General features: G+C 43.4%; 1 protein-coding gene across 4 annotated transcripts; it reads left to right on the top strand.

Moving 5' to 3' along the window:
• Positions 1-18,340: 18,340 nt before the first annotated feature.
• Positions 18,341-42,884, top strand: LOC142075085 (AN1-type zinc finger protein 5-like). 4 transcript variants are annotated; one of them, XM_075136087.1, is made up of 7 exons: positions 18,341-18,787; positions 22,741-22,912; positions 23,720-23,883; positions 24,313-24,424; positions 25,230-25,327; positions 39,997-40,122; positions 40,408-42,884. In XM_075136087.1, the coding sequence occupies exons 3-7, from the start codon at positions 23,727-23,729 to the stop codon at positions 40,554-40,556; spliced, it is 642 nt and encodes a 213-aa protein (XP_074992188.1). In that variant the 5' UTR covers positions 18,341-18,787; positions 22,741-22,912; positions 23,720-23,726; the 3' UTR covers positions 40,557-42,884. The 4 variants fall into 4 exon arrangements, with proteins under 4 accessions (XP_074992188.1, XP_074992189.1, XP_074992187.1 ...); XM_075136088.1 differs by lacking the exon at positions 22,741-22,912; XM_075136089.1 differs by lacking the exons at positions 18,341-18,787; positions 22,741-22,912 and adding an exon at positions 23,234-23,632.
• Positions 42,885-72,089: the final 29,205 nt, after the last annotated feature.

Genomic DNA, 72,089 nt, shown 5'->3' on the forward strand with positions numbered 1-72,089 from the left:
GACTAGAGGAAACACTACTTAGCAACAACTAAACCATCAGTATGTTATCAACATTATTCTCATACTAAATCCAAAACACAGCACTATACCAACTACTAGGAAGAAAATTAACTCTATCCCAGCTGAAACCAGGACATTTCTCTAGTACTAATAAGCTCTGCAAAGATACATTCTTGGCCTTAACTACTTCAGTTAGTTAAAAAATAACCCCCTCAGTAGCTTTTTAAATTATGTGAACTGCTTTAAGTAAATCAGAGATGGGTTTGCTTCAGATGGTGTTAAACTATTACCAGGAGGAGAGGAGGCATGAATGAAGAAAGTAAAAGCCAGATGAAGCAGCTACAGGAGTAATACATTATGCAATAAGGGTGTTTCTGGGTTTGGGTTGGATATTTGGGAACGGAAATGTTACAATTCCAAGAGTAAGTAAATTCTTGCCTATTGTTTTTATTGTTTGGTGTGGGTGTGACAGAGTTGTTTCCTGTGCTAAAGTGACAGCAATTAAAGATTTTTAATAGACCAGCTGAGGACAAAGCGCGGTGGTGGGTGGATTTTAGCCTGCATAGAAACACACTGGCATACATAGATATTTTGGGGTAGAGTTTGCTGCAAGCTAAAAATAGGAGTAGTTGCCTCTAGGTAACTGTATTCACCCACTAGCACGACATGATGGAAGTGCAGCTTGTTTAGCACCTGCTCAGTGACCAAAAAAAGGGGTGTTGAACCTCACCCTTACCCTCCCTTACCTTGAGTGGAGAGAGAAGCTGTTGTCACCCTAGAGCTTGGGGGAAAGCAGGGATGTGGTAGAGGCATCCTTGAAGGATCAGTGATATCTGGGCAATTCTGGAAGATGAGCCTTTGGAGGCTATCAGCTAGAGGTGACTGACATCTGAGAGCTATACTGAACTAAACACGGCTCAGCACTGCCTTTACCAGTGTAGGAGCCAGGAGGGCTGGGTCTGGGGCCTGGCACTATCATTGCTGTGTCATGTGATCAGAGGCAATTTAGGACACAGCTGATGTGCTGTACTTGATGTTGTGCCTCTGTCCCTGGAAGCATAACTGCACAGTGGTGGCTACTCCTTCACCCATGCTCTATAGGATCTGCTGTACTGCTCTTTAAAATGCAGCTTTTTAACTTGGATCATTTGGACAAAACCAAAGAAGGGAGCAATTGCATATGTTAGGATGGAGGAGGTGGAAAAACTAGGGCTGGAGAAGTAACAAGTACCTGGGGGTAGTAACCTAATAATACAGCTCAGCCTGAGTCAGGACAGCACAGCTGTGTCCTCACCCTTTCTGTGCTTCAGCCTTGTCTCTGTTCAACAGGGACAGCAATGCATTCATAAAGGGCTCCAGGAAATGAAAAGGAAGAGGGCTGTAAAAGTTCTAATGTTATTATTCACTGGTATAACCTTTGGCCTCCAGCAATAATTTGTATATGAAAGTTAAATGCCTCTATTTACTGAAGGTTGGTCCACACTGAGAGATGACTGTGCCAACGTATGATTGACTCCCACCAAATGACAAACTGTTAAACACAACAACCTTTGCTTATGTTAAGTGCCTAATGCTGAGTTAATTAACATGTACCTCGAGGCCATTTCCTAACATAATATAATTTCCAAACTCTAGCTTAGAAAATCTTGCTGAGGAATCAGTGAACTATTCCCACTGTTGATTATTTATTGCCAGGTGCCTGCATGTAAGAGACCGAGTTACTAATGTCAGCTAAAACCCCATCTTAAATCAAACATAAACCCATTACTACTATTCTCACCAGCCTGCAGGTTGGTGGCTCAGACCTAGCTAGCAAACCTTGAAGCCATGATGGCAAATGTCAACCTTTGCATCACTGCTACGTTCTTGAAGCTACCAGCTAATTCGTCTCGGCACCAAGACTGAAGCTGCAATTCCACAGCAGCCCATGCTAATCTGTGTGTGATGGTCTCATCTCTCCGCCCTGTCCCTGCCTCCTCCTTGCACTAAATCCAGTACTCACTGAAATCTCCATGAGCTGTTGCAGTGACTAAACTGGCAGAAAAACATCCAAGTTTTTGGTCTTACATGGTCCGAAAGTGAACTGCTAGCAGAAGTACATGAATCAATATGGGTATTGTCTATCAGATGAGTCCAATATAGAAATCAAGGGAAAAAATTCAGTCTCCCTCTAAAGCTGACTGAAAGGGATCAAGTTTTTTCCAGGATCGTAAATATACTTTCCCCTCATAAAATCCCATGGTACTTCAAATACAACTAAGGAAAAACTACTTTAATCTAATCTTGTTTAAACCTAGTTTGACCTGGTCTCCCAGAGGCATTATCAAAGTCAAATGGCTCAGTGCACAAACCATTTCACAGAGTAACAATGTAAATATAAAGTTAACCAGAGCACACTATTGTAAAGAGTAGATAAATGGGAACGAGATACAATGAATGACATTGCTTTTCATCTCCTCAGATCTGTGTTCTGATCTCAGTGATATTGCAACTGAAGATTCACAGTAGGACATCATCCTGTCTCGCTATACTGCAAATTCACCAAACAATCAGGCAAAAATATTAGAGAGAGGCATTGCAGTTCTCTGAAGATGAATGGTCTGACGCGTAGGGAGTATCTCTCCACCTACGTTTGCCACGCAGTAGCTTGGTTTGTTCTTCTCTCACAAAAGAGTACACCAACAAACTGAAAACCACCCCCACCAAAATGCTTGAGGAAACAAAATATATTAACTAAATGTAAAGACTGTGTGAATAAAATCTAAAAGTAAAAATCAACCAATAAAGAGGAGTCCAAATATGCATAGTTAAATATACCTCTGTAGCATTTTTATAACACCTTTCAGGCACTGGCTGTATTTTAGATAAAGGGCCTGAGAATCATTACCTCTGTTGTTACAGTGGAAAAATGAAGCTGAAAAAAGAGAAAAGATTTTCTGTGATAAGGGTCCCTTTCTGGTGCCTAGCCTCATTTTATCCTCTAGGTCATGTTGCCTCCATTTATATTGCTGAGCTGGTTTTGGCTGGGGTAGAGTTAATTTTCTTCATAGTAGCTAGTATGGGGCTATGTTTTGGATTTGTACTGGAAACAGTGTTGATAATACAGGGATGTTTTAGTTATTGCTGAGCAGTGCTTACACAGAGTCAAGGCCTTTTCTGCTTCTCACCCCACCCCACCAGCGAGTAGGCTGGGGGTACACAAGAAGTAGGGAGGGGACACAGCTGGGACAGCTGACCCCAACTGACCAAAGGGATATCCCATACCATATGACGTCACGCTCAGCATATAAAGCTGGGAGAAGAAGAAGGAAGTGGGGGACGTTTGGAGTGATGGTGTTTGTCTTCCCAAGTACCTGTTACACATGATGGAGCCCTGCTTTCCTGGAGGTGGCTGAACACCTGCCTGCCGATGGGAAGTAGTGAATGAATTCCTTGTTTTACTTTGGTTGCATGCGCGGATTTTGCTTTCCCTATTAAACTGTCTTTATCTCAACCCACGAGTTTTCTCACTTTTACCCTTCCGATTCTCTCCCCCATCCCACGGGGTGTGGGGGAGTGAGTGAGAGGCTGTGTGTTGCTTAGTTGCCAGCTGGGGTTAAACCACAACATTTTCTTTTATTATTGAACCATTAGAAAGAGCTATAGGAAGAGCCTGAAAACACATGAATCAGGAAGAGAAAGTTAAAAGTAATTTACCATTAAGCGTTCTCAGTCCTGTCAAAACAACAGCAACAACCCTGTCGTGAATGAGTGGTTTAGAGGCTGCTTAAAGAATCACCGTCAAAGGTATTAGCAGAAAGAGATTTTAATAGAGATTTATAAAAGCGCGACTTAACAGAGTTTGATGGCAAGGTTCACTCTATCACTTACTACATGGATGAAGTATACAAAGGAAAATCATGTTATAATTGAGCTAGAATGATTTGTACAGAGACCCTCCCGTTGAGTCACAAGGTTCAGAGAAGACCCAGCTGGATCCACTCCTAGGCCCAGACTTGGACAACGGTTTATATCTAATGGGAGAAATATAAGGAATAGGGAAACCCTCCCGTTGAGTCACGAGGTTCAGAGTAGACCCCCTTGCTTTCCAAACTCCTTCTCAGAGAGGAGTCTAGGTGCAGCTGGATCTACCCCTAGTCACAGACTTGGTCAACGGTTTATGTCTAAAGGGATTATATGTGTTTAGCAGCAGTCTAAGGTTCACTCAGTTTTATGGTGGATCACAAGATTTTAGCAGCACTTAATCATTAACTAATTTAACATTTACAAAGTAAGTTAGTAGAGTCTACTACAATCATGACAGTAACTTAATTACAGATTATGCTTACTATCAGTTCACACACAGAGACAGAAATATATATATAAAAGTACAAAAGGTATACCTGTTAAAAATTCCCCTCGAGTTCAGTGGAATAGTCACGTCAAATGTCTTGGCATTTCTCAATGGGCGAAGGGTTGAGCCTCGAGGAGTGTTTCAGCCCAGGTCTCGTGGCAGTCAGTGACGGTCCTCCAAATATCACAAACTTGAGAGTTCGCAAGCTCCGAGAGGCGTTCCACTCAGAGGGAGACTCTGGGTGCAGCCCACTGCGGTCCCGGAGAGCTCAAAGGGCCTCACTTAGGACCACCGTTTATAGGTTCGCAAGATGGTTGGCTTTAGTCATCCGTAAATTTCCATCCTGGCCACAGTCCCAGGTGTTAATTACTAAAATTCTCAAGGTTTCAGGTATTGCTCCACTTGAGCTACGACTCAGATAAAGGTATCAGGGGATGACACCTGGGCCAGGCAGTAGGAGTACGTTCCCAGCCTCAGCTATGCAGAGTTTCTGACACAGTCAAGGAGCGCTTATCCGCCAGACTCAGTACACCAAGGCCAAGGTTTCATGGGAACTTCTGAGATCAACAAGCGGCCCAGGAGGCGGGGGGGAGGAATGCACCACCACAATCGACCCTGTGACTAAAGTCAATCCATCTTGATCACAGAGTGGCGGTGTGGTCACCTCTTGCCTCTGTGCCTATAAACAGATCAATGCCATATTCCAATTGTAATTTGAGGGAAATTTTTGGTTGGTCTACTTAATTAAGTTTTTTTTAAATGTGATTAAGCAATGTTATATGTGCGAGGAGGTTTTGGTAATAGTGCTACCCGTCTAGCTATTTTCCACACTTTAACATATAGAACAATGTTCAACAGCAAGCATAGTACAATAGAAATTAGTAAAATTACGATGGGATGTAACATCCGATTTAAAGTTCCTGTTGCTGTCGGTGACCATCCAAATAAAACATCCCACCAGTGATTTTCTCCATCCTTCTTCACCTTTTCTAGGACATGATGTATCTTCTCTGCATCATGATGGACGGTAATCAGAGGTTTTTGTCCATTGTTTCGAATTTGTTTCAGCAATTGACTCAGGTCATCATGTTGTAACAGTTTTCTAACCAATTTAACATTCAGTGCAATGGGGGTAGGTAGTAAATCTTGATAAAATGTATAGCTTGATTGTAGCAACTGATGGGTTGTAACAGGAGCTGAATAGTTGAAGTCGCATCCCATAATCTTGGTAAAATTACAAATACAGATATTTGAGTGGTTAGATGTTTCCACAATTATGTTATCTGTAAATATAGAATCACAAAGAGTTCTCATGCAAACACATCCATTTCCAACATATATAAGTACAGTTTCAGGGGTTTCATCAGGATGTATTTCAAAATGACAAACATTTTGTCCAATGTCAAGACAAATGTCTTGGGCCTCAATGGTATTGCTTTCACAAATAAATCCCTGTTGTTCCCGTACAACACATGCATCAACATCAATAGTTTGCCATTTGTTCCCATTTTGTTGGGCCTATACTCTATGTTCTAACGGATAGAGGACAGTTCCATTGTGATTTAATCCCAGCGCAATGATTTGGTATATGGTGTATTCCGAAGCACTGCGTATTGTCATAACAAAAGCTGTGACTTTGCTGTCAGTGGGGTCATAAGTGAAATTGACTAGACGCCACCAGGATTGGAATTCCCTTTCAAATTTAGTTGCATTATCCCAAACTACCTTTTGGATTTCAGTGGGCAAGATGCCCTCATCACCTTCCCTTATAATTGCTGCCACCGTAGGTTGTATCCACAGTTGAGCCTGGATGCAGCTAAGAGCTAGAGAAACATTACTTTGGGTTATGCCAAATGCATCAATGATTAGGCTGTGGTCTTTTTCACTAATTCTTTCCCATTTAGGCAATATATTAGCTAAAAGCTTGCCTATGAAAGGTGATGTTATTGTGTAGTGCTATTGCAGATAAATTTAGATCAGGTGTAGGTATGTTAAAAAGTACATACGCATCAACCTGTGGCCGCCCCGTTATACACAAATTCCACATTTTGCGCTCGCTAATCATAAAGTCAAACAATAGTTCTACACCACGATTACCCCAGAAGCAGAATGCGAGTACAGGTTGTGTAAAAGTGAAATTGTACCAACAATTTGGATCTGGTATCTTATAGCAAGATTTCTCGTTGTTTCTGGGTTTAGAAAAATCGGTGTAGTATATTTTAATTTTGGTGGGTTTTTTGTGGGTAGATCCATTGATTGCTCTGCACCCTATTTTTATTTCTTCCCCTGGTGTGGCTTGAAGTGATAATATTTGATGAATGTTATTATTATTGTGAGATATCTCAATTTCCTTTTGGTATATAGTGTGTCCCATCTCCGTTCATCTTTTAGATATGCCTCGTTTCCATGTATAACCAAAATAGCAAGGTTCAGGTTTGCCTTATCTTTTGGTAGGATTCCAACACTTCCAGTATAATTTAGTAGTGCATGGTCCCAAGGATCTTGTGTCTGACCTAGAAGGATTATACTTGTCCCGATTAAGAGGAAAAACAAAATTGGGTTGGGGGCATGCTGCCGTTGCTGTTGCCATCAGTATAGATTCATTTTCTCCTGTTAAAGTAAAAGTGAGTACAGTAAGTGAGCAAAAATAGAAAATCCAGGTACATGTTTTCTCTAATATCCTAAAGTACCCATGAGCTGTTGTAATTCTTTCCTAGATTGGGGCATCTGCAAGTGTTCTATTTTACTTAGGGTGTCCGGTGGAATTGTTGCACTACCTGCAATCCACCAAGTACCTAAAAATTTTACCTCTCTACTTGGTCCCTGACATTTCTCAGAGGGGATTTCAATTTCTGCTTTATGTAGCACTTGCCACACTGCTCTTGCTGCTTCCCCTCCCTCTTCAGGGGAATCTCCTCCAATTAGAATATCATCTATATATTGGTACAGTTTCACATTCTGGGGAAGTGAGACTGTTTGTAACAGTTCAGCAAGAGCAGCATGAGCAATTGTTGGTGAATGTTTATACCCCCGTGGGAGTCAGTTAAAGGTGTATTGTATGCCATCCCAAGTAAAAGCAAATTTCTCTTTATCCTTTTCCTGCAAGGGGTCCATAAAGAACTGTCCTGGTTCTGGCTGGGACAGAGTTAAACGTTCTTCCCAGTAGCTTGGGGGGGGTGCTGTGTTTTGGGTTTCGTATGAGAGGAGCGTTGATGGCCCATTGATGCTTTGGTTGTTGCTGGGTGGTGCTTGCACTGGGGACTTTTGATTTCTCTTTTAGGCCTCCCATACCCTGCCAAGTGCAGGGGAAGCTGGGGGGGGGGGAGCCTAGCCGGGGTGGTGGACCCAGCTGGCCAATGGGGTATTCTATACCATGTGACATCATGCTCAGTATAAAAACCAGGTGTGTGGAGGGGCTTACCCCCCCCGTTTGTGACACGCAGTTGGCGGTCGGTGAGCAGTTGCATTGTGCATTGCCTGCTTTATATTTTCAGTTATTGTTGTTGTTCTCATTGTTATTATTTCTGTTCTACTTTGTTTTATTTCAATTATTAAACTGTTTTTATCTCAACCCGGGAGTTTTCTTACTTGTGCCCTCCCGATTCTCTCCCCCATCCCACCGGAGGAGGGGGGTGAGTGAGCGGCTGCATGGGGTTTATTTGCTGGCTGGGGTTAAACCACGACAGTCCTTTTTGGCGCCCAACGTGGGGCACGAAGGGTTGAGATAACAAGAGATTAACTAGAGCATATTAAGGAATTTATATCTGTTAACATATTAATTTATCTGATCTGTACCATGCTCTTGTTTTTGCTGTACCTGTTAAAGATTGGAGTTGGGTTTTGCAGTCTGCTGTGCTCTGCAGTGATTAATGATGTTTTGCCTGGGAGATTTGTTACTAAAACACTGGCATTGGGGGTTATTTGGTATTTGGGATATGTAATGAAGCCGTTAGTGTATTTCGGGTACCACCTCATGGAGACCATTAGCAATTATACCTCTTCCCCTGAGAGGTTTTTTATGGAGGAAATAGAGAATGGCACCCTCACTACCTTCCTCTATGATGTAGTCTCCTTCATTAAAATAACTTGCCAGTACCTTGAACATCCCTGGGTAGTTAAGATACATCTATTGGTACTCCTTGGGAATATTGTTGTGGTTTTATCCAAGGTTAGTAAGCAATTTAAGAATGTCATCCAGAGATCTGCCCCAAGGCTGGATAGTTATGAGTGGCAGGGTGAGTGGGATAGCGTGGGCAAATGCCTAGGACTGTGGGCACCCCCAATGTTTTGGAACCTCATCCCTGAACAAGTGCAGAATCCTGAAAAATTTGTAGAACATTTGGAGAAAGTATGCTGTCACCCTGGCAATTCTAGGGAGACACAAATCACTGCAATGTGCTGGGGCCTGGCCCATGCCTCCTGAGCCCTGTTTAACACCACTCAGAACCCCCAAGGGGAAGAAAAGGTCTCCGGATCTGATGACAAAACAACAGGCCCTGTGGCTACCCCACCCCCCACGGCAGGCACTGCGGCTACTCCACCCCCTGCGACAGGGAACCAACCCAAGCCGGTATCAGTTGCCCCTATACAAAAAAGAAAATACACAAGGAAATCAGCTCGTCTAGTAAGGGATGAAGATGAACCAGGACCATCACGAGAACAGGAGGAGGAGGAGGCAGAACCCGTAAATGAGATGGTAACCACCCGATCCGTATCCCTGGGTGAGCTGCGAGATATGCGAAAAGACTTCAGTCCTTGTCCAGGTGAGCACATTATCACCTGGCTGCTTCGATGCTGGGATAACGGGGCCAGCAGCCTGGAATTAGAGGGGAGGGAAGCCAGGCAGCTGGGATCCCTTTCTAGGGAAGGGGACATTGACAAAGCGATTGGACAAGGGGCACAACCCTCAGCCTCTGGAGGCGACTTCTGTCAGGTGTGAAGGAAAGGTATCCCTTCAAGGAAGATGTTATGTCACCCAGGCAAGTGGACCACCATGGAGAGAGGTATCCAGTACCTGAGGGAATTAGGCATGCTGGAGGTGTTTTATGATGACCTGAACAACGAGCAGTTATCCAAAGATCCAGATGAATTCAAATGCACCTGACCCATGTACGGAGCACACCAGCATCACATGAAAACTCATTGGCAATAATGACCTGGAAAGATGGAGAGGAACAAACGGTGGATGAATTGGCTGGCCAACTCCGGCAATATGAAGAAAGTCTGTCTTCCTCCCTACGGGCCTGTGTCTCTGCTGTGGAGAAACTGTCTCAGGAGGTCCAGCAACTTAAAGAGGATATGTCCTATTCTCCACCTGCATGGGCCAGTATCTCAGCCATTAGGAGCAAGCATCCCTCTGCTCAAGAGAGGAGACATCGTGGGTACACACCCCGGGGAACCCTGTGGTTTTACCTGCGTGACCACGGAGAGGACATGAGGAAGTGGGATGGAAAACCTACCTCAGCCCTACAGGCACAGGTATGTGAATTGCAAGGGAAAACAACCACAAAAGGGGGTTCTTCTAGGAAAACTGCTGCTCCAGTCTCCAGTGAGCAGTTCTCCAGAAAGAGTAGAAGGGCTGATTCCACTTCTGACCTTAACAAAGGGACTTCTGATTCATACTTACAAGAAGTGGATAGCGAATATGATGACCAGGATTAGAGGGGCCCTGCCTCCAGCCAGGTGGAGGAAAGGGACAACCAGGTTTACTGGACTGTGTGGATTCGATGGCCTGGTGTCGCAAATGAGTGGTTTAGAGGCCGCTTAAAGAATCACCGTCAAAGAAATTAGCAGAAAGTGATTTTAATAGAGATTTATAAAGGTGCGACCTAATAGAATTCGATGGCAAGGTTCACTCTATTACTTATTACACGGGTGAAACATATAAAGGAAAATCATCTAAGGGTTTACATTTCAGGGACAGTCTAGGTTTCATTCACAATTTAGCAACACTTAATTATCAACTAATCATTAACAAACTTTAGTAACGCCTAATCATTAACTAATTCAATATTTGCAAAGTGAGTTAGTAAGTCTACTACAATCACAACTTAATTACAGATTATGCTTACTATTAGTTCACACACACAGAGAAACATATATATATAAAAAAATATACAGAAGGTACCTGTTAAAAATTCCCCTCGATTTCAGTGGAGAAATATTCACGTCGAATGTCTAGGCATTCGCTCTCAACGGGCGAAGGGTTGAGCTTCGAAAGGGACTCACCCAGGACCCAGTGGTCCTCCAAATATTGGAGGCCCGAAAGATCGCAAGCTCTGAGAGGCATCCCACTCAGAGGGAGATGCTGGGTGCAGCCCGCTGCGGTCCAGGAGAGCTCAAAGGGCCTCACTTAGGACCACCGTTTATAGGTTCGCAAGATGGTTGGCTTTAGTCATCCGTAAATTTCCATCCTGGCCACAGTCCCAGGTGGTAATTCCTAAAAAATTCTCAAGGTTTCGGTGTTGTTCTACTGGACACCTGGGCCAGGCAGTAGGAGTATGTTCCCAGCCTCAGCTATGCAGAGTTTCTGACACAGTCAAGGAGCGCTCAACTGCCAGAATTCAGTACACCAAGGCCGAGGTTTCATGGACATTTCTGAGTTCAACAAGCGGCCCAGATCAACAAGTGGCCCAGGGAAGAAAAAGGGGGGGGTATGAATGAACCACCACACCTGGCACATCAGACCCACAGGAGTATAAGGCTCTTGTAGACACCAGTGCACGGTGTACCCTGATGCCATCAAGCTATGAAGGGGCAGAACCCATTTGTATTTCTGGAGTGACAGGGGGATCCCAAGAGTTAACTGTACTGAAGGCCGAAGTGAGCCTAACCGGGAATGAGTGGCAGAAGCACCCCATTGGGACTGGCCCAGAGGCTCCGTGCATCCTTGGCATAGACTACCTCAAGAGAGGGTATTTCAAGGACCCAAAAGGGTACTGGTGGGCTTTTGGTATAGCTGCCTTGGAGACGGAGGAAATTAAACAGCTGTCCACCTTGCCTGGTCTCTCGGAGGACCCTTCTGTTGTGGGGTTGCTGAGGGTTGAAAAAAAACAGGTACCAATCGCTACCACAACGGTGCACCGGCGGCAATATCGCACCAACCGAGACTCCCTGATTCCCATCCATAAGCTGATTTGTCGACTGGAGAGCCAAGGAGTGATCAGCAAGACTCGCTCACCCTTTAACAGTCCCATATGGCCAGTGAGAAAGTACAATGGAGAGTGGAGACTAACAGTAGACTACCGTAGCCTGAACGAAGTCACGCCGCCACCGAGTGCTGCCATGCCGGACATGCTAGAACTTCAATACGAACTGGAATCAAAGGCAGCCAAGTGGTACGCCACAATTGATATCGCTAATGCGTTCTTCTCAATCCCTTTGGCGGCAGAGTGCGGGCCACAGTTTGCTTTCACTTGGAGGGGCGTCCAGTACACCTGGAACCGACTGCCCCAGGGGTGGAAACAGAGCCCTGCCATTTACATGGACTGATCCACACCGCACTGGAACAGGGTGAGGATCTAGAACACCTGCAATACATTGATGACATCATTGTATGGGGCAACACAGCAGAAGAAGGTTTTGAGAAAGGGGAGAGAATAGTCCAAATCCTTCTGAAGGCCGGCTTTGCCATAAAACAAAGTAAGGTCAAGGGACCTGCACAGGAGATCCAGTTTTTAGGAATAAAATGGCAAGATGGATGTCGTCAGATCCCAATGGACGTGATCAACAAAATAACAGCCATGTCCCCACCAACTAGCAAAAAGAAAACACAAGCTTTCTCAGGCATTGTGGGCTTTTGGAGAATGCATATTCCAGATTACAGTCAAATCGTAAGCCCACTCTATCAAGTGACCAGGAAGAAGAACGATTTCAAATGGGGCCCTGAGCAACGACAAGCCTTTGAACAAATTAAACAGGAGACAGTTCATGCAGTAGCCCTTGGGTCAGTCCGGGCAGGACAGGATGTAAGGAATGTGCTCTACACCACAGCCGGGGAGAATGGCCCTACCTGGAGCCTCTGGCAGAAAGCACCAGGGGACACTCGAGGTCAACCCTTAGGGTTCTGGAGTCAGGGATACAGAGGATGCGAGGCCCGCTACACTCCAACTGAGAAGGAGATATTGGCAGCATATGAAGGGGTTCGAGCTGCTTCGGAAGTGGTTGGTACTGAAGCACAGCTCCTCCTGGCACCCCGACTGCCGGTGCTGGGCTGGATGTTCAAAGGGAGGGTCCCCTCTACACACCATGGAACCGATGCTACATGGAGTAAGTGGGTCATGCTGATCACACAACGGGCCCGAATAGGAAACCCCAGTCGCCCAGGAATCTTGGAAGTGATCACGGACTGGCCAGAAGGCAAGGATTTTGGCATATCCCCAGAGGAGGAGGTGATGCGTGCTGAAGAGGCCCCACTGTATAATAAACTACCAGAAAATGAGAAGCAATATGCCCTGTTCACTGATGGGTCCTGTTGTCTTGTGGGAAAGCATCGGAGGTGGAAGGCTGCTGTATGGAGTCCTATACGCCAAGTTGCAGAAACTGCTGAAGGAGAAGGTGAATCGAGCCAGTTTGCAGAGGTGAAAGCCATCCAGCTGGCCTTGGACATTGCTGAACGAGAAAAATGGCCAGTACTTTATCTCTATACTGACTCATGGATGGTGGCAAATGCCCTGTGGGGGTGGTTGCAGCAATGGAAGCAGAACAACTGGCAGCGCAGAGGTAAACCAATCTGGGCTGCCGCATTGTGGCAAGATATTCCTGCCCGGGTAGAGAACCTGGCTGTAAAAGTACGTCACGTAGATGCTCACGTACCCAAGAGTCGGGCCACTGAAGAACATCAAAACAACCAGCAGGTGGACCAGGCTGCTAAGATTGAAGTGGCTCAGGTGGATCTGGACTGGCAACATAAGGGTGAATTATTTATAGCTTGGTGGGCCCATGACTCCTCAGGCCATCAAGGAAGAGATGCAACATATAGATGGGCTTGTGATCAAGGGGTGGACTTGACCACGTACGCTACTGCACAGGTTATCCATGGATGTGAAACGTGCGCTGCAATCAAGCAAGCCAAGCGAGTAAAGCCTCTCTGGTATCGAGGATGATGGCTGAAATATCAATATGGGGAGGCTTGGCAGATTGATTATATCACACTCCCACAAACCCGACAAGGGAAGTGCTATGTGCTCACCATGGTGGAAGTAACCACCGGATGGCTGGAAACATATCCTGTGCCCCATGCCACCACCCGGAACACCATCCTGGGCCTTGAAAAGCAAGTCTTATGGCGACATGGCACCCCAGAAAGAATTGAGTCAGACAACGGGACTCACTTCCGAAACACCCTCATAGACACCTGGGCCAAAGAGCATGGCATTGAGTGGGTATATGACATCCCCTACCATGCACCAGCCTCCGGGAAAATTGAACGATACAATGGACTACTAAAGACTACTCTGAGAGCAATGGGTGGTGGGACATTCAAGCATTGGGATACCCATTTAGCAAAAGCCACCTCGTTAGTCAACACCAGGGGATCTGTCACTCGAGCTGGCCCTGCCCAATCAAAACTTCTGCGTACTGTAGATGGAGATAAAGTCCCTGTCGTGCACATAAGAAATATGCTGGGGAAGACAGTCTGGGTTTCTCCTGCCTCTGGCAAGGGAAAACCCATTCGTGGGATTGCTTTTGCTCAGGGACCTGGGTGCCCTTGGTGGGTAATGCGAAAGGATGGGGAAGTCCGATGTGTACCTCAAGGGGATTTGATTTTGGGTGAAAATAGGCAATGAACTGAATTGTATGATGTTAATTGCTGTGTGATACTGTGTGTCATCACTTCTATGGTTGCTATCAGTGGTATTGCAGTAAGAATCACCCAGATTAATGAAGAATGAACTCTGATGAAACCAAGCAAAGTGCAGCGATTGTAGAACCGGACAAGCGCAGCGATAATGGAACCATAACTTCAGGATGCAACAGCCCAACACCACACACCATCTCTCCTGCCCTGAAAGACTGTTATGACAGCTGGAGCCCAAAGTCATGGACTAAATGAACTCAATGGACATTTTAGAGGGATGGCCCATAGACAAGGGAATGATATCTGTGTGTTTATATCAAAAGACAGGAAAAGTGGTGGTGATTAATTGGAATGTATTGGAAAATGTGACACCTAGGCATGACGTAAATGGTATAGAATAAGGGGTGGATACTGTCCTGGATATGCCTGGGATACAGTTAATTTTCGTCCTAGTAGCTGGTATAGTGCTGCGTTTTGGATTTAGTATGAGAATAATGTTGATAACACACTGATGTTTTAGTTGTTGTTAAGTAGTGTTTACAAATAGTCAAGGACTTTTCAGCTTCCCATGCTCTGCCATCGAGGAGGTGCATAAGAAGCTAAGAGGGAGCATAGCCAGGACAGCTGACCCAAACTGGCCAAAGGGATATTCCATACCATACGACATCATACTCAGTATATAATCTGGGGGGAGTTGGCCGTGGGGCAGTGACCACTGCTCGGGGACTGGCTGGGCATTGGTCAGTGGGTGGTGAGCAATTGCATCGTGCATCACTTGCTTTTTATATTATTATTAGTAGTAGTATTACTACTACTACTACTACTTTATTTTATTTCAGTTATTAAACTGTTCTTATCTCAACCACGAGTTTTCTCACTTTTACTCTTCCGATTCTCTCCCCCATCCCACCGGAGGTGGGGTGAGTGAGTGAGCAGCTATTTGGTGCTTAGTCGCTGGCTAGGGTTAAACCATGACATGGGCGGTAGTGAGACGTTGAATCAGGCGAGTTGGCTAAGTCCTACCTGTGTTGCCAAACTGTCACGAAAATTTCACAACTGTCCCGTGCCAACCGAGGCGAGAGGCTAGGACACAAAGTATAGAATTACAAGAGTAATTCTTTATTCATGCGCATGAGGTGTCCCATTCAAATTGGGGCACCCCGAATGCGGTTTTAGACATGGTTCTTATACCTTTCAAGCATTCAGGTACAACATGATTTGGCCAATCACTACTTAACACACACACACTACTATTTTGAAAAGGAACTATAATTCTATGGCATCATCATCCATCTGCTTTTTTCTTGATCTAGGTATCCCTGGAGTCAGTCTTGCTACAGTTACTTATCTATGATGCTAGATAATGGGAGGGTTTCACAGAGGTGTTTGGAGGGGCTAGGATGCTGGCATTATATTGGTAGTCCAGGGGTATCCTTTCTTCTTCGTGGATGGCTTTAAGATTCGGAGAAACAAAAGGTCCTTATCTTCAAGGTGGGGGCTGTCCTTCTCTTCCTTGCAGTGAGCTGGGGCCCTTTAGTTATGCTGACTTAACCATGTTTATGCAGTATACAATGTAAAATATATATCTCTTAAAAAGCTAATACAATTTCATACTATTAGGAAAGTTCATACAATTTCATACTATAAAGACTAATTGGTATAATCGTTAGGGAATGCGATTTTCCTAACAAAGCTCTTCCTGTTGCTCTTGACATTCCTTACAAGTCTCAACTCCAACTGAGCTTTAACTTTCCTGATACCATCCCTATATGCCTGGGCAATGTTTCTCAATTCCTCCTCTGTAGCCTGTCTCTGCTTTCATCCTCTGCATGCTGCCTTTATGTGTTGGAGTTCCATTATTAGTGCCCTATACTTCTGCAGAGCATGCTGTCCTTCAGCACAGTATAATTCCATTTACCTGAAAGTTTTATCTATCTCTGATAGAAGCTTTTGGGTCTCAGGAGACATCCCTCTGACAAACAAGGAAAGAGATCAGCTCTAGAAGGCATGTCAGGCAAAAAGAGTTTTTTCTAATGATTTCAGTGGTGTACTTCCCGTAAAGCTATACCTTCTAATTCTAGCTGTTTTCTTCAGATTAAATGGTTTAGAGGCCCATAAATATATGCTCCAATATACTGTAGCCTCAGAAAATCAATAGAATATGGTAGAAACTGCATTTAAGCAAAGTTGAATTATCTAGACCATTTATCTAAAGCAGCTTTGAATTTTACAGAAGATCATCTATTCCTAAGATACATGTATTCATGTAAGCATGGTATGTTTATTTTCCATTTCCTAGAAATACTACCTTACAAATATTTTAATTTCCTTTAATTTACTATGACGAAGTAATCATTCTCCTATACCTACTAATGGTGTTTTGAAACTATAAGCTACCCTGTGCTGCTCCCACAGTGAGCAAGAAGTCTGAAATAACAAGCTTTATTCTTTCCTTTGATTTCTTTTTCCTCTTCCCATGCTCTCCAGGCTTGCATGGCCTTCTAACTCCCTCTCTCCACAGTGATGTAACCTTTCTGTCTCTCTTACCTATCAGTCAGTATTACATCCTCTGAACACATAGTTTTATCAACATCCAATAGACACAAAGTCTGATCTAAAGTTTGGACATGCAAAAATATATAAATATTTAATCATGAGGTTCAGTGACCCACAAATTTGCAAATCTGAATGCAAGTCAAGGTTTGGATTTCAAGTTCACCCTATGTTTATAGGTGGTCACAACCAATAAAGTCTGTGAGAAAGACAGCAAACCTTCAGGTAGACTATAGAACAAAGAGACTTTATCCCATATACAACAAATCCCTTCCTGTCTCAATTGTCTGGAAAACATATGTTTCAATCTGATATCTTTGTATACTATAGAGATTCCTTTGCTTTTAGTAAATACAGTTTATAAACACTCAAAATTTAAGAATTTTAAATCAATAAAACTCACAAGAAATAGAATTTCTTTATACTATAATATCACAGAAAAAAATCCACCATCAAGCACAGAATTATCCCATTTCTTTTAAAACTGACTTATCACTGCAGACAATTCATTAAATCAGATAACCTATTTAAAAAAAAAAAATGTAGCCAACTAGTGCCTTAATAGTTGTTTAGGTATAAAAGTGTAAGTAGACAATAGCCAATGAATCCGGAAGATAGCTAAAAAGGGAGTGTGAGGTTAAAAAAACGAATGGCTGCTTGTGATGGATGCACCCACTCTGAGTGAACAGTACTTTGGTTCAGGCATCACCGACAAGTAGGCCTGACTGAAATCATCCTTGATGTGCAAACCTTGAGAATTGTGCTAGGCCATATCTTCTCAGGAACTAAGGAATCTAGACCATGTCTTATCAGGAGCTAACAGTACCAGCCCGAGCTGGGACTAGACAAAACTAAAACTGCTACAGCTGCACTCCTGCACATACACCAAAGGGGGGTTTAACTACAAGTCAATCACTTTAATGCTATAAATATCTGTAGACCCCCCCGAGCCCATTGAGCTCTCCTGTACGGCAGCAGGCTGCACGGCAGTGATCTCCCCCTTGAGCAGGGATGCCTCTTAAGGTTACTCCTCGAGGTTGAGAGACCCCTTACCCAGCATCTGATATCTATAATGAGGTAAGCAACATTTTACATTAGGCCTAAAAGTATATTGTATGCTAGCAACATTTATATATCCAGCTATAGCTTAATTATTAGAAGTGTAGTAAGTAGTAGTGTTTGACCGCTGTCTAAATCATTGTCTAACCACTGTCTAAATTATCATTTAAATCATCATTTAAATCATTGTCAAATCACTGTTTAATTACCATTCAATTATTGCTTAATCACCATTTGATTACCATTTAATTTTCATTCAGTCATGGATTAACTATCATTTGATCATCGTTTAATCATTAATAAAACCCTTTTAGTTAACCCCACAACGATGACTTCTCTTAATAATTCACCTGTGACACTGCTGCACGTGCAAGTTTAAACGGAACCGTTAATTAGGGGCGGAGGTGTCTGTTATTAGGGTAAGTGGATGGGGGAAGGCTTTGTTTCCTCTATCTCCTTATACGTAGCCCCGTCCTATTCCTGTGGGCGGGTTGAAGCCGCGCGAGACAGTTGTCGCTGCTCTGGACACGGCTCCTTCCGCTTCCCCACCCCCCTAGAGGGCAGACGGCGTTCTCTGACTACGCGCGGAGTCTCTGTCTATTACTGTATAGGCCCCAGTCTCGGGGAGGGGGAGGTTGGTGACTCTGCAGGCGATGACGGCGGTACCGTGAGCCACCTCGCGTGTGCCTCGTCCTCTCTTCCCCCTCTCTAGCCGCCTCCGCGTGGGAGCGCGCGGGCGTGCAGGCCTCAGCAGCAGCCAGGAGGAGGCGGAGCTGACGCGAGCGGACCGGCGGGTTCGGGTCCCTCCTTCCTCCACCCTTCTTCCTCAATTCTTTCTCTTTCTTGCGCCTTCCTTTCGTCCTTCTGCGCGTCGCGCGTCTCGTTCCGCGCTGCTGCCGCAGAAGGGAAGCGGCGGTGGCTCCGCCAGCTTCGTGCCCCACACCCTCTTGCCCTTCGCTTTCCCAGAAACAGTCCAGAGCCACCTGCAGCGCCTCCGACATCGGCCGTGGGGTTTTTCGCTCCGCCCCCCCTCCCAGGAGCAGGTACGCGGGCGCTGAGGGGTTTGAGAGCTGTTAGCGCGGTGGCGGTGTGCGCAGAGGAGCGGCGCGGGGGGCGCTTGGGCTTCCCCGCGACGTTTCTGCTGCCTTCCGCGAGGCGACGGGTGGCAGGGCGTCTCTCGTCTCCTCCGGCGGCCTCCTTCCTCTCACTCTCTGACGCGGCGGGTGCTGCAGAGGGAGGCCGCGGGCGGGCTGGCGCACACCCCACTCCCCCCTTAGCGGGGCAGACAAAGGGAGCGAGGCAATGAGGCTTCCTCAGTCCTCGCTGGGAGAGAGGCGGTGGGGGGGTGAGGGGAGCCGCGCAGCAGCCGGTGCCGAACATGATTCAGGGGTTTGTGAGAGGCCCCGGCGCGGCGGGGAGTGCCCCGGGCTCCACATTCCCGGCTTGGCACCCCCTCCTATTTTTTTTGCTCCTTAGCCCGGCAGCCTCCGGGTCTTTTGTGTTCCGGTGTCCTCGGTGGGGGGGCGGGGGGGAAGGCGACTGAAACGTGTATCACGCTTTGAGCACTTGGTGCCTTCCCTTTTGTCTGACTCATTGAGCTGGATTTAATTGTCATTGGGAAATGCCCGGTTTTGATCCGTGTTCTTCGCATTTACTTTGTCTTTTTGCTTCACCTAGAACACTGTTAGAGAGGCGTATACCTGAAACATCTTTGCTGTTTGTTTGTTTTTTGGGTTTTTTTTTTTGTGGTCCGTTTTCTAGCGGAGGATGTTCAGATAAATAAGTATTTATTTAACCAGCCGGTTTAGCCCCATTGCTGACTCAATTCCAAGGTTTTATTATTGATTTAAAATTAGTTTGTATTTGTATTCCCTTTATTATATTAAAATAAGTATTAGGATAAGTTTAAGTGCATTTATTATGCTCTTCACGAAGTGCATAAGTGTTAGGATTCAGTTGTAGTTTACTGGAAGTGCACTCGGTGTGCAAGAAAGAGCTTAGTTATATTGATTATTCAAATAATCTCAATATCTGCCGTTATTAAAGTTGACTATGCCTTAGCTTAGTTGTAATTTGGAACTAAAAAGATGTTAACTTTAATAATAATAATAAAGTATTTAAGTTCCCCTTTTAGTTTAGCTGGGTAAATTTGCTAGTAACTGTGAAGGTCAGTGATGTAAATTACTGTTTGAGTTTACATGCTGAATAAAATAGCTCCTTTTTATATTGGGAGGTCAGGGTCAAACAGGGACATCTGAGGGTTAAGACTTTCTCCTTTTGGGGGTAGAAGAGATCTTTATATTTTTTGCAAAAGTTTGGTTGTAACCACCCAACCAAAAGGTTGGGGGATGTATTCATAAGGCTGTGAGAAAGTAATAATCTCTTAAGTCTCTGATCATAGCCAGTTGTTTTCTGTTCTTGCTGTGAAATAGAGATGAAAATGTCTGTTTGAGATGACTACCTCATGATGCTGCATTTTCTTGATTGAATTTAAGTATCTGCACTCCCTTTTCCTCTAGAAAAGAAGCTGTAGTCATGTTAATTGAATTTCATATTTTCCTCTTACAGTGGGTGTATGTTCGGCTGCTTCGGTTCTGTGGGTTGTTGGAGTTGGCAGCCTTCAGAGATATAAATAGAAGCTGATTTCAGAGGCCCCTGTTGACAAGGTTTTGTGTCTGAGCCTTTAGCTTAGCCTGTCACACTGCAGCCTTGTGACAGGCGGAAGCTAATGCGTTCACCCATGTGACCCAAGTTTCTGAGAAAAGTTCAGTAAAGCAGATATGTGATGGTATTAGCTAGTTTTCTAGAGAAATAGAACTGAATTTGTAAGGCCTTAGCTAGTTACTGATCTTGGTAGAAAAGCTCGTAGGGAAGAATTGGAGAAGTCTGTAATCTGTCTCTTCTGAAAACTTCACTTTCACTGTTGGTTCAAAAGATTAAATGGCACATTTTAGTGTCCTGGTTAGTAGATTAAATTCTGGAAAGTGTATTATAACCTAGTCAGGTGATACCTGGACCTTAAAGAGTGTGAAAAAGCACAATTTCTTAAGCATTGGATAACAACTTGATCTTTCAATTAGAGGCATGTATTTCAAGTAGTGAAAGACTCTGCTGACAAAGGAGCCATGAAGACTCTTGTTTGTAATATGCTAATACTGGCATTAATACCTAAAGCTAAATTTAGTAAGTGGTGAAACATGCTAATTTGAAAGTGGAGCAAGTCAATTGAGATTGATGGTGGTAGTGTATGTGATAGCACTTTGAGCTTACCTGCGTAATAAGGGCAGAAGTACGGTCTTTATTTGTATTATAATAACAAAGAGCTACAATAAAGATGAGAATTTATTTTTTTTTTTTTTTTTTTAGGTCTTAGATTTTCTGTTGCATCCATTGACTGGTGTATGGCTGTAAAACTGCCATTTGTTGAGAAGTATATCAGAATAAGTGCGAGTTTGCTTTGTAGTACTGAAACCAAGGTATAAATCATTGAAGTCCCGTGACCACCAGCAGGCAAGCAGATTAATTTTACTCTTTTCTCCTGCTATTGATTTACTTAGATACCAGAAGTTTAGATTAACTAGACAAATGCTACTGTCAATTACAGTTGTCATACTGTTGAGATATTAGCATTTGGTATGTTTGAGTTCTCATGAGCATCAGCAGAAAAATGTCCCTTATTGTGGCTGCCCGTAAAGAGGAAGGCAGTAATCTAGAGTTTTCACTAAAATGTCTCCAAGTGCCATAGGCAGTACTTCCACTAAATTTTTGGAGAACAAGCGCAATATTATGTGTTCTCAATTTGTAGTAGATCGTTTGATTACTGTATTCCAGTTTTATTGCCATTGGGAACTAAGGATTTGGTTATTATATCAGTTTTTCTACTACCCTTATTTTGCAGAGGCTAACTACCAGTGAAGGTGAAGTATTTTTATTCCTAACTTTGGCAGTTGATGGCAGAGATGAGGGTTAGCATTATCTACCTTTGGGAGGTGCAGAAGTCTGCCTCTATCTTTAAGATTTAACTGGCTTTTTGGAAATGCGTAGGCTGTGTAAATGAATGTATTCAACAGTCTAAAAATGTTTTATTTTTCTTGGAAGAGTAAAATCTGGTCTAAGCTTATTTCATAAATGCTTTTTGATCATTGTTTTGAGGGCCTGTTGTACGCATGTTGTTGCCAGTTAATATTCAGTATTGGGCTTCATATGCAATTTAAGCAGAGTTAAAGGTCTTGTTATGGAAATTTCTAAAGATATAAAATACAGTTTTAAAATGACTGTTGCCCATACTTCAGTTATTTTTGTTCTGTTTAACAAATGTGTTGTGACAGTACGAACTGCTAATAATGGGATTAGCATCAGAATGATGCAAGATCAACATTACTGAAAAAGTGGAGTTCTTTTGGAGTCTGCAAAGATAAGCTATGCTAATTAACAGAATTGTTTAGTAGACCCAAACTTGGTCTTGCTTATTCTACCCATCTAGCTGTAGTGTTGTTTTTTTTTTCTACCTTGTAAGTGCTTAGAGGTTGGTAATAAAGTTTTTGTTGGCCGTTGAAATCAATTTGGTCGTAACCTGCACACACAGCTCAGTGTCTCACAAGTATATTATTTCCCAGTATTACTATGTGTATTGGGTTTGCATGGCAAGGTTTTGGTAGCGGGGGGATACAGGGGTGGCTGCTATGAGAAGATGCTAGAAGCTTCCCCTATGTCTGATAGAGCCAATGCCAGCTGGCTCCAAGACGGACCCGCCGCTGGCTAAAGCTGAGCCAGTCAGTGATGGTGGTAGCGCCTCTGTGGTAACATATTTAAGAAAGGGTAAAAACTGCTGCGCAACAGCAGCTGAGAGAGAGGAGTGAGAATATGTGAGAGAAACAATCCTGCAGACACCAAGGTCAGTGAAGAAGGACGGGGAGGAGGTGCTCCAGGTGCCAGAGCAGAGATTCCCCTGCAGTCCGTGGTGAAGACCATGGTGAGGCAGGCTGTCCCCCTGCAGCCCATGGAGGTCCACGGTGGAGCAGATATGCACCCTGCAGCACGTGGAGGACCCCACGCCAGAGCAGGTGGATGTGCCCGAAGGAGGTCATGACCCTGTGGAGAGCCTGCGCTGGAGCAGGCTCCTGGCAGGACCTGTGAACCTATGGAGAGAGGACCCCACGCTGGAGCAGGTTTGCTGGCAGGACTTGTGACCCCGTGGGGGACCCACACTGGAGCAGTCTGTTCCTGAAGGACTGCAGCCCATGTGAAGGACCCACGCTGGAGCAGTTTGTGAAGAACTGTAGCCCGTGGGAAAGGCTCACAATTGGAGAAGTTTGTGGAGGACTGTCTCCCATGGGAGGGACCCCACGCTGAAGCAGGGGAAGAGAGTGAGGAGGAAGGAGCGGCAGAGACAGCATGTGATGAACTGACCGCAACCCCCATTCCCTGTCCCCCTGTGCCGCTTGGGGGGAGGAGGTAGATAAAATCAGGAGCAAAGTTGAGCCTGGGAAGAAGGGAGGGGTGGGGGGGGAAGGTGTTTTTAAGATGTTGTTTTATTTCTCATTACCCTACTCTGATTTGATTGGCAATAAATTAAATTAATTTCCCCAAGTCGAGTCTGTTTTGCCTGTGACAGTAATTGGTGAGTGATCTCTCCCTGTCCTTATCTCGACCCACAAGCCTTTCATCGTATTTTTCTCCCCCTGCCCAGCTGAGGAGGGGAGTGATAGAGCGGCTTGGTGGGCACCTGTTGTCCAGCCAGGGTCAACCCACTACACTATGATAATGCTCTTTACCTCTTTTAGAGGTTCATAATGATGTTACTTATCAATACAATTTAAGTATTGAATTATATATTAACATCCATATATCCATCTTTAAAAACGCTGATATCGCTTTTTGTGGGCAAGGTAAGCAGACCTACTTTAATTCTATAACCCTGTAATCGATTTTGGTGAAATGCTGGTTTCTAATGCAGTTCTTGGTTTTATTTACAGCATTGAAATGGCTCAGGAGACAAACCAAACCCCAGGGCCCATGCTGTGTAGTACAGGATGTGGATTTTATGGAAATCCTAGGACAAATGGGATGTGTTCTGTTTGCTACAAAGAGCATCTTCAGCGACAGCAGAATAGTGGTAGAATCAGCCCAATGGGTAAAGGTTTGAGTCTGTTTGTTTTGTTTTGTGTTGTGTGGGGTTTTTTTTGTCTTAAAAATATAATGTGTAGGTGATGAGAGGAATCGCAGAATTTATTTCAGGAGATCTTCCGATAGCTGCATACTAAAACTATGAATATCAAAGGGAGTAATACTTTAAATCACAGTAAAAATAAAAATGCATTTTTGTGTAATATATTCTGGCCCACTTGGTGTTGAGCCTTAATTTGCATTTCTACTTACCCTCCACTATAGGTGTGTTCTTATACAATCCCTGTGTTTTGGTCATTAACAATATAGTCTGTCTTTAATTAAGAAGATGCAGTAGAATGAGGAATGATTGGAAATGGTTCATAACTGTATGCAAAACTACTTGACTAACTTGTATTCTATACTTTGCTTGTAATTAACTTCTCAAATTTCTGTTATATAGGGGCAGCTAGTGGTTCAAACAGTCCTACCTCAGACTCTGCATCTGTACAGAGAGCAGATAGTAGCTTAAACAACTGTGAAGGTACTGCTAGTAGCACATCTGAAAAATCAAGGTAAGATCATAGAATCATTTAGGTTGGAAAAGACCCTTAAGATCATCTAGTCCAACCGCTAACCTAACGCTGCCAAGTCTACCCCTAAACCATGTCCCTAAGTGCCATGTCTACACAGTCTTTTAAATACTTCCAGGGATGGTGACTCAACCACTTCCCTGGGCAGCCTGTTCCAAGGCTTGATAAACCTTTTGGTGAAGAAATTTTTCCTAATATCCAATCTAAACCTCCCTTGGCGCAACTTGAGGCCATTTCCTCTCGTCCTATCGCTAGTTACTTGGGAGAAGAGACTGACTCCCACCTTGCTACAACCTCCTTTCAGGTAGTTGTAGAGAGCGATAAGCCGCCTTTTCTCCAGGCTGAACAACCCCAGTTCCCTCAGCCGCTCCTCATAAGACTTGTGCTCTAGACCCTTCACCAGATGAAGGTATTATTTTGAGGCTTGAATGAACTGTGAGTGTATAGCAAGTTAAAGTAACATTGCAGTAACCTTGCCCTATTACAGTGAGTTTCTGCAGAGGAAAAAGGGACAGTGCACCTGACAGTGCTTTATGAATCTTTATAAATGAGAACTAATTAGCATTTGGTGTTGGACTACTGCATTTACAAGGACATTTCTGGTTTATCTGGGGAAATATTTGCTACAGATTGTGTAGTTTCTTCTAGGGAAGAGAGATAGAAGTACAGGTCAGGAACGTGTATCAATAATAACTGATCAGGTAGTCTATTGATGGATTTTAACAGTTTAAGCTCTTATTATGAACTCAAAACTAATGTAATTACCCATTTCACTGTATGTGAACAGAAATGCTCCTGTTGCCGCTTTGCCTGTAATGCAGCAAATGACAGAAATGAGCATTTCGAGAGAGGAAAAAGTATCACCGAAAACAGAGACCGAGCCAGGTATGTTTGCAGAGTAACACTGGGTACAACTGACTTAACAGAAGCTGACAATTTATTTACTTTCCCTTAAGTAGGCATATCCCTTTGTGGTGACGGTCTTGAGGAACTGTTAATTATGGATGCTTCTTGAGTATTAGTACCCTCAGAATCAAGAAAAATGACTAGTGCCAGAATATAGTTTTCAGATACGTGTTCAATTTCAGTAGATAATTTGACACTTGAGGAGCATTTTGGCTATCAAACCTTCATTTTTGAAAGTAAGACACTTAAATTGTATCTGGATGCAAGATGTTCAATTTTGAAGTCAATGTTGATTTCTGTATAAAATCTAGCAGTACAGTTCCTGCTGACTCATGGTAATCAAAATGGTTTGTTGCATTTGAAGAACAGAGTTCTTAATAAATTCCATTCTACAGGATGAGAGTGGGGGAGAAGGGAACACTTGATTTAAAATAGTAACGAAGACTGCTAAAGGTTCTTGGACTAATTGAGTAATCAGTAGATATAACCAAAACATTATTCTGTGGATATAGAATACTTATGGCATTAATTGCTTAGTGAGAAGGTTCAATTTAAAAGTTTTACTCCTGTTCAGGAAGGTTGTAGCTGTAGTATTTAAACTTTGAAGTGTAAAGTATTTCTTGATGTGAGGTGGGGAGGGACCGCTTCCCTACCTACTAGTGAGTGATTGAATTAATGTTTTATTATATAGCAGTTTATTCAAATGGGTATCTTAATGTACTTGTTTGATATCTATAGGTATTGACACTTGTTAATTTTAACAGTTCTGAAACAGTCTTAAAACATTAAAAGCTGATGTTTAATAAGAAAATCTGTTCACTACTGAAGATAAAATGATTTTTTTTTGTTTTGAAAATCTGAGTTGAAAATTCCAGAAGGTACCACTCAGCACTATATAGATGCATCTTTGTCAATAAGACTGCTGTTACAGCTGATAGTTAATTGCTCAGTGTTTGTACACAGGTTTTTACTATTTTAATTAAGTCATGTTAAGTGAAAATTGTGACATGAACTAAATTACAATTGCTTTTACTATATTCTTTTTTGGTTATGTACAGACTGAGGAGATTTTTACATGTTTCAGCTTCTTGTAACTTAGAGGCTTATTGTATGTAACTTAGAAATTTATACTTGTCTTGTTATGAATTGCTACCTGAAAAAGTGACAGGCAGGAAAGAAATACATAAAATGGTTGCAGTGGTCAAGTAATAGCTGAATTTTGTCTTATTAAAATTGCTAATAGGGATTTGTCACTTTGCCAACTGTAAAGGGCAATCTTCTGTTTCTGACTCAATATCCATTTTCTCATAACAAGGCAGCTAAATGGTAGTGTCAGACAGCACTCTCTATTGATTAGAATGGGGGGGGGGAAAATCCCTAAAAGCAACTCAAGATAATAATCTTGCAGGTTGAAACCAGTCAAAGCTCTGTTAAAGCTTGTGTAGAGATCATTTGGAAAACTACCACAGAATTTAAATGTTTGGAAAAAAACTTCTATAACAAAATTGTCTTCCTTAATACATATCCATAAATTCTTGAAACAGTCTTCAGCTGCTCTAAAAGTAGAAGTTCATCAAGTTGGGGGCAGATTTTATAAGGACACTATTCTGTGCTGTCTACATGTCCTTATATACTATTCTTAGATTATGAAGGGTTTATTGGACACTTAAGATATACCAAGTGTTTGCTGTATTCACTAGTACATTGATCTTGTAAGTGTCTTGCAGTCAAGAAAAGCTGGCCTCGACTTTTTATAAATCCTTATTGTGTTTGGGCTAGTTCTGTATTTTTTTTCTTTCTCTTTTTCCAGCAGCATCCAATATGTGTTGGCCTCTCTTGAGAGGAGCTGAAACAATAGTAGAGTAGATAATTCATGTCACCTCATAACAACAAAGCTAATAATCTCTATGAGATGTAATTCTCTAAGATAATGCCTGTCATGATGTTGCTAATGAAAAGACTGTTTAGTTTTATGTGTAGTCTCACCCTGGCAATTGAATTTCATAACTGTCTATCAGATGGTAGGTCAGAAACCAACAATGTAGCCTTCAAGCAAAGTAGGTCTCTTTTTTTTTTTTTTAATGCCTTCAGCACTATGAAGGCTCATTCTCTTCTGCAAGCTAGAAAGTTCTAAATAGTTAGGTCTGGACAACTGTCTTCAAGTCTGTGGACTAAAAGTATACTTTCTTGTTGTTGGGATTTAAGCATCTGATTCTAGAAGGTTCTGAAGTTGACAAAAATGAAGCTTAACAGGCTTGTTTTTTCTTTTGTTTTTCCCAGGTTGAGGTTGTAACCTGGATTCTCATTCAGAACAAATCAGGTCTGAAGGCAATTAATCATAGCATTTGAAGGAAGAAAGGCATGACAGATGTAACTGGCCTAGTTGGTTGTAATTTAGATGTCTAACATGTTATATTTTGTTGTAACTTGTAATTTCTTAGTTCAACTTTCTTGCTTGTTGTAGTTTTGTAATTGAATTGTGGCATGTGTTCAGTCCAGTTGCTTATCTGATGAACTGTTCACAAGTCAGTGAAATATCAAGACCTTTATATCAAAACTCCAACTCATAATTGGGCATTAGTTATATCATGCATTTTATAGGCTTTTGATATGCTTCTACACTTTTTAATTGAGGATTGAATTCTAGTCCAGTCTTGACCAAAGTCAGAATATACCTGAAGCATTCTAGAGATATTGTTCATATTTGTGTGTTTTTCCACGCTAATTTACAGGAATTAAATGCAAAAAAAACCCCTTATCTAACTCCTTTACTTTCCTTGTGTTGATTATTACATCAGAGCAATACCATTACCAAGTTGGTGAGGCATAGTAGAGGCTTTTAAGAAACCTGTTTTGTTTTAGCAGGTTTTTAAGTGGTAATAAAACATCCATACAAGAGAGCTGACTTACATATTGAGCACTAAAACCAAACTGTTCTGAAAACAAGTATGTTTAAATAATCATATTGTATCAAGTCATAGCATATTTTTAGTATTTTTTGCTTTTGTGGTTCACTACCTTTCTGAATGAGTTGCCTGTCGGTGTTTCCAGACTTAATTAGTATCAGCATGCATATCAAAAGCTTTAACTTTTCTTAACCCAGTAATAGCTTTGTTCTAGGGAGCAGTGTGGTGAGTTATCACTCTGAAGCCACAGCTGTGGAATAATGCTGCCTGTAAAGAAAGTGAACTGGAACTTGAAATGCATATGGTCTTGTGTAAAATAAGTGTTAAAAAATCTTCCCCAAATATTGTTAACTTACAGTCTTATTCCATCCACATTGTAGGCTACCCTTTCCATTCCTGGAAGTTGACATTTAATGGAATTCATGAGATGATGGTTAGCTCACTTGTCTTTTGGCTCTGTACCAAGCCAATATGATGAGTTATTTTAATGTTAAATGCCACAGCTGTCCTACATGCAGGTTGAGACCCTGTTATGGGTTGCCCTCACTTATGTTATAGATAAAACGAGTAGCTATGATATATACAGTGTGTATTGCAGATAATAATCTGAGTAAGATGCTGATTAGACAGCTATCTTATCTTGAACCTTCAATACCTCATAAATAGATTATATTGCTTGGTTCTTGTTTTAATAACTGATTCGTTTTCAAACATGGCTATAGTATTTAACTGTGGGTGCTATCTGTAGACAGTTCCTTTGTGGCTGTTGATTAAAATAATCAGATATATCAACTTTGTCTTGTGTTCAAAATTATCTTCCCATTTCTCATGTCTGCTGTAGTTTGAGTAGATGTCCCTGACTGAAACAATTCTGAAATGGAACTAATAATCTCTTCTAAGTCTTGAAGCTGTCTACCTTGAAAAATAAGACTGAGGACCCAACTGCTGGTCCTGTGCTTGTTGCTGATAGGGTGCTATCGTATCTTTTTGAGAGAGATGTGCAACAGACATGAAGTCTTGATGGTAACCAAATTAAACTATATTTCAGTGTGATACTTAAACAGGGGTATCTGTTTTATTGTTGTAAGAGTAAAAATATTCAGTGTGCCTGTTAAGAGTTGGGCATGTGGGAGATTAGTTACATGCTGCAGAATAGTTTTATCCCAGTTCTTTGGCATCAAATTAAAAATGCAGTTTATTCTTTAGCCTTTTATCATGGGCACCTAGATCAGCATAGCAATTGCAGTTTCTGAAGAATAAAATATTCATTCTCAAGCTTGATAAAGCATAATAAATATTGTCCATCTTATTTTCAATGACTCAAACTTTGTATACAAGTCAGTTGTGTTAATGTGCAGCGTAAGGATTACCTAATCTGTAGTACAGTTTTCAGTTCTAGTACTGCAGAAGTGCAGTATGTCTTTCTGATGACTTTTGGGTGCTCTTTTTTATTACCTTTATTCCTTCTTCTGTTTTAATTTTCCCAGTTCTTCCATGGTGGGAGTTGGGGATAATCTTCATGTAAAAGTAGTTAGAATGCTTAAAACTTTTTTTTAATGCTCTCAAGCATTTCACTCTTCACTGGCATGCTTACTGCTTCCTAGTACTGTGGAAGTCAATGCAGTTTGTTAAACTGCTAGGGTCCTATTTTGGATAATTTGTTTGGGTATAGAGGAAGCTTCTAAAAACTTTGGTATTACTTTGGTAGCTCTTTCTGGTTGCTTTAAATATGGGGAGGTGTAGTGGGTTGACCTTGGCTGACTGCCAGATGCCCACCCAGCTGTTCTCTCACTTCTCAGCAGGACAGGGGAAGAAAATAAGATAGAAAAGCTCATGGCTTGAGATAAGGACAGGGAGATTGCTTACCAATTAGTCACAGGCAAAACAGACTCAACTAGGGGAAAATTAATTTAATTTATTGCCAATTAAAAAAAATGGAGTGGGATGGTAAGAAACAAAGACAAAACTAAAAATGCCTTCCCCCCACCCCCTTCTTCCCAGGCTCAACTTAATTCCTTTATTCCAGACTCTTCTACCTCCTCCCCCTATTCTGAGTGATGCAGGAGGAATGGAGGGTTGCAGTCAGTTCATAAGTTCCTCTCTGCTCTTCCTTCCTCCTTGCACTTTTTCCCTGCTCCAGCATGGGTCCCTCCCACAGGATACAGTCCTTCATGAACTGCTCCAGCTGTATTGGCTTATGTAAGGAAAACCACTGTCAGTACTGAAAGCCTAGTTATTGCAGTAGTTATTACTTTTTCAGAAGCAGTCTCACAGAGTCACTGTGGCTTTAATACTTTGGGGTCAGAGTAGCATTGTTCTTCCTGTTTGTAGGACCTTTCTACGTACAGGTTGAACAGCTGTCATGCTGTGGCTTACTTCCAATCATCAGTGACCTTGCTGTTCCCCCTCTGCTTTAAAGATGCATCTTCAGACTGAGTGAAGTAAATCTTCCCAAATTTACAATGCAACACTTGTATTTGTGTTTCCCCCCTCCCCCCCCGGCACTTCTCGTACTAGGATTATGTTGGTCCTTATCCTAGCAGAATTATAATCATAGAATGGTTTGGGTTGGAAGGGACCTTTAAAGTTCATGTAGTCCAACCCCCCTGCTGTGGGCAGGGACATCTTCCACTAGATCAGGTTGCTCAGAGCCCTGTCCAACCTGACCTTGAATGTTTCCAGGGATGGGGCATCTACCACCTCTCTGGGCAACCTGTTCCAGTGTTTCAACACCCTCACAGTAAAGAACTTCTTCCTTGTATCTAGTCTGAATCGACCTCTTCTAGTTTAAAACCATTACCTCCCCCTTGTCCTGTCGCTACAGGCCCTGCTAAAAAGTCTGTCCCTATCTTTCTTATAAGCCCCCTTTAAGTACTGATAGGCTGCAATAAGGTCTCCCCAAAGCCTTCTCTTCTCCAGGCTGAACAACCCCAACTCTCTCAGCCTTTCCTCATAGGAGAGGCGTTCCATCCCCCTGATCATTTTCGTGGCCCTCCTCTGGACCCGCTCCAACAGGTCCATGTCTTTCTTGTGCTGAGGGGTCCAGAGCTGGACGCAGTACTCCAGGTGGGGTCTCACCAGAGCAGAGTAGAGGGGCAGAATCACCTCCCTCGACCTGCTGGCCACGCTTCTTTTGATGCAGCCCAGGATACAGTTGGCCTTCTGGGCTGCGAGCACACATTGCTGGCTCATGTCCAGCTTTTCACCCACCAGCACCCCCAAGTCCTTCTCAGCAGGGCTGCTCTCAATCCCTTCATCCCCCAGCCTGTATTGATACTGGGGGTTGCCCCGACCCAGGTGCAGGACCTTGCACTTGGCCTTGTTGAACCTCGTGAGGTTCACACGGGCCCACTTCTCGAGCTTGTCCAGGTCCCTCTGGATGGCATTCCCCGTGCCTGTTTTGTTGTTCTTGATGGTACTGCATTGTAAAATGACTGTGGTTAACTTACTGTTGTCTTACTTTATTAATAAATTAGAAAGTCATGCCCAGCTCTGAAAACTTCTTTTGCTCCTGAGTTCTTCAACCTTGTAGCAGGAGAACTGGTCTCGTAAAATTGAAGTGAAACAAACCTCATCTCGTAACCTGAGCCAATGGTTGGCGAGAGAAATAACCATGGTGATGGAGAGGGCTACATGCCAGTAGGAACTCTGTTAAGGTGATAAAACATGTTCTGGTGGTAAAAGGCTTTGCTTCATATGAATAGGGTTATTGGTACTGAGGAAGCAGGTCGGCAGGTAACAGTAACAACCATTTTCCTACCATTGTTTCAACTTTTGTCTAGTGACTTATTCAATGGCAATCATATGGCAATCACTTAGAGCACTTTGCCTGATGATTAACACGGTATGATTTCTGGCATAAAATGAATTTAATATATTGAGGAATGGCATTGTAGTTTCCCAGTTAGATTTGGCTTGTATGCTAGAGGGAGCCTTTTGTGACAAGCAATTGTCAGGGTAGTATCTGATTAATTTGGCTCCTAATGTCATGCCAGAACAACTAAAACAGTTTGAAAAAGGGGGTTTTGTTCTGATGTGTGAGCTTTAACCAAAGGGTGTTGTCCCTGTTCTAGCTGTTAATCAGAAGCTACTTTGAGGACTTCATGATTAAAACTCATTAGATCTAACTCTGCTGGCATAAAAGTGGGAGGATACCTCCTTTCTGCAGGTGTTATCTGTGTAGAGTAATAAATTGAACACTTTAATTCTGATTTAGGGGGCCCTGTCCCATCTCCTTGTCTTGGGACCTTTTAATTGCCCATTTCTGCACATTATCTGTTTTTCCTTTTTGGAATGTATTTTAGTTGCAGGGGAAGGATCCTGTTTGGCAGCTCTTTTGGGAAATGGGCCTTTGCACTTAGGATTATTATCATTGCTTTCTAGTTCCCATGTTGCTGGTTGTGGCAGTGAACACTAGTCAGTTTATATGGAGGAGGAAGTACATTTGTAGTAGTTGGTAACATTTTCCCTTAGATGGATTTGTTTTTAATATCTTTGTTTTGTGATGCAGAATGATCTACTAGACTATCTCTTTGCCTTGATGATTCAGTGAGCTCAGATTGGGTCACTGCTGCACTTGCACTGCTTCTTGTAAGGCTTGTCCTCCATTGGTTCAGGTGGTTCCTGCTGTAGCAATTCCCATAACATGCAACTCAAATCATGGGTTACAACAATTTAAAGGTATATCCATTACAATCTCCACCCCTGGTCCCTTTGGGCCAGAGCATAGGGTTTAACATTGCAATGAACTCCTCCCCTTGCCCCTGCTCTGGCTTGGACTTATCCACAGACTGCAGTCCCTTAGGGTTGTACCTGCTCCAAGTGGAGCCTTATCTATGAGCCATGGCCACAGACGCTTCAGGGTGTCCTGCTCCTGCGTGGACTCATCCACAGGTCACAGTCCCTTCGATTCGAGTTCACGCTGCAGTTCCAGCCTGTCCAGTACAGCAGCACAGGAACAGCAGCGATGCCCCGGCCATCTGCCAGCCCAGGCGCATCCCCATTACTGTTATCAAAATGTTCCCAGGCACAGCAGAGTAAGGTGATAAGCAGTCCAGCAAGCAACGAAAGCAAAAAGCAGTCACTAACGAGCACAAGACTCTAATATACAGTAAGGTACGCAAGCCCCATGGCAAGCACAGGAGTCTGCCAATTAATAGCTAAACAGCAATAACAGCTGTAAATTTGATCTAGCACATTCCAATCAAACCTGTCGTTATCTCGAACCCTTTGAGCCCCATGTTGGGGGCCAAAAAGGACTGTCATGGTTTAACCCTGGTAGGCAGCTAAGCACCACACAGTTGCTTGCTCACTCCCCCCAGAGTGGCATGGGGGAGAGAATTGGAAGGTTCCATCTGCCATGGTTTACAACTAGCATTTAATTTAAAACAGACTGGCAAAATAACAAATGTAAAAGGAGCTTGGCCATGTGTTGTAGTTTAACCTGGCAGGCAGCCAAATACCATGCAGCTGCTCGCTTGCTCCCTCCCTACCTCCACAGTGGGGGGGGAGAGAATTGGAAGGGGGAGAGTGAGGAAAAACCCGTGGGTTGAGATAAAGACAGTTTAATAGAACAGAAAAGGGAAAATAATAATAAGAGAATATACAAAATGGGTGATGCACAAGGCAGTTGCTCACCACCTGCGCTGACTGATAACCAGGTAGCGATCGCTACTTCCTGGATCACACCTACCATTCTTGTACTGAGCATGACATCACATGGTATGGAATACCCCATTGGCCAGCTGTTGTGCCTGTGCTCCCTCCCAGTCTAGCTTGGTAGCATGGAAGCTGTCCTTGACAAGGTACTTAACACACTGATGTTTTCAGTTGTTGCTATCAACATTCTCCTCATACAAAATCCAAAACACAGCACTAGGAAGAAATTTAACTCTATCCCAGCCGAAACCAGGACAGTATCCACCCCTTATTCTATACCATTTACGTCGTGCCTAGGTCTCACATTTTCCAATACGTTCCAATTAAGACAAGAAAGGTGGTGGTGATTGAGATAGATATATATATACACACACATACATACACACACACACACACACACACACACACACACACACACACACACACACAGAGATATCATTCCCTTAGTCTATGGGCCATCCCTCTAAAATGTCCATTGAGTTCATTTAGTCCATGACTTTGGGCTCCATCTGTCATAACAGGCTTTCAGGGCAGGAGAGATGGTGTGTGGTGTAGGACTGTTGCATCCTGAAGCCAGTTCTGGTTCCATTATTGCTACGCTCATCTGGTTCTATCATCGTTGCACTTCGCTCGGTTTCATTGGAGTTCTTCATTAGTCTGGGTGATTTTTACTGCTATACCATTGATAGCAACCATAAAGTGATGACAAACAATATCATGTAAAAATTAGCCAATTAACTGAATTGTATGATGCTATTTTCACCCAAAATCAAATCCCCTTGAGGTACACATTGGACGTCCCCATCCTTTTGCATTACCCACCAAGTGCACCTAGGTCCCTGAGCAAAAGCAATCCCACGGATGGGTTTTCCCTTGCCAGAGGCAGGAGTAACCCAGACTGTCTTCCCCAGCATATTTCCTATGTGCACGACAGGGACTTTATCTCCATCTACAGTACGCAGAAGTTTTGATTGGGCAGGGCCAGCTCGAGTGACAGATCCCCTGGTGTTGACTAACCAGGTGGCTTTTGCTAAATGTGTGTCCCAATGCTTGAATGTCCCACCACCCATTGCTCTCAGCGTAGTCTTTAGCAGCCCATTGTATCGTTCGATTTTCCCAGAGGCTGGTGCATGGTAGGGGATGTGATAGACCCACTCAATGCCATGCTCTTTGACCCAGGTGTCTATGAGGGTGTTTCGGAAGTGAGTCCCGTTGTCTGACTCAATTCTTTCTGGGGTGCCATGTCGCCATAAGACTTGTTTTTCAAGGCCCAGGATGGTGTTCCGGGCGGTGGCATGGGGCACAGGATATGTTTCCAGCCATCCGGTGGTTACTTCCACCATGGTGAGCACATGGCGCTTGCCGTGGTGGGTTCGTGGGAGTGTGATATAATCCATCTGCCAGGCCTCCCCATATTTATATTTCAACCATCGTCCCTTATACCAGAGAGGCTTTACTCGCTTGGCTTGCTTGATTGCAGCGCATGTTTCACATTCATGGATAACCTGTGCAATAGCATCCATGGTCAAGTCCACCCCTCGATCACGAGCCCATCTATATGTTGCATCTCTTCCTTGATGGCCTGAGGTGTCATGGGCCCACCAAGCTATAAATAATTCACCCTTATGTTGCCAGTCCAGATCCACCTGAGCCAACTTCAATCTTAGCATCCTGGTCCACCTGCTGGTTGTTTTGGTGTTCTTCAGTGGCCCGAATCTTGGGTACGTGAGCATCTATGTGACGTACTTTTACAGTCAGGTCCTCTACCCCGGCAGCAATATCTTGCCACAATGCGGCAGCCCAGATGGGTTTACCTCTGCGCTGCCAGTTGTTCTGCTTCCACTGCTGCAACCACCCCCACAGGGCATTTGCCACCATCCATGAGTCAGTATAGAGATAAAGTACTGGCCATTTTTCTCGTTCAGCAATATCCAAGGCCAGCTGGATGGCTTTCACCTCTGCAAACTGGCTCGATTCACCTTCTCCTTCAGCAGTTTCTGCAACTTGGCGTATAGGACTCCATACAGCAGCTTTCCACCTCCGATGCTTTCCCACAAGACAACAGGACCCATCAGTGAACAGGGCATATTGCTTCTCATTTTCTGGTAGTTTGTTATAAAGTGGGGCCTCTTCAGCACGCGTCACCTCCTCCTCTGGGGATAAGCCAAAATCTTTGCCTTCTGGCCAGTCCGTGATCACTTCCAAGATTCCTGGGCGACTGGGGTTTCGTATTCGGGCCCGTTGTGTGATCAGTGCGACCCACGTACTCCACGTAGCATCAGTTGCATGGTGTGTAGAGGGGACCCTCCCTTTGAACATCCAGCCCAGCACCGGCAGTCGGGGTGCCAGGAGGAGCTGTGCTTCAGTACCAACCACTTCCGAAGCAGCTCGAACCCCTTCATATGCTGCCAATATCTCCTTCTCAGTTGGAGTGTAGCGGGCCTCGCATCCTCTGTATCCCTGACTCCAAAACCCTAAGGGTCGACCTCGAGTCTCCCCTGGTGCTTTCTGCCAGAGGCTCCAGGTAGGGCCATTCTCCTTGGCTGTGGTGTAGAGCACATTCTTCACATCTTGTCCTGCCCGGACTGGCCCAAGGGCTACTGCATGAACTGTCTCCCATTTAATTTGTTCAAAGGCTTGTTGTGGCTTAGGGCCCCATTTGAAATTGTTCTGCTTCCGAGTCCCTTGATAGAGAGGGCTTACGATTAGGCTGTAATCTGGAATATGCATTCTCCAAAAGCCCACAACGCTTAAGAAAGCTTGTGTTTCCTTTTTGCTAGTTGGTGGAGACATGGCTGTTATTTTATTGATCACATCCGTTGGGATCTGACGACGTCCATCCTGCCATTTTTTTCTTAAAAACTGGATCTCCTGTGCAGGTCCCTTGACCTTACTTTGTTTTATGGCAAAGCCGGCATTCAGAAGGATTTGGACTATTCTCTTCCCTTTCTGAAAAACTTCTTCTGCTGTGTTGCCCCATACAATGATGTCATCAATGTACTGCAGGTGCTCTGGAGCCTCCCCCTGTTCCAGTGCAGTGTGGATCAGTCCATGGCAAATGGTAGGGCTGTGTTTCCACCCCTGGGGCAGTCGGTTCCAGGTGTACTGGACGCCCCTCCAAGTGAAAGCAAACTGCGGCCTGTACTCTGCCGCCAAAGGGATTGAGAAGAACGCATTGGCGATATCATTTGTGGCTTACCACTTGGCTGCCTTTGACTCCAGTTCGTATTGAAGTTCTAGCATGTCCGGCACGGCAGCACTCAGTGGCGGCGTGACTTCATTCAGGCCACGGTAGTCTACTGTTAGTCTCCACTCTCCATTGTACTTTCTCACTGGCCATATGGGACTGTTAAAAGGTGAGCGAGTCTTGCTGATCACTCCTTGGCTCTCCAGTCGACGAATCAGCTTATGGATGGGAATCAGGGAATCTCGGTTGGTGCGGTATTGCCTCCAGTGCACCGTTGTGGTGGCAATTGGTACCTGTTGTTTTTCAGCCCTCAGCAACCCCACAACAGAAGGGTCCTCTGAGAGACCAGGCAAGGTGGACAGCTGTTTAATTTCCTCCGTCTCCAAGGCAGCTATACCAAAAGCCCACCAGTACCCTTTTGGGTCCTTGAAATACCCTCTCCTGAGGTAGTCTATGCCAAGGATGCACGGAGCCTCTGGGCCAGTCCCAATGGGGTGCTTCTGCCACTCCTTCCCGGTTAGGCTCACTTCGGCCTCCAATACAGTTAACTCTTGGGATCCCCCTGTCACTCCAGAAATACAAATGGGTTCTGCCCCTTCATAGCTTGATGGCATCAGGGTACACTGTGCACCGGTGTCTACGAGAGCCTTATACTCCTGTGGCTCTGATGTGCCAGGCCATCGAATCCACACAGTCCAGTAAACCCAGTTGTCCCTTTCCTCCACCTGGCTGGAGGCAGGGCCCCTCTAGTGCTGGTCATAGTATCCATCTCTTACTTCTTGCAAACATTAGTGTGTTATCAACATTCTTCTCATACTAAATCCAAAACATACCACTAGGAAGAAATTTAACTCTATCCCAGCTGAAACCAGGACACCATGATTTTTGGTTTGGGAGATGTTTAGTCAGTTTCTTAATGTTATAGCTAATGCCTGTCAGCTGAGGTGTGTGGTATCCAACAGGCTTACACTGTGGTGCCAGTGTTTCTTAACCTGATTTTTTTTTTTGGTCACAGGCTCTCAGCTAGATTATCTGATACTGAACACTACTTTCCTTGGGGTTTAATGACAAGTTTAAAGGATTATATCTATTCATCTAGAAAACAGTAATTGTCAAGACAAAGGAATTGTTTTATTTAATTTAAAAAAAAAAGCAGCTGTGGAAACTACTCTGCAAAGTATTAACAGCAGTAATAATTGTAGTGCTGTACCTTTGCTTTTTACCAATAGTGTGCTTAAATATGGAAAAAGTATTATATATCCAAGACTGGATGGTATTGTTATCCTCAGACTTAACAAAATAGTGTTGATGCTGAACTCTTCACACTTTTTAGAAAAATCTATAGAATATGTAAAAAATAAAGTTAGTAAAGAGTTTGAGTTGTTCTTTAGGACTGTTACAGTTATAATATTGTATAAGAAAATACTGTGTAAAACTTTTTGGGTACGAGCACTGAAAGTTCCTTGTTACCTCTGAAAGTTTGTCACTTCTGAATCTTGTTTACAATCTGGAATATGAACTACTGACTGGAGGCTCTCTTTGTTAACTTCTACAGTGAATTGTGAAATGGGGCTTGGATCTGTGAGGCTTTGTGTTTATTAGTAATAGGCATATGAACATAATACAAATAAAGTTTTAAAAGAGCCGGTATTAATAGTAAAGATAATAAAAAGTTAACTATAAGGGGTTCATGATATCTGGAAAAATCCACTTTTTACAGAATGCAATGCTTACTGATCCAAAAGGATCTCAACTAAGAAATCCTATTTGCGTGCATAAAGTTGGTTACAAATGATTCCTTTAAGCCTATGTTCTCAATCATTAATTCTGGAGTGTATTTTATAGTTTGCTCATTATCTTTTAAAACAATAGATGTATTCATAGAACTGAGTGTTCAGGAAAACTGAACAGGAACAGACTCCTTGGGTTGTATGTGTTAAAGTTTGTATTCAAACACATCTCCCTTGACTTTCCTCTGCACTAATTTGAGTATAAAAAGGATTTTAAAAACAACTGATGGAAAAACTAATTTTTCAAAGAAAATTAACAGCTCCACAGAAGTTCATAGAAGGACCCATTTTTATCCTGCAGAGAACTTGAGTAAAATGTGACTAAAATTTGACCAAAAATGTTTGTGACAAAGGCAATTGAAAAATAAGTCATTTTGACTCTACCTGCTTGAACATTAAGGTTGAATATAGTACAAGGATACAGATATTCAATGTAAATATGTACTTTTTTTTTCTTTACATTACTGGAGAAAAAAAAAGTGTCTGAAACAAGGGCTCTTTTGAGCTGTGTGGTTTGTAGTAGTATGCTTGATGTATCACAGAATCAGTGGTTTGAAGCTCAAGAATGTTAGCTGCTGTTCTGGTTGACTCTTTGAGGTTTTAGATCATCTGACTTGGCAAGTATAGTGGCAGAGTAACTCAGTACTATGACAAAAAAGCATTACTGTAAATATGTCATCTGTTTCTAAAATATGTTCCTATTGACTTTTCCACAAGTATCCCCTCTGTTCAACAACTTTAACTGTGACAATATTGTTATTGTTTTGGATTAATTTAAACTAGATCATATGACTTTTAATGTTGTGTGTACATGGAACTTCTGGAGTGCTTTCCAAGCCTTTACACCTATATGGGTTTATACAGGTGATAACGCTACGTATCCTGTATTTTCTAGGTGATGGAACAGTGGGGAAAACTTGATCATTTTCTGTAGAGATAAAAGGGAAGTTAATAGAATACCTATTCTACTTAGTACTTCAGACAATAAACTTCAGGGTCTTAGTAGAGGGGAATTAACTGTTAATAAATAGAAGCATGCTACTGAGTAGCTAGTGAAGTCAAGAAAAGGAAAAAATTAACCTTTATTTCTTTTGCTTGCTTTAACAGTTGTTACTCAACCAAGCCCATCAGTTTCTCAACCTAGTACTTCACAGAGGGAAGAGAAAGCTTCCGAACTGCCTAAACCAAAGAAGAACAGATGTTTCATGTGCAGAAAGAAGGTTGGCCTTACAGGTATGAGAGCACTTTGTCAATATTGAACAGATAGATCTATATGATTAGTTGCCTCTTACTAGATTAAATTTTTTGAAATATCTGTAGCCTTTAAACTTGCTTGCTGTTTCAAAATCCATAATGTTAGATCCCTTAATAGAGCTGATCTTTGTAAATATTCATTTCACTTATTCTGTTCGTTAAAGTAGATGCACATACCCGCTTTGTACTGACTAAGCCCTTAATTTATAGCTTGCTTAAGTCTGAAGCTTCCTCGTGATGTTGCTTTTCCTTTTCTTTGTACAGGATTTGATTGCAGATGTGGAAACTTATTTTGTGGACTTCACCGTTATTCTGACAAGCATAACTGCCCATATGATTACAAAGCAGAAGCTGCAGCAAAAATCAGGAAAGAGAATCCAGTTGTGGTGGCTGAAAAAATCCAGAGAATATAAACTAGCCTACTTGTGAAAAGACTGACTTTCATTTGTTTTATTTTAATATACCCTAGGAAAGCATTAAAGAGCAGATGCATGGCCATTTTCCTTTGTTCTCCAAAGTTTTAATTTTGGCCTTGTCTGTCATAATGATATTTCAGAATGTTTGGGTGTTTGTTACAGGCAGAATTGGATAGATACAGCCCTTGAAAATGTATATGCTCTCCTCAGAATATGATTGGATGATCAGAACCTCTACAGGAATACACATGCACAGAGGACAGGCTCTAGTTCACATATGCCAAACAGATGTATACTATCTGCATGTTTGCAGCAGATCTGCCTTTTGAGATGTTCAAGGTGTATAACACTAGCCAAAGACTATGTGCCTGTTTGGGAGAAGGATATGTCAGAAAGATTGGCGGTCTACTTCTATCACTTAAAATCTTGTTCTACTTTTAGTTTCCACACTCCATTGTTTTCCAGCAGAATGTAAGCCATGTAGAGGGCTCTACCTTCCAGTAAGATGAGTGTTGGTGCCATATTTAATAAAAAGTCATTTAACAGTTGTGATGGGAAAAATGGAAAAAATCAGATATGTATGAGAAGAAAACTATTTTGGAACAGATTACATTAACTTTAGAATCATGAAAATAGTTTCCCAAAGAAATGTCCTGTTAGAAACTTAAGAACTAGCCTGCAACAGTTGTCTGCTTTTCCTTGCGTAGCTAAAAATGTTATGTAGCACAATATTGTGCTAAGATTGGCTTACAAAACAAAAGCTACATATGTGTGGGTTTTTTTAGACATACCACAGCAGCTCTATCAAGTGACACATGCATCTGTGTAAGTTGCAGATGTATTTGAGCAGTTTATTATTCATGTACTTATTAAATTCAATGTGTTCTGGGTTCAAAAGAATATTAGGAGCTTTTTTAAATTAAAAAAAAAAAGTTTTAAATGTAACAGTTGCACATGCAACAATTGTTGGATATGGAAAACTGTACCCAACATGACTGCTGTAGACTTAAGTGGGAGCTGGAACCACTCTTGGAGGGCTGCTTTATAATTTTTAATTGTACTTGGGTGTAGGACTGTAGTGTTCTTAGGTGTATTGCATGGGCTCCATTATCTACAGCTTTGTATAATAACTAGAAAGGGCAGTATAGTTCACTGATGCTTGTCTGGCAATATCACTTCTGTGTTATAATGGAAGGGTTTTTTGTGATGTATGAAACTTGTGGGTTTTTTTATATAATCAAGTATAGTGTAGACTAGTGTTGTAGTAATGCCTCTTCTCATCTGTAAACAGTTGTGTATGTACACAAAACGCTACTTCTGACTTTTACTGCAGTGTTCAGTCTTAGTTTTTTAGTTCACTATTAAAAGCATCAGGCTTTTGCTTTAACTTCTTTCAATTTAGTTATCAGATATGCAAACACGTACAGATAGTTCATACTTGGGTATTGCACATAATCACACTATCCAGCATTTATGCTCTGTTGTATTATGTAAATAATAAAAAACATGTACAGAAGGAAATAGTTTTTGTGGTAGTTCATTGGTTTTAGTTACTGCTGTAACTTGGAAGTGGCCCTGTGGAGGTTGGGGTACAAAGCTAGTACTAGGTTTGTATAGATGTCTTTTTGCTTAAACCTGTCTGTCTAACCTCCTTATTTCTTATTTTGACATACCGACTTGTTTAAGATGGCTTGTTGAGGTCAGAGAAGCATGAACAGCTGGAATACAGGTAACTACTTGATGACCAGACAAAGATGTCAGCAAACAACAACGTGCTTAAAGGGAATGAAGGAAACATTAGCAGTGAACTTTAAATGTTTGTGGTTTGTTGTGGTTGTTTTTTTTTTCCTTTTGCCTACAAAAGTTATTTCCAGTGGATCTGGTTTAATACAGCCAGTATACCGACTACATTGTTTTGTTCAAATCTTCGCCAGCAGGCCTGGGCAGAGTTGTCAGGGTCTGTATCCAAATATGGATGTCACATATGCCAGACTTATCCTTCCCAAGGAGAAACAAAAGTACAGAGCACACAGCACATGTTGACTTGCAAGAAGCTATCTTCACTGCTGAATAATACATAAAAATTGTTTATATCAGAAATCTATAATGTGCATCCCATCAGTCAGCTAGTACTAACACTCAAGGGATAAGTATTACTGCTGCTGCTATATATACTTCTGATAAGGGAACAAGGGCATGTTCTGGGCCTTCATGTGCCAGGATTAATTTTATTTTTTTAATCGTGGAACTGTTTTAAAGCATCAAAATTATCATTTTTCCACCTTTTTGTGTTAAAGTAAAATGAACTCAACTGCATCATAAAAAGCTTGTTTGGCTTGGGTTTTTTGTTTTGTGGGTTTTTTGTTTTGTTTTGTTTTGTGAATGCACCTTAGAACTGGATATTTGAGGAGAATGTGTCCAGATTTGTGATACTGTCAGGGTGAGAGTATTTTAGGAAGGATAACCATGCTGATACCAGTACTCAGTGATTCTGATGGTCTCTCTCACATTCATTTGCTTTTTTAATCTGGACAAAGGCTTGTTTAAATAATTTATCTCACTAGATCTGAGGAGGAAAGTATGGAATGAGAAATCCCTCATTGTAATATAAAATCATGTACTGTATCATATGTAAATTGTCCACAGGTGGGATATGAGCCTGTATTCAAAACTAAGCTTTATTCTGTTAATAATTCATATAGGGTCTATAATCATTCAGGAGCACTAATTCTGTTGAGGCTCATTAAACATTCAAAGAGGGGGAAGGCTGTTTAGTAAGAGTGGGTACTGACAAAGTGTGATAAATGGATATTTAAATTTTGGTGCAAACAGTGTGGTACATATCCCTTGGCAAAAAGAATATGAATATAGGTGCAGAACACTTTGGATTTTGGTCATTTGGTCTTTAAATTTAAAGTGACAAATGCTTACAAACAATAGAAGGCAATGTGATCGCTTAACATGACACTAGTCCTTATTTAACATTTGGCTGTTAAACTGATAAGTGTTTAATTTGTACATAAATATGCTGTTATAGGAAGAATCTTCCTGTGCCCCTGACAAGTTTACCAAATGATGGGGATTTTTTAGTTAGGGCATAAGAAAGAACATATAAACAAATGAGTAAACAAAAGTATAGCTAGGTGACTAAGAATTACTTACTCTTATCTCTTAAATGTCTAGCTAGGATTATGGCTTCACAACAGTGGGTTCCATAGGATTCTGTGCAAACTTACTTAAACCTGAAATTTGGAGTAAGAACAACAGGCTTCCTGTGGTGTTTTCAACCAGTTGCTCTAAGGTTGAACTGTCAGATGATTAGGTTGGTTGTGGTGTATAAGGATGTAATGAAGTTAAGAAGCTCTGAGTACATCCTGAGACCTTGCTAGTATTTGACCCTTTGAAAATGTGCTTTTGATAATCATATATTCTAAACCTAAATATTACAGCTTCACAGGCATTCTATTTCAGCTATAACTTTTTTTATTCTAAATGATTCAGAAGCAGGTTTGACACTTCAGACTGATATATGAAGCATATTTTACTCTGTGTCTATAGGATAATAGAATGAGCTTTCTTCCAGTATTTCAGGTATCTCCCACCAACTGAGAATGGAAGATGTAATGTTAAACCATGTAACTAATTTAAAACTTTACTTTTTGTTTATGTAACTGCATGACACACTTACAGAATTGCATGATAAAACATATATAAATTGTTATGCTCTTTTACATGCATTTCTTAAAAATCAAATTAAGATATTTAGTAATTTTAGCTTCTAAATGTTGCTATTGACTATTTTTACTTTTTTTTTTAACAGTGTATTTGACCACATACAATTCTTAACATGACTCAGGGTTAACAAGTTGATTGTCATTGATTATCCCCTTCTTGATTATATAAATAATTGGCTCACTTAACAAATGCCATGAGGCTTTCTGTGTGTGGTATATTTAATGTACTTTTATTCATAAATCAGGCAAAAGAGAATGAGGATAGAGTTTCAGTATAAGGTATGTGATGGCAAATACATGGCAAACTTATGCTTGTAAAGTTTTCTCTTTGGTTTCGTTATTTCCTTTTGCATTAAGATAATGTAAATTTTTTTATATGCTTTTACTGTACAGGAAATGCGAAGGAACAGATTTAAATTTCAGGCATTATCTTTAGCTTTTCTTGTTTGAATTCAGACCTAAAAGCTACATCTGCTTTTTGTTTTTCTTCTTTCTATAATGGAAAAAACCCCAACAAAGTAGATGGAAAATTTTCCATGGCATGCTGTTACTTCTTACAGCCAGAAAAATGGCAGGTGTGGGATCTTGCATTGCTGAAGAAGGCCCTGTAAGGATATTGGGAAGGTGGAAGTCTGCTCCATGAATGAATAACTATTACTTAGGATAAGTATTTCAGCAAGGTGTCTCTCTCTCTTCCTCCCCATAGATGCCTTAATAAAAGGGTTACTTTTGATGCGGTTACAGATATGAAGTGCCTTTTTCTAATGCGTTTCACATATGGAACAGGATCTCCCCTAACAGCATAAACATCCTCAGAGAAGGTACCAATTTACAGTAGTACCTCTACATGAAATGCAAACAGTAGAACTATGTAGGGTAGAGCTTTCTCCCTTAAAGCACCATGAAGTTGGCCTAGTGTGGGGAGGTTTTTTTGGGGGGGCTGTTTGGTTGTGGGTTTGGGGGTTTTTTTTGTGTTTAGTCCTTCAGAAAAAAGGACTGTGATGGGTTAACCTTGGCTGGTTGCCAGGTGCCCACCAAGCTGCTCTCTCACTCCCCCTCCTCAGCAAGATGGGTAGAAAAAATTATGAAAAAACTTGTGGGTTGAGATAAGGACAGGGAGATCACTCACCAATAACCATCATGGGCAAGACAGACTGGGGGAAGATGAATTAAATTTATTGCCAATTAAAAATAGAGAAGGATAGTGAGAAACAAAAACAAAACTAAAACCACCTTTCTCCCCGCCCCCTTCTTCCCAGGCTCAATGTCACTCTTAACTCTTCTGCCTCCTCCCCCCACTCCAAGCAGCACAGGGGGATGGGGAATGGGGACTTGTGGTCAGTTCATAATGTGTTGTCTCTGCTGCTCCTTCCTCCTCACACTTTTCCCCTGCTCCAGTATGGGCTTCTTCCCATGGGATACAGTCCTTCACAAAATTCTCCAACGTGGGTCCTTTCCACGGGCTGCAGTTCCTGCTAGGAGCCTGCTCCTGCGTGGGGTTCTCTATGGGCTGCAGGGTGGATATCTGCTCCACCGTAGACGTCCGTGGGCTGCGGGGGGACAACCTGTGTCACCATGGTCTTCTCCACAGGCTGCAGGGGAATCTCTGCTCTGGCACCTGGAGTACCTCCTCCCCTTCCTTCTTCACTGACCTTGGTGTCTGCATAGTTGCTTCTCACACTTCTCCCTCACAGCTGCTGCGTCATATTTAAGAAAGGGTAAAAAACATGTTATCACAGAGGTGCTACCAATGTTGCTGATTGGCTCAGCTTTGGCCTGCGGTGGGTCCATTTTGGAGCTGGCTGGAACTGGCTCTGTCTGACATGGGGGCAGCTTCTGGCATCTTCTCCCAGAAGCCACCCCTGTAGCCCCCCCAATACTAAAACCTTGCCATGTAAACTCAATACATGCTACATTTCACCGATGTGAATCATATTTAAGAATTATCATTAAAATATACACTCATAACACAATCTTCATGGACATCAACAAAACTTGCTGGACACAGTTTGGAGAAAAGGAGGCTGAGGGGTGACCTCATTGCTCTCTACAGCTTGCTGAGGAGGGGAAGTGGAGAGGGAGGTGCTGATCTCTTCTCCCTGGGATCCAATGACAGGATGTGTGGGAATGGTTCAAATCTGTGTCAGGGGAGGTTCAGACTAGACATTAGGAAGCATTTCTTTACCGAGAGGGTGGTCAAACACTGGAACAGTCTTCCTAGAGAGGTGGTCGATGCCCCAAGCCTGTCAGTGTTTAAGAGGCATTTGGACAATGCCCTTAATAAGATGTTTTAACTTTTGGTCAGCCCTGAAGGGGTCAGGCAGTTGGACTAGATGATTGTTGTAGGTCCCTTCCAACTGAACTATTCTATTGTAAAAAAAAATTCCCCACACCAAAGTCAAATACCATCATCACAACACTGACAAAGGTCAACAGTTTACACACACTCCACCCCTTGTTACTTTACAACATTACAGCAACAAAAATTCCCCACAATTATTCCGCTTTCTGGCAATATCTGGTCCAAGTTTTGCCTGTTACTTCTCCCAGTTACTGTCCTTATATCAAATTGACAGTCAGGCATTTGTCTTCCAAAGCAACTGCTACGCTTACTGAGGTCCTGCTTCCCAGGAAGTGGCTGGGCATTGCTGGCTGATGGGAAGTAGAGAATAAATCCCCTTTTTGCTTTGCTTCCATGCGCAGCCTTTGCTTTTCTCATTAAACTGCCTTTATCTCAACCCACGAGCTTGTCCATCTTATTTTCTCCCCCTGTCATGTCGAGGAGGGAGAGTGAGACAGGGACTGGGTGGGGGGTCTGGCAGCCAGCCAAGGTCAACCTACCACAATTAAAACCAATTTTTAGTAGTGCTTGTCAGACTGAATTCTATGGTATTTGTGCAGGGGATTGCTGAAATAAGTTTGTTGTCAAAGTAGTTAGGTCTAATTTCAAGTTGAATGCCACATCAAAACTGAAATGCCTGTTTTTCTTCTCCTCTCCCAAGAAGTAGGATATTTTAATTCCTATGAGAAAACAGAAGCATTTCCAGTGTTTAGTGGTGTGATTAGATCACCAGTGATGCAAATTAATCTCTACAGGAAGATTCCCAAACATACCGATGGGGTTTTACTGAAATGAGCTGCGCAGGTTTGTCTGGTATGAGGCCGTATACCAACCTTTCAGTGCAGTGTCAGCATTTTCATCTTTTTAGCTACACATTTTCATTTTTAATGCCACATAATGTGGGTAACACAATGTGTGTTACGTTTGACTGCTCATGCTGGACTTAATGTTTATGACTGTTTACTGGGGCAAGTGATCATACTGGAGAATTTAAAATCCAAGATCAAGGGACATTCATTTCTCTTTCTGGAAAGTTGATCCAAAGCAGACCATCCAGACTGAGCACTTCTGAATTCTGAGCATAAGTACCTATAGTGTGACTTAGCAGTTCAGTACAATGTAATGATCCAAACTTGATCAGGCTTTAGCTTTATCTTTGGATCCTGTTTGAGCTGAAATTTGCCCTTTTAAGATACCTTTATTAATACTATAGGATCCTTGCTCCAAAGTGATGGGGGAGAGGACAATAGCAGAATATACAAAGCAGACAATGCACAACACAACTGCTCACCAACCTGCTGACTGCGTGTTATGTGCTGATATGATATGCCATAAATTTGGGAAAGTCATTACTGGTAGCTAAAGAAGAAACAGGTTTTATGTTTATTTGCTATGTCTGAGTGGAGTGAGTGAGCCGCTGCGTGGTATTTGGCTGCCTGCCAGGTTAAACCACGACACACTCATAACTATCCAGCCTTGGGGCAGATCCCTGGGTGGTATTCTGAAATAGTTGTCTAACCTTAAACAAGGCCTGAAACACATTCAGGAGACATAGCAATAGGAACATGCTGGTTTGAACATCCCAGGGATATTCAAAATCCTCAAGAGCTATTGTAATCAGCCTGGAGGAGAAGGGGAAAGTGAAGGAAGGTGTCTCCCCCGTAGATTGGCTCTCTGAGGAGAAGAGGTAAAAAGTGTAATTATTAATAGTTTCCGAGAGATAGCTCCCGAAGCACGGGGATGACGGCAGTGCTGAGTACAATCTCACGACCAATAATTTTATCATACCATAAGCCAGTGTTACACAGTACAGCAAAGCAGTAACTTAAATCCAACTCCCAGAGGTGACAAACAGCATCGCAGGGAGCACATACGGCAAGTACGGTGTTACATAAAACAACTCTGAGAACAAGGACAACAACTCTGAGAGCAAATGAATCAACATTGTGACCAGCGACTATTAAACTAATATAATCATAGAATCATAGAATAGTTTGGGTTGGAAGGGACCTTTAAAGGTCATGTAGTCCAACCCCCCCTGCCATGGGCAGGGACATCTTCAACTAGATCAGGTTGCTCAGAGCCCCGTCCAACCTGACCTTGAATGTTTCCAGGGATGGGGCATCTACCACCTCTCTGGGCAACCTGTTCCAGTGTTTCACCACCCTCATCGTAAAAAATTTCTTCCTTATATCTAGTCTGAATCTATCCTCTTTTAGTTTAAAACCATTCCCCCTTGTCCTGTCACAACAGGCCCTGCCAAAAAGTTTGCCGCAGTCTTTCTTAAAAGCCCCCTTTAAGTACTGAAAGGCTGCAATAAGGTCTCCCCGAAGCCTTCTCTTCTCCAGGCTGAATAACCCCAACACTCTCAGCCTTTCCTCATAGGAGAGGTGTTCCATCCCCCTGATCATTTTCGTGGCCATCCCCTGGACCTGCTCCAACAGGTCCATGTCTTTCTTGTGCTGAGGGTTCCAGAGCTGGACGCAATACTCCAGGTGGGGTCTCACCAGAGCAGAGTAGAGGGGCAGAATCACCTCCCTCGACCTGCTGGCCACGCTTCTTTTGATGCAGCCCAGGATACAGTTGGCCTTCTGGGCTGCGAGCACACATTGCTGGCTCATGTCCAGCTTTTCACCCACCAGCACCCCCAAGTCCTTCTCAGCAGGGCTGCTCTCAATCCCTTCATCCCCCAGCCTGTATTGATACCGGGGGTTGCCCCGACCCAGGTGCAGGACCTTGCACTTGGCCTTGTTGAACCTCGTGAGGTTCACACGGGCCCACTTCTCGAGCTTGTCCAGGTCCCTCTGGATGGCATCCCATCCCTCATGCGTGTCGACCGCACCACTCAGCTTGGTGTCATCTGCAAACTTGCTCAGGGTGCACTCAATCCCACTGTCTATGTCATTGATGAAGATATTAAACAGTCATGGTCCCAATATGGACCCCTGCGGAACACCACTTGTCACCAGCTTCCATCTGGACATTGAGCCGTTGACCACTACCCTCTGGATGCGACCATCCAGCCAATTCCTCATCCACCGGACAGTCCACCCATCAAATCCATACCTCTCCAGTTTAGAGGGAAGGATGTCGTGGGGGACCATGTCATAGGCCTTACAGAGGTCCAGATAGATGACATCTTTAGCCCTTCCCACATCCACTGTTGTTGTCACTCCATCATAGAAGGCCACTAGGTTGGTCAGGCAGGACTCGCCCTTGGTGAAGCCATGCTGGCTGTCTCGAATCACCTCCCTGTCCTCCATGTGCCTTAGCATAGCTTCCAGGAGGATCTGTTCCATCATCTTCCCAGGCACAGAGGTGAGACCGACTGGCCTGTAGTTCCCCGGGTCTTCCTTTTTCCCCTTTTTAAAAATGGGGGTTATGTTTCCCCTTTTCCAGTCAGCGAGAACTTCACCGGACTGCCACGACTTCTCAAATACGATGGATAGTGGCTTAGCAACTTCATCCGCCAGTTCCCGCAGGACCCGCGGATGGATCTCATTGGGTCCCATGGACTTGTGCACCTTCAGGTTCCTTAGATGGTCTCGAACCTGATCTTCTCCTATAGTGGGCAGCTCTTCATTCTCCCAGTCCCTGCCTTTGCCTTCTGTGGCTTGGGCGGTGAGACTTGAGCACTTACCGGTGAAGACTGAGGCAAAAAAGTCATTGAGTACCTCAGCCTTCTCCGTATCCCAGGTAACCAGGTCTCCCGTTTCCTTCCGGAGAGGGCCCACATTTTCCCTAGTCTTCCTTTTATCCCTGAGGTAATTTAGAAGTAATGTGTAAATATGGCACCCCACGGGCTACGTAACAACTGCCTGTCCAATTGGCCGGTAGTATTTTATAAGCTTTTCGGCCACAGACAAAATAATGTCCTTGTAGGGCCCAAAATGGGGAGTAATGTCTACTTGTTAGTACACTGGTATGTAAGATTAAAATCCCATACCTTCCCAACAGAAGGTCAAAACCATCTTCGTCTTCAGATACCCGAGTTCCATTTAAACTACGCTGTCCTTTACCTTTCCACCACTTGTAGATCGTTCTGGTGTCATACGTTGAGATGTTACTGCAATTGTTCCTCTGTGGCCCGAAGCGCATAGTTTCAAAAAAACGGGGTTTGACCTTTACAGAAAGTGCGGGTGTTTTTAAACCAGTAGCCATCTCTCCACTGAGTTATGAGGCATGAGCTGTTTCCTACTGGGTAGGACCATATTGGTCAGACTGGTTACGAGTAAAACAGAAAGTTCCTTCTGTTAGCACTGCGGTTGTATATTCCCAATCCTGATATTTGGTCTGAGTTAAGAGAGTCTTATTCCAGAAAGGCGAATTGGAGGGGTTATAATAAGTATAGTTCTCTGTCGCTTCCAATTCAACTAAGGTCAAAGGAATCATGATAAGGGGTATACCTGTCCTGGGAGTTAATGGGGTATGGGCACATACCACCTAGCCAAAGTCATTAAATATTTTCTTGGTAAAATGGGTTTCCCCCAATAGTCCAAATTCCAGTTTCATCTTTCACAGCCTCCCAACTTTCCCATCGAGCCCATTCTTCCCGAGTAACCTCTGCATATATTTGGGCTGGATTATTGATACCTGGCCAATCATCAGCAGAGGGAGTTGTTATGGCGATACACTCATGTATAGATTGGCGGGCAGCAGCTTTTGCTGCTCTATCTGCCGATTCATTATTTCTTTCAATTTCGCTGGATCCTTTGGTATGAGCTGGACAGTGTACTACAGTGATTTCCCTTGGAAGCTTAATAGCTTCCAACAGCATTCGGATTTCAGTTCCATTAGAAATATTTTTTCCCCCCGAGGTAAGGAACCCTCGTTCTTTCCATAGCATACCCGTTGCATGACACACTCCAAAAGCATATTTAGAATCAGTATAAATAGTTACCCGCTGATTACATCCCCACCAGGCTGCTCTTGCTAATGCAGTTAATTCAGCCCCTTGGGCACTCACCGAGGGTTGTAGAGGTTCTACTTCAAGTACCTCTAAGTTTCTCACCACTGCATAGCCCGTGTGTCATTTTCCATTCACATAGTACCAAGATCCATCGGTGAAAAGGGTTAGATGCGAGTTCTCTAGAGGTTGATCCTGCAGACCTTCCCGTAGGCGGCTGGAGTGAAACACTACCTTAGCACAATCATGATGCAGCTCATCATTGGAGGGAGCAGGCAGTAAAGTTGCTGGATTCAAAACATTACATCTTTTTAAAGTAATATTATCTGCATTTAAAATCATTAATTCATAGTGATGTGCTCTTTGTGGGGACAATGCTTGTGTAGCATGTTGCTTAAGAATCAGTTCTACTTCATGCGGGACATCATACACGGTTGTTGGGTGACCCAGGATTAATGGTCTGCTTCTTTCTATGATAGTCGCTGTTGCTGCTATCGCTTTAACACAGGAATTATTCCCTGCCGCTACAGGATCCAGTTGAGTTGAGTAATAAGCCACAGGGCGGCGGTGTGGACTTATCTTTTGAGTAAGGACTCCGCTGGCTACTCCTTTGTTCTCATGCACAAATAGTTCAAAGGGCTTGGAGTAATCTGGCAATCCCAATGCCGGAGCAGAAGCTAAAACTCCTTTTATAGCTTGGAAAGCCTTTTCTTTCTCTGGACCCCAACGTATAGGTTCTACTTCCTCTGCCTTGGTAGCTTCTGTCAATGGCTTACTTAACTCCCCTAGCCCCAGTATCCAGGGTCTGCAGTATCCTACTGCGCCTAAAAATCCTCGCAACTGTTTTCTTTGTTACCGGCCGAGGTATTTCTACAATAGCCTGGACCCGTTCTGGGTCTGCTAATCTTTGTCCTTCTTTTAATATGAATCCTAAATATTTTACTTTCTGCTGACACAGATGAAGCTTAGAAAGAGATGCACGGTAACCTTTTTCCGCTAAAGCAGTACATAGAAAAATAGTGTCTTTCAAGCAATCTTCATATGTCTTACTGGCAAGTAACAAATCATCTACATATTGTACAAGTATAGAACCTCCAGGTAATATAATATCTTTCAAATTTTCTCCTTGCCACCCCAGCATGTGATCCTTAAAATAGTTGCAGATGTCAGAGACGGTTTGGTCCACAAACACGCTTGCTGCCAATTCATTATTAAAATTCTGGAGAGTCATTCCCCCATACATCAACAAAGCCTGTCGCAATCTTCCCCAGTAGTCGCTGGGATGTTCCCCTGGCCTCTGTCTACATTCCTGTACTTTAGTTCAATTTACTCTTATCTCCCCGCAAGCTCTAATCTCATTTATCAGATTTCTAACATCAATTTGGCAATTATCTCTATCTGTTTGATTATTATAATCCCAATTAGGATCAACCTGAGGCCAGGCAGTCCGATTTCCTCCTGCCCGTAGGGATAATTCCGCATTCTTTTTAATTATCTTATCTTTCTCGTCTGGACTGAACAACTCTCTCAATAACAGGTTAACATCGGCCCAGGATGGATTATATCCCAAACAAATATTAGAAAATAATGATGCACATCGACCCGCATCTTCCCTTAACCTGGGCATTTGATTTCCCCACATAACCAAATCCCTGGGGTTCCAAGGGTGATGGGTGTCTACATGTAACACTGGAGGTGGGGGAGGAACATTTCACACACACACACACACCCCGGCTGCATTGCAAGAGGATTAGGGATAACATTAGAAACCATAGGGTAATGCCCAGCAGCAGCAGTGGGGACAGCAGGGGCAACTGGGGGGGAATCAACAAGCAATACAGAGGGAGGAGTATAGAGTGGTGCAAAGACAGGCTCTCTGCAGGCACCTCGGTTAAATTACAACTGCTGCAGCTAAAGTTCCTCCTCGAGGTTTTCGTACTCGTTTTCGACCATCCTCTTTATGGCAGTCGTATGCCCAATTATCCCATACATACCAATAATCCATTTGCTGACGTTTTTCATTTTTCAAAGTTTTCCGGAGAGTAGCCAATTTCTTTAATTCGAAGGATCCTTCACAGGGCCATACCCCCGCTCCTGTAAGTGCTGGCCAGTCTTCCTTACATAGTGTTACCATCCTTTTTTTTTAGATAGACCTTTAATACCATCTATTTTCTTCCAGTTTTCTAAAACCTTGGCTAAGGGCATCCCCTTCTCTATGCCAGGTTTATTTCTCATTCTAAAATTTTACATCTTACGCTGATCAGGCCGCGTAATTCTCCCAGCTTTGCGTCTTATGCTGATCAGGCCGCGCAATCCTCCTTTAGTGCACTATTTTACCAGAATTTGAAATTTTGAAGCGGGAATTTAAGACTCGCCAGGTTCAGTGCCTCCCGCCGCCAAAGATCCCAGGTGAACTCACCCGTTGGCACCGATCGGATGTTTGGAGACGAGAGGTTCCGACGGTGGTCTCCTAGGGTACCATCTGGGTTGCCAAACTGTTATGGATTTACGCACGCCAGCCACCATAACAGGGTCCGACCCTAGGATCCTGCTGATTAATCCAGATTGCAGGATGATCCAGAGAAGGTGGTACAAACTATATGCAGCATTTTCCGCATTTATGACCCTACATGGGCTGACGTGCAGCAACTATTTGAGGCAGTCTTTACTCCGGATGAGAAAATTAAAATTTGGGAAACAAATCATAGATGGGCTAGGGAAGCACCAGGCAGAACCTCATGGCCAGCTAATGACCCAGGATGGGACCCCAATTTACCAGCCGATAGAGATATGCTGCAAAGAGTGAAAGGGGGGCTGTTAGAATCCTTAGAACTGTCAGGAAGAAAGACTGTAAATTGGGCTAAGGTCTGAGAATGCCAGCGAGGTAATACTGAACACCCCTCTGAATATTATGCCTGATTGGTTAAACAAGTGAGAACGTTTGGAGGGGTCAACCCTGAAAATGAGGAAAATCGGACTCTAATGGTATCTTTCTTTGTAGATCAGTTAGCCCCAAATATTAGGAAATATTTTTCTAAACGTGCCAGGATGGCAGGGCAAAGGATTGGATGAAATAGTCAGCATCGCTACGTTTGTATTTAATGGAAGAGATGAAAGACAACTAAAGCAAAAAAAGAAAGAACAGGAACAAAAAGCTAGTCTATTGGCAGCAGCATTGAACATTTTCAGAGGAAGATCCTTGATCTTAAAGATTTAAGAAACTTAAGGTTACTTACTTCTATATGCCATCCAAATAAACACTGTTTTAAAGAGGGAGTCAGTCTGGTCTCTTGTGCATTGGACAGTAAAACAACAAGGAAGTGAAGAATAATTACTAAACATGGAAGTGAAGAATAATTACTAAACATCTTTGAGCAAAGTCCCTAATATTTCTGCAGCAGGCTGGAAATTCTATCACAAGTTTAAGTATCAAGATAGTAATAAAAAAAAAAAAGTCGTATTGTTTGTATACTTGCTGGGATTTTTCTGCTACATTCCCTACTTAACTGTCACTAATCTTTTATTTTTGTGAACTTTGTACAGATGCATTATCATGAAAGAAAGCATTTCTGAATAGAAAACTTCTGAAGTCATGGAACTGATTTGGAATGTCAACAGAAATGCATAAATTTCCTGCTATCTTTGTGATCAGTAAAACTGTGAACAAGGTTGGAATGGTTATCTCTAAATTTTGGAGTTATTCCAAAAAAGATTTAAACGGGCCATCTGAGAACTTCCGTTTCATGTTCTCTGTAGACTAGCTGAACATCATGGTGCAAAAATGCTCAATCTATAGGTGCTTTGTAGCAAGACTGTGGCAAATCTTGGGGCTGTTTCCTGTGAGTTGCCCTTGCAGCTGTTGCCAACAGATAACCTTGTACTTGAAAAGCACAAGAATCGTGTCAGTTACACGATGCCTCTGAGAGCTCTGGAGGTTAATGCTGGTTTTGTTGGTAGCAGAGGCACACTAAAAATAGACCAAAATACTAAAAATTGGAAGCTGTAGGAATACAGAAGCTGCCTTCTGCATGGAACAACAGCTGGCTTCATGTAAAGTTATGGAATGTAGCTTCAGTCACCAGAGAGAATCTTCACTTTTGAAAAGCAGGGCTGTATAAGAAGCCTCTGGTCTGGAGACTACTGCAAAAGCTGCAACTTGTAGTGCTATGTAATTATTAAATCAAAATAATACAGTCATTTAACAAAAAAAAATCTGTACTTTACTCAGAAAAATAGGATATTTTCCTCATCAGCCTGTGTCATAACTTTGAGTGTTCTCCCCACCTACTTCCCTTCTCTGACTGACTTTTGTTTCTTTTCCTCTTGAAGTAGAGGACATAGAGTGTGATGTTTGTTAGTGTTTGTTTTGTGGTTGGTTTTTGTTTGGTTGGTTGGTTGGTTTTTTTGGGGGGGGAACTCCCAGACTACAGATATTGAGAATTTGACTCTATAACAAAAAATAAAATTAAAGAGCAGATCACCATTGGTATTTCAAAAAGCTTCTTTGCACCTTTTAACTATTTGGAATTATTGTGCTTAAAAATAGTGGTCCTAATCAGTCAAATTCCAGTAGCCTTAACTGGTCCAGCTATCTCAATTCCTTTTGATTAATATTTAATATAATTATTAATACTTAATATTATATTAATTAAAATAATATTTACTCTGGGAGTTTGGAAAATCAGTCAAAATTGAGGAGGCTCCCATAAACTTCTAATAAAAATATTGATCTTGTTTAGGGGAAACTAATAGGCTTCTTCCCTCAGCGTCGATGCTATTAACTCAAAAGATGGAAAAGGAATACTGCTCTTTGAAAGCTCAAAGTAGTTCCTTTCTTGAGTTGTGCCATTCTGATAAGTGTTTCTTCTGTGATTTTTGCCATGTGATTCTTCATGCTGTCAGCTTGGTAACAGTCATGTTGAGTGGGGGAATGTGTTCAAGCCACATTCAGAATCATAGAATCATAGAATCATACAGGTTGGAAAAGACCTCTAAGATCATCGTGTCCAACCGTCAACCCAACACACCATGCCCACTACACCATGTCCCTAAGGGCCTCATCTACACGTCTTTTAAATACCTCCAGGGATGGTGACTCCACCACTTCCCTGGGCAGCCTGTTCCAAGGCCTGACCACTCTTTCAGTAAAGAAATTTCTCCTAATGTTCAATCTAAACCTCCCTTGGCGCAACTTGAGGCCATTTCCTCTTGTCCTATCGCTAGTTACTTGGCAGAAGAGACCAACACCCACCTCGCTACAACCTCCTTTCAGGTAGTTGTAGAGCGCGATGAGGTCTCCCCTCAGCCTCCTCTTCTCCAGGCTAAACAACTCCAGTTCCCTCAGCCGCTCCTCATAAGACTTGTGCTCCAGGCCCTTCACCAGCTTCGTTGCCCTCCTCTGGACACGCTCCAGCACCTCAATGTCCTTCTTGTAGTGAGGGGCCTAAAACTGAACACAGTATTCGAGGTGCGGCCTCACCAGTGCCGAGTACAGGGGCACGATCACCTCCCTACTCCTGCTGGCCACACTATTTCTGATACAGGCCAGGATGCCGTTGGCCTTCTTGGCCACCTGAGCACACTGCCGGCTCATGTTCAGCCGGCTGTCAATCAGCACCCCCAGGTCCTTTTCCTCTGGGCAGCTTTCCAGCCACTCTTCCCCAAGCCTGTAGCGTTGCATGGGGTTGTTGTGACCCAAGTGCAGGACCCGGCACTTGGCCTTGTTGAACCTCATACAGTTGGCCTCAGCCCATCGATCCAGCCTGTCCAGGTCCCTCTGCAGAGCCTTCCTACCCTCGAGCAGATCAACACTCCCGCCCAACTTGGTGTCGTCTGCAAACTTACTGAGGGAGCACTCGATCCCCTCGTCCAGATCGTTGATAAAGATATTGAACAAGACCGGCCCCAGTACTGAGCCCTGGGGAACACCGCTCGTGACCAGCCGCCAACTGGATTTAACTCCGTTGACCACAACTCTCTGGGCTTGGCCGTCCAGCCAGTTTTTTACCCAGCAAAGAGTGTACCTGTCTAGGCCGTGAGCCGCCAGCTTCTCTAGGAGAATGCTGTGGGAGAAGTTATATAAGAAGCTGAAAATGAACAAAACTCATCTTCGCTTAAGGTAGCATGTCAAATATAAAGCAGTGTGCAGTAAAGAGGGCAGAAGGTACCGTGCATACTTCTGAATCAGCAATTTTAACTAAGCCCTCATGACCAGGACCTGCTTATTTAAATTTCCCTCCCCCAGACACAGACACCGGCAGGCTGTTATGGAAGTGGAGCAACTGTGCCTCCTGGGTGGAGGGAGTACTCTGCTCAGTATGGCTGTCTCATCAAGGGCAAAAAAGGGTTTGGTCAGCACTTTGTGAAAACTGAAACCGTAGCCTGTTCAGACACTAAAACAAAAACCAGCCTTATCATAACATTCTTGCTGGAAACAGAAAGTCCAGGTGTACCAAGTAAGTTAGCTATTCTTACTTGCTTTAGGCTAATTTAATTTCTCGTTTGATTCTCATTTTCTTTCTCTCATGGGAATTCTGTGGGATGAAATAACACTAGCTGATGACTTCCAGTGCTTCTGACATGTTCCTTTTGTCTGGAGGCTTGAAGCACTCCAAAACTGTGTAGTGAATTGCTTTTAACATTATTTTAACATGTTGGGAACAGTCTTTTTGGATACCAACTGTGTAAGTATTTATCATACTTGGTCTATATGGATTTCTGCACATGTTTTATAGGTTACACAAAAAGTGGTTTATGTGACATAAGAGGAGTCTTGAAGGGGAGAGGGACAAGGAAGAGCATAATTTTTAAATTCAGATTTACATTTAGGCTTGTTTGTGGGGTGTGCTGGATTTTTTTTTTTTTTTTTGCTAGCAGCCTAAGCGGTCCTTGCCTTAAAAACCTGTCGTGGTTTAACCTGGCAGGCAGCCAAATACCACGCAGCCGCTTGCTCACTCCCCCCCGCCACAGTGGGACGGGGAGAGAATCGGAAGGGTAAGAGAGAGAAAAACTCGTGGGTTGAGATAAAGACAGTTTAATAGAACAGAAAAGGGAAAATAATAATGATAATGATAAAATATACAAAATGAGTGATGCACAATGCAATTGCTCACCACCCGCGCTGACCAATAACCAAGTAGCGATCGCTACTTCCTGGACCACGCCTCCCATTCATATACTGAGCATGACGTCACATGGTATGGAATACCCCGTTGGCCAGCTGGGCTAGCTGTCCTGGCTGTGCTCCCTCCCAGCTTGTGCACCTAGCTCAGTCGGTAGAGCATGGGAGCTGAATGTCCTTGACTAGCAGGGTACTTAGCAACAACTGAAAACATCAGTGTGTTATCAACATTCTTCTCCTACTGAATCCAAAACACAGCACTAGGAAGAAATTTAACTCTATCCCAGCCGAAACCAGGACAAAACCCATATAATTTGTTGACATACAAATACAGAGCTTAGTACAATAGTTAGGGAATGAGATTTTCCTAACGGTATGCCTATGGCACATACAGGATATTGTATAGTCAGAGTGTGGTAATCTGTAAGAGCAACTTCTCGGTTGAAGCATGTTTAGATATCAGTATCCATATTAACAAGAAGAGTTTATTATATTTGATATCTAAAAGATGCTTCAAATATCAAATGCATACAATCACATGGAACAAAAATCATACTTTTCATTAAATTGTCTATTATTGTTGTTTCTGTAGTAGTAGAAATTTAGATAGGTAGGTGTTGCTTAGGTTATGCCATTATTTGAGTACAGTTACTGTAAAATAAAACTGCTGATCCATAATCATAAGTGTTTTCAATTTGTTTCAAAAACAAACTGAGAAAACAAGATCTAGCTCCATGTGAGAAGTGGCAGTATCAGTATCATCCCTTTTCCCCCTTTGGAGAAAGTGAAAACTATGTTAAATAACACAAAGGTTCTTGAATATTGCAGAGACCTCTATTTGGTTCTTGATCTGTGATCTTAGAATCATAGAATCATTTAGGTTGGAAAAGACCCTTAAGATCATCGAGTCCAACCGTTAACCTAACACTGCCAAGTCCACCACTAAACCATGTCCCTAAGCACCACGTCTACACAGTCTTTTAAATACCTCCAGGGATGGTGACTCAACCACTTCCCTGGGCAGCCTGTTCCAATGCTTGACAACCCTTTCAGTGAAGAAATTTTTCCTAATATCCAATCTAAACCTCCCCTGGCGCAACTTGAGGCCATTTCCTCTTGTCCTATCGCTTGTTACTTGGGAGAAGAGACCGACACCCACCTCGCTACAACCTCCTTTCAGGTAGTTGTAGAGAGCGATAAGGTCTCCCCTGAGCCTCCTTTTCTCCAGGCTAAACAACCCCAGTTCCCTCAGCCGCTCCTCATAAGACAACTGTTTGACAACTACTTTTTTCACTATTGTATTTGCTCAATTTTTTTTTTTAAATTGACATAAAACATACTGAATAATTATTTCTTCTATGTAAGATACTTTCTTTTCTAGACTAAGATATTTGTTACAGTCAGCCTCTTGTGTAAAATGATGCTTTAAGAAATTTTTTTTTTTTTTAAGGAAGCCACTGCATATGCCAGGTATGTAGGACTAGCAGAAAACTCCAATCCTGATCTCAGAGTTTCAGAATGACTTATCTTGCATATGAGTTCCTTGGCCAGCTTTTCTCACAGTGCTAGTTCTGTAACTTTGTATGTTAAATGGACACTCCCAATTTCAAATCTAGGTAAAGTTGTGTTACATTACAGATAGTGGCTCACGGAGTCCTGGGGATGGGTAGAGGAGAAACTGAGAAACAAAGCTCTCCCCAGAAAGTATACCCACCTTTATAGAACCACCTTTTTCTGGGAGTTAGTGCTATGTTCATTTGATATTTCTGCTCTTGTTGCTTTCCTGAGCTAGAAAAAACCGAACTCGTAGAGGCTTGGGAATTCCTGAAGACTCTCTACTGCAAAAGGAAAAACCTAGTACGAAGGCAGAGAGGTGTGTGGCCTTGTGAATCCCTCATGACCTCTTCAGGGCTCAAAAACTTTATGGATTTTGGAAGAAATACTCCGTGTGCCTGCTCTTATGCCTTGCTTAGTAGAAGTATGCTTGAACTTACTAGAAACCAAAAATTTTTGGTCCCCAGGAAGAAACCTCTGTGAGGCATGACGAGGCCTAAAAAAGGTGGAGATTTTGTCTCTTTGAATTGAATGACAATGTGCTTATTCCACCAGAGTATGCCCTTCTGCAGCAAGTTTGAGAGTTCCTCGGTTAAGAGCTGATGCTGAAATTAGAAATGCCTTAATCCATCCATTTTTAAGTTCTAACAGTAAAATTGTTGAGGTTTTTCTAAAATGATTTGAGCATTGTTGTGGATTAACCCTGGCAGGCAGCTAAGCACCACACAGCCGCTCACTCACTCCCCCCTCCCAGTGGGACCCAGGGGGTTCTTCTAGGAAAACTGTTGCTCCAGTCTCCAGTGAGCAGTTCCCCAGAGAGAGTAGAAGGGCTGACTTCACTTCCAATCTTAATAAAGGGACTACTGATTCATACTTACAAGAAGTGGGTAGCGAATACGATGACCAGGACTAGAGAGGCCCTGCCTCCAGCCAGGTGGAGGAAAGGGACAACCGGGTTTACTGGACTGTGTGGATTCGATGGCCTGGCACATCAGACCCACACGAGTATAAGGCTCTCGTAGACACCGGCGCACAGCGTACCCTGATGCCATCAAGCTATAAAGGGGCAGAACCCATTTGTATTTCTGGAGTGACAGGGGAACCCAAGAGTTAACTGTACTGGAGGCTGAAGTGAGCCTAACCGGGAAGGAGTGGCAGAAGCACCCCATTGGGACTGGCCCAGAGGCTCCGTGCATCCTTGGCAAAGACTACCTCAGGAGAGGGTATTCCAAGAACCCAAAAGGGTACCGGTGGGCTTTTGGTATAGCTGCCTTAGAGACGGAGGAAATTAAACAGCTGTCTACCTTGCCCGGTGTCGTGGTTTAACCCCGCAGGCAGCCAAACACCACACAGCCACTCGCTCACTGCCCCCACAATGGGACGGGGAGAGAATCAGAAGCGTAAGAGTGAGAAAAACTCATGGGTTGAGATAAAGACAGTTTAAGAGAACAGAAAAGGAAGGGGAAAAAGAAGAAAAAAAAAAAAAAAAGATAGAATATATAAAATGAGTGATGCACAATGCAATTGCTCAGCACCTGCCAAACAATACCCCAGAGGAAAAAAAAAAACAGTGATCCCACTTTCTGGAATGCCTACCATTCATATACTGGACATGACGTCACATGGTATGTGTCGTGGTTTAACCCCAGCCAGCACCTAAACCCCACGCAGCCGCTCGCTCACCCCCCACCTCCGGTAGGATGGGGGAGAGAATCAGGAGGGCACAAGTAGGAAAACTCCCGTGTTGAGATAAAAACAGTTTAATAATTGAAATAAAACAAGTAGAACAGTAATAATAACAACGATAACAACAACAATAGCAGAATATACAAAGCAGGCAATGCACAATGCAACTGCTCACCGACCGCCGACCGCGTGTCACAAACACCCCTGGTTTTTATACTGAGCATGATGTCACATGGAATAGAATACCCCATTGGCCACCTCGGTCCACCCCCCCGGCTAGGCTCCCCACCCCCACAGCTTCCCCTGCACTTGGCAGGGCATGGGAGGCCGAAAAGAGAAACGAAAAATCCCCAGTGCAAGCACCACCCAGCAACAACCAAAGCATCAGTGGGCCATCAACCCTCCTCTCATACCAAACCCGAAACACAGGACACCCCCCAAGCTACTAGCAAGAAAGTTAACTCTGTCCCAGCCAGAAGCAGGGCAGTATGGAATACCCCGCTGGCCAGCTGGGCCAGCTATCCCAGCTATGCTCCCTCCCAGCCTTTTGTGCACTTGGCAGAGCATGCAGTGAGTCCTTGACTAGCAGGGTACTTAGCAACAACTAAAAACATCAGTGTGTTATCAACATTCTTCTCATACTAAATCCAAAACACAGCACTAGGAAGAAATTTAACTCTATCCCAGCCAAAACCAAGACTCCCGGTCTCTCAGAGGACCCTTCTGTTGTGGGGTTGCTGAGGGTCAAAGAATAACAGGTGCCAATCACTACCACAACAGTGCATCAGCGGCAATATTGCAGCAACCGAGACTCCCTGCTTCCCATCCATAAGCTGATTCGTCGACTGGAGAGCCAAGGAGTGATCAGCAAGACTCGCTCACCCTTTAACAGTCCCATATGGCCAGTGCGAAAGTCCAATGGAGATTGGAGACTAACAGTAGATTATCGTGGCCTGAACGAAGTCACGCCGCCACTGAGTGCTGCCATGCCGGACATGTTAGAATTCCAATACGAACTGGAGTCAAAGGCAGCCAAGTGGTACACCACAATTGATATCGCTAATGCGTTCTTCTCAATCCCTTTGGCATCAGAGTGCAGGCTACAGTTTGCTTTCACTTGTAGGGGCGTCCAGTACACCTGGAACCGACTGCCCCAGGGGTGGAAACACAGCCCTACCATTTGCCATGGACTGATCCACACCGCACTGGAACAGGGTGAGGCTCTGGAACACTTGCAGTACATACTTGCATATTCCAAATGACGGTCAGATCGTAAGTCCTCTCTATCAAGTGACTCAGCAAGACGAACGTCGTCAGATCCCAATGGATGTGATCAATAAAATAACAGCCATGTCCCCACCAACTAGCAAAAAGGAAACACAAGCTTTCTCAGGCAATGTGGGCTTTTGGAGAATGCATATTCCAGATTACAGTTGGATCGTAAGCCCTCTCTATCAAGTGACCAGGAAGAAGAACGATTTCAAATGGGGCCCTGAGCAACAATAAGCCTTTGAACAAATTAAACGGGAGATGATAGTTCATGCAGTAGCCCTTGGGCCAGTCCGGGCAGGACAAGATGTAAAGAATGTGCTCTACACCACAGCCGGGGAGAATGGCCCTACCTGGAGCCTCTGGCAGAAAGCACCAGGGAAGACTCGAGGTCGACCCTTAGGGTTCTGGAGTCGGGGATACAGAGGATGCGAGGCCCACTATACTCCAACTGAGAAGGAGATATTGGCAGCATATGAAGGGGTTCGAGCTACTTCGGAAATGGTTGGTACTGAAGCACAGCTCCTCCTGGCACCCCGACTGCCGGTGCTGGGCTGGATGTTCAAAGGGAGGGTCCCCTCTACACATCATGCAACCGATGCTACGTGGAGTAAGTGGGTCGCACTGATCACACAACGGGCCCGAATAGGAAACCCCAGTCGCCCAGGAATCTTGGAAGTGATCACGAACTGGCCAGAAGGCAAAGATTTTGGAATATCCCCAGAGGAGGAGGTGACGCGTGCTGAAGAGGCCCCACTGTATAACAAACTACCAGAAAATGAGAAGCAATATGCCCTGTTCACTGATGGGTCCTGTCGTCTTGTGGGGAAGCATCGGAGGTGGAAGGCTGCTGTATGGAGTCCTATACGACAAGACGCAGAAACTGCTGAAGGAGAAGGTGAGTCGAGCCAGTTTGCAGAGGTGAAAGCCATCCAGCTGGCCTTGGACATTGCCGAACGAGAAAAATGGCCAGTACTTTATCTCTATACTGACTCATGGATGGTGGCAAATGCCCTGTGGGGGTGGTTGCAGCAGTGGAAGCCGAGCAACTGGCAGGGCAGAGGTAAACCCATCTGGGCTGCCGCATTGTGGCAAGATCTTGCTGCCCGGGTAGAGAACCTGGCTGTAAAAGTACGTCACGTAGATGCTCACGTACCTAAGAGTCAGGCCACTGAAGAACATCAAAACAACCAGCAGGTGGACCAGGCTGCTAAGATTGAAGTGGCCCAGGTGGATCTGGACTGGCAACATAAGGGTGAATTATTTATAGCTTGGTGGGCCCATGACTCCTCAGGCCATCAAGGAAGAGATGCAACATATAGATGGGCTCGTGATCGAGGGGTGGACTTGACCACGTACGCTATTGCACAGGTTATCCATGGATGTGAAACATGCGCTGCAATCAAGCAAGCCAAGCAAGTAAAGCCTCTCTGGTATGAGGGACGATGGCTGAAATATAAATATGGGGAGGCTTGGCAGATCGATTATATCACACTCCCACAAACCCGCCACGGCAAGCACTATGTGCTCACCATGGTGGAAGCAACCACTGCATGGCTAGAAACATATCCCGTGCCCCATGCCACCGCCCGGAACACCATCCTGGGCCTTGAAAAGCAAGTCCTATGACGACATGGCACCCCAGAAAGAATTGAGTCAGACAATGGGACTCATTTCCGAAGCAACCTCATAGACACCTGGGCCAAAGAGCATGGCATTGAGTGGGTATATCACATCCCCTATCATGCACCAGCCTCTGGGAAAATCGAACGATACAATGGGCTGCTAAAGACTACGCTGAGAGCAATGGGTGGTGGGACATTCAAGCATTGGGATACACATTTAGCAAAAGCCACCTGGTTAGTCAACACTAGGGGATCTGTCACTCGAGCTGGCCCTGCCCAATCAAAACTCTTACGTACTGTAGAGGGGGATAAAGTCCCTGTCGTGCACATAAAAAATATGCTGGGGAAGACAGTCTGGGTTACTCCTGCCTCTGGCAAGGGAAAACCCATCCGTGGGATTGCTTTTGCTCAAGGACCTGGGTGCCCTTGGTGGGTAATGCGAAAGGATGGGGAGGTCCGGTGTGTACCTCAAGGGGATTTGATTTTGGGTGAAAATAGCCAATGAACTGAATTGCATGATGTTAATTGCTATATAATACTCTATGTCATCACTTCTATGGTTACTATATGTCATATCAACAGTATTGCAGTAAGAATCACCCAGATTAATGAAGAATGAACTCTGATGAAACCGAGCAAAGTGCAACGATGATAGAAACGGATGAGCGCAGCAATAATGGAACCAGAACTGGCTTCAGGATGCAACAGTCCTACACCACACACCATCTCTCCTGCCCTGAAAGACTGTTATGACAGCTGGAGCCCAAAGTCATGGACTAAATGAACTCAATGGACATTTTAGAGGGATGGCCCATAGGCTAAGGGAATGGTATCTGGGTGTATATATCAAAAGGCAGGAAAAGTGGTGGTGATTAATTGGAACGTATTGGAAAATGTGCGACCTGGGCATGACGTAGAAGGTATTGAATAAGGGGTGGATACTGTCCTGGTTTCGGCCAGGATAGAGTTAATTTTCTTTCTGGTGCTGTGTTTTGGGTTTGGTACAAGAATAATGTTGATAACACACTGATGTTTTAGTTGTTGCTAAGTGCTGCTTACACTGGTCAAGGACTCTTCAGCTTCCCATGCTCTGCCCGGTGCACGGGAAGCTGGGAGGGAGCATAGCCAAGACATCTAACCCAACTGGGCAATGCGGTATTCCATACCATATAACATCATGCTCAGTATATAATCTAGGAGGCGTGGTCTGGGAAGGGGGATCGCAGCTCGGGGTCTGGCTGGGCATCGGTCAGCAGGTGGTGAGCAATTGTATCGTGCATCACCTGCTTTGTATATTCTATTATTTTTGTTGTTGTTGTTATTATTACTGTTCTACTTTGCTTTATTTCAATTATTAAACTGTTCTTATCTCAACCCACGAGTTTTCTCACTTTTACCCTCCCGATTCTCTCCCCCATCCCACCGGAGCAGGGGGGTGAGCGAGCGGCTGTGTGGTGTTTAGTTGCTGACTAGAGTTAAACCACGACACATATACAGACACCTGTTATATAAACAGTTTCAACAGGGGCTAAAACACAGCACTGTAAAAGTTGTCCAGATGCTTTTCAGTTTGACAGAAGGAAGAATATTGTTATCTTCCTATAGCCAGATGAAGAGCATCTCCAGATCTCACAAAGTAATGAGAACATGCCTATAAATAAACATGTTTCTGTTGATTCCCGTTCACATTCTCCATTTTCAACAATGCAGTCAAGCACCTATGTGACCTGCTGATTACGGTCTGCATTTCTATAAAGGAAACTACTGGTTTGTTTCCAAAATTTTCATGAAAGAGACTGATTACTTTGGAAAGATGTCCTTTAGATTTTCATCATATGATCTCATTTTTCCTCACATTCCTGATTCTTTCCAACCCACCTTTCCATTTGTAGACAGGATACTCTATCACTTTCTGGCCAAGGAGGAAGGAAATAACTTTTTTTCTGCTACTGCTGAAAATGTTCCTTGACAGCAGTGTACAATAGGATGTTCTGATACAAAGATTTCATTTAATCTCTCAGTTGTTAATGAAACAGGCTGATGGAATTTAATAAAGAAAATGGTAACTGACATCTAGTTGATTATAGTTACAAATTTACAAATTTTGTAGTTACAAAATTATGAAGCAGAGAAGACATTCTCTAACAAATGGTATCAATTTTACAGTCATTTCTATGGAGCCTTAATGCTTTCATCCCTAGTAAGGTCTATGGGACTTCTTTCTAAGTGGAAGCTCCCAGGTGCATTCAGAGCTGTTCTTCCCATCTAATTTAAACTTAGAATTCCATAATAATGATAAAGTACACAGAAGATTTGCCTCACTTCACAAATTTTTAAGTACGTTTTTTGGCCTGATGCCTCTCACCACTATGTAACTGTATTGATTTCAAAGGGGATATTTCTGATTTACCTTAGTTTACAAAAGTGCAAAATGCAGTTCCCATATATTTACTTAAGTTCCTGACCCAAAATAATTTCTTGACTAAAAATAACCAAAACTTTGGAAACTATTATAAAAAAGTTACAGAAGGGAAAAGATGTTGATAAAAGCAGATATATAGGATATGTACAATTAAACATGTGATTTTTCTGAAAGTTTTATAAATAAATGTCATTAATCTTTACACCTACCATAATTCCTTCCTTCAGGAAGGCTTTCGACACTGTCTCCCATAAGATCTTCATGGAGAATCTGATGAAGACAGTGAGGTGGATTGAAAACTGGCTAAACAGCTGGGCCCAGAGGGTGGTGATCAGTGGCACAAAGTCTAGTTGGAGGCCAGTAACTAGCGATGTACCCCAGGGGTCAAGACTGGGCCCAGTTCTGTCTATCTTCATTAATGATCTGGATGCTGGGGCAGAGTGTACCCTCAGCAAGCTTGCTGATGACCCAAAACTGGGAGGAGTGGCTGATACACCAGAGGGTCATGCTGCCACCCAGAGGGACCTGGACAGGCTGGGGAAATGGGCTGACAGGAACCTCATGCAGTTCAACAAGGGGAAGTGCCAAGTCCTGCACCTGGGGAGGAACAACCCCAGGCACCAATATATGCTGGGGGGCGCCTGGCTGGAAAGCAGCTTTGCAGAAAAGGACCTGGGGTTCCTGGTGGACAACAAGTTGAACATGAGCCAGCAGTGTGCCCTTGCGGCAAAGAAGGCCAATGGTATCCTGGGCTGCATTAGGCAAAGTATTGCCAGAAGGTCGAGGGAGGTGATCCTTCCCCTCTATGCAGCACTGGTGAGGTCACACCTGGAGTCCTGTGTCCAGTTCTGGGCTCCCCAGTACAAGAGAGACATGGACATACTGGAGAGAGTCCAACGAAGGGCCACAAAGATGATTAAGGGACAGGAGGAGCATCTGTTATACAAGGAAAGGCTGAGAGAGCTGGGACTGTTTAGCCTAGAGAAGAGAAGGCTCGGGGGGATCTCATCAACTTATAGAAATATCTGAAGGGAGGGTGCAAAGAAGACGGAGCCAGGCTCTTTTCAGTGGTGCCCAGTGGCAGGACAAGAGGCAATGGGCACAAACTGAAACACAGGAGTTTCTTTTCTCTGCTAAAATGGCATAAACTTTACTTTAGTAATCAAAATAGAAGAAAACAAGAAGTGCAAGTCAGTGTTATGAAATTTGTCTGACTTGATGTGTTGTGAACTTCAATAAATTTAGAAGCACTTGAGGCTGTAAAAAATGTTTTACGAGCTAATTGACTCTTCCATTTCTTGGTTCAGACCAGTCTCTTTAAAAGTCTGTTATGTCCTTTTATGTAAACATACTGGTATCTGAATAATATGCAGATACTAACTGGAATCTTATATCCTGCTACTTCATATTTTAATTTTTTAATATAAACCTCTGCAAAATTAATGGAGGGTCTGAGATCTCAGAAAGAAATATCGTTCTCTTCGTTGATCTTTTTTTTTTTCTCCTCTATTTAAAAAGTCACTGTTTTTCTTAATGAATCAATGGCTGAATTATTCATGTATAAGAACAGTAGTTACAAAGGTAACAGGATATTTCCAGGATTATTCAGGATGGAAAATACCATAGGAGCACTCAATTTTGTCATTTTTAATCCAGCTGTTATCTAAATTGTATTATTACAGTATCTGTAAATAGTTGGTTTGGGTGGTATGTTTTTCCAGTTTTAAATCTGCATACCTCAGCTACTGTGTAACTTTAAGTGTGTGTGTGTATTTGTGTATGCACATGCAGATTTTGGCTCAAATTGTGTCTTGGAACTCCACTTAACGTAATGGAAAATGGATGGAATTGTGTTCATGCAACAAATCATAATATTGATTCTTGGGTACGAATTTATTTGGAAAATTGTATATTGCCTGGTTTAAAATGTTGTGAAATGCATTAGTCCTCTAAATGCTACTCTTGGCCCTCTTTCTCTTTGTAAAAAGGCTTCTGTATGACTCAGGGAGATAAGGGTCGCATAGCCTTTAAATATACCACTAAAGTAAATGAAAGATTTAACTCAAAAGGTATTTCACACACAAGTGAATTAACCCATTATTTTTTCACAACAGTCCTCCAAAGAGCATTTGTTGCATGCATCTTGCAAACACTGTTAATTAAAGGTTAGGGTTAATTAAAGGTTAAGAACAGAACCATTAATATAAAGAAGCAACCATCTTTAATCAGGCAGTTTTGCCTTGAGGTACACAGCCATAATTAAAGTAACCAAAGTCAGTTGGATGTACAAGCATAAATGTGAACAAAATCATTCATTAGTGTTTTATTGTGGAAGGTGATTTTTTCCCCCTCCTGTCTATCATATACTCTATAAGTTAGTAATATTTAAATAATAACATTGCTCAAGAGGAAATTTATTCCCATATTTTATGTTTATCACTTAAGGTAACAAATCTTACCTTGGATTCATTTTTGTTTGTTTTTGGCAACAATATCTCAACCTGGAGTATTGTAACCTTAAGTATTTTTCTTATTATAGAATCATAGAATCATTAAGGTTGGAAAAGACCTCTAAGATCATCGAGTCCAACCGTCAACCCAACACCACCATGCCCACTAAACCATGTCCCTAAGCGCCTCATCTACACGTCTTTTAAATACTTCCAGGGATGGTGACTCAACCACTTCCCTGGGCAGCCTGTTCCAATGCTTGATAACCCTTTCAGTAAAGAAATTTTTCCTAATGTCCAATCTAAACCTCCCTTGGCGCAACTTGAGGCCGTTTCCTCTTGTCCTATCGCTAGTTACTTGGGAGAAGAGACCGACCCCCGCCTCGCTACAACCTCCTTTCAGGTAGTTGTAGAGCGCGATGAGGTCTCCCCTCAGCCTCCTCTTCTCCAGGCTAAACAACCCCAGTTCCCTCAGCCGCTCCTCATAAGACTTGTTCTCCAGACCCTTCACCAGCTTCGTTGCCCTCCTCTGGACACGCTCCAGCACCTCCATGTCCTTCTTGTAGTGAGGGGCCCAAAACTGAACACAGTATTCGAGGTGCGGCCTCACTAGGGCCGAGTACAGGGGCACGATCACCTCCCTGCTCCTGCTGGCCACACTATTTCTGATACAGGCCAGGATGCCGTTGGCCTTCTTGGCCACCTGGGCACACTGCTGGCTCATGTTCAGCCGGCTGTCAATCAGCACCCCCAGGTCCTTTTCCTCTGGGCAGCTTTCCAGCCACTCTTCCCCAAGCCTGTAGCGTTGCATGGGGTTGTTGTGACCCAAGTGCAGGACCCGGCACTTGGCCTTGTTGAATCTCATACAGTTGGCCTCAGCCCATCGATCCAGCCTGTCCAGGTCCCTCTGCAGAGCCTTCCTACCCTCGAGCAGATCAACACTCCCGCCCAACTTGGTGTCGTCTGCAAACTTACTGAGGGAGCACTCGATCCCCTCATCCAGATCATTGATAAATATATTGAACAAGACCGGCCCCAGTACTGAGCCCTGGGGAACACCGCTCGTGACCGGCCGCCAACTGGATTTAACTCCATTCACCACAACTCTCTGGGCTTGGCCGTCCAGTCAGTTTTTTACCCAGCGAAGAGTACACCTGTCTAAGCCGTGAGCCGCCAGCTTCTCTAGGAGAATGCTGTGGGAGACAGTGTCAAAGGCTTTACTGAAGTCCAGGTAGACCACATCCACAGCCTTTCCCTCATCCACTAGGCGGGTCACCTGGTCACAGAAGGAGATCGGGTTGGTCAAGCAGGACCTGCCTTCCATGAACCCGTGCTGGCTGGGCCTGATCCCCTGGTTGTCCCGGACATGGCTTGTGAGCACCCTCAAGACGAACCACTCCATAATCTTCCCTGGCACCGAGGTCAGGCTGACCGGCCTGTAGTTCCCTGGATCCTCCTTCTGGCCCTTCTTGTAGATGGGCGTCACATTGGCAAGCCTCCAGTCATCCAGGACCTCCCCTGTTAACCAGGACTGCTGGTAAATGATGGAGAGTGGCTTGGCAAGCTCCTCCGCCAGCTCCCTCAGTACCCTCGGGTGGATCCCATCCAGCCCCATAGACATGTGAGCATCCAGGTGGCGTAGCAGGTCGTTAACTGCTTCCTCTTGGATTATGGGGGGTTTATTCTGCTCTCTGTCCCTGTCTTCCAGCTCAGGGGGCTGAGTACCCTGAGGATAACCGCTCTGACTATTAAAGACTGAGGCAAAGAAGGCGTTGAGTACCTCAGCCTTATCCTCATCCTCCGTGGCAATGTTCCCCCCCGCATCCAATAAAGGATGGAGATTCTCCTTGGCTCTCTTTTTGTCATTAATATATTTGTAAAAACATTTTTTGTTGTCTCTCACGACAGTGGCCAGGTTGAGTTCTAGCCGGGCTTTTGCCTTTCTAATTTCCTCTCTGCACGACCTAACGAGATCCCTGTACTCTTCTTGAGTTGCCTGTCCCTTCTTCCACAAGTGGCAAACTTTCCTTTTTTTCCTGAGTCCCAGCCAGAGCTCCCCGTTCAGCCAGGCCGGTCATCTTCCCGGCCCGTTCTTCTTACGGCACATGGGGAGACCCTGCTCCTGTGCCTTTAAGACTTCCTTCTTGAAGAACGTCCAGCCTTCCTGGACCCCTTTGCCCTTCAGGACTGTCTCCCAAGGGACTCTCTCAACCAGTGTCCTGAACAGGCCAAAGTCCGCCCTCCGGAAGTCCATGGTAGTGGTTTTGCTGGGCCCCTCCTTACTTAACCAAGTATCGAGAATTCTATCATTTCATGGTCGTTAACCCCAAGACGGCCTCCGACCACCACATCTCCCACCAGACCTTCTCTGTTTGTGAACAGCAGGTCAAGCGAGGCACCTCCCCTGGTAGGCTCACTCACCA

Source organism: Calonectris borealis, chromosome W, assembly GCF_964195595.1.
Source record: "Calonectris borealis chromosome W, bCalBor7.hap1.2, whole genome shotgun sequence".
In the NCBI taxonomy this organism is placed as follows: domain Eukaryota; kingdom Metazoa; phylum Chordata; class Aves; order Procellariiformes; family Procellariidae; genus Calonectris; species Calonectris borealis.

Bases quoted from the DNA above. Each gene is read 5' to 3' on its own strand.
- LOC142075085 (XM_075136086.1), top strand. From the start codon at position 23,682: ATGCTGGTTTCTAATGCAGTTCTTGGTTTTATTTACAGCATTGAAATG. The intron at 23,878-24,312 runs GTAAAGGTTTGA...TCTGTTATATAG, and splicing joins TGGTAGAATCAGCCCAATGG to GGGCAGCTAGTGGTTCAAAC. The intron at 40,123-40,407 runs GTATGAGAGCAC...TTCTTTGTACAG, and splicing joins AAAGAAGGTTGGCCTTACAG to GATTTGATTGCAGATGTGGA.